The following is a 72,089-nucleotide window of genomic DNA, read 5'->3' as shown; positions in this document are numbered from 1 at the left end:
ACACTAACTAGCCTTGCTCTCAGACATCCAAGAAAAGCACTCACTGTTTCACCTGGACAGTTATCCTGATGAAGAATACCCTGAGTTCCCAAAGCTCTCTGGGGTTCTCAAACTCTCCTAGCTCATTACACTTTCTCTGAAAATTCAAGGGAAATCCACTCCCCACCTGGACATAACACTTCTCTCGACAAAGAACAACTTTCCCACTCCTCCACCTACAGATTCATTTTCACAGGAATTGTAGATCTTTTAGGGAGAAAAAGGAAGAAGAATTAAGTTAATTTTGCTTTGTTTTTGAATGCAACCATTTGGGTTTGTGCTGTCTCCAGATTGATCTTCACTGGAGAGATCATCATAGTGCAAAACCAGGAGACAAACAAGTAGCTGTGGCAGCTGAGGTATGGGACACGGTACAAAAGAGGAAAAAAGCAAAGTTCCAGGAAGTTTCTATTCCAAAGGCAACATCTTGTCCAAGAAACAGTAACACACAGCCCCTTAAGTTTCCAACAGCTATCAGCTGGTGGTAGGGCCTGGGATTTGAATGAAGACAAGTCTTCCCTCTTCAGAAGCCTGGTAATTCATGATCTCTGCCTATAGCACAGACTTCACAGTGCCATCAATGCCCAGCACCTCATAGAAGCAAAGCTTCTTCCAAGACTCAAAGCTTTTTTTACACAAACCTTATTTTTATTACCATCAACCTCACTCCCACTAAGCTGATGCAACAGTAAGGCCATATAATAGTTCCAGAAATTTTGACATATTGAGCCTTAACAAATGCTGAAGGATACCCACATTAACAAGGAGTTTTCCATCCCACCACAGGGCTGCATGGGATGAATGAAGCCTACTGCTTCCTTCTAACGCACCGAAAAAACACTCACCAGATATTTCTGCCTTTCTCCACGCTACTGACCCAATCTGCAGTTCCACACTCCTCACATTATTACAAATTATCCTAACGGCTAATAGTTCAAACACCTGGCTACTAAGTTTCACTATTTTAGCAGCTTTTGTTTGTTTTCATCTAGACTTTTTACACTGCAACCCATATTCTTCACCATTCTCTTCCCCTCTTTTTATCCTACATGCATGATACCAGTATGTTCATCATCATTTCCAATTCTCTTGTCCAATGCTCTTTTCCCCAATCCTGCAAAACCATGCTTTCTGCCAGAGGAAGGAGTATATCTGAACAAGTCCCATGACTTTTTTAACGATCTTTAATGCAAAACTTGATGTTTCAAGGCAGCTGCACTTATAAACAGCTCAATCTTACAAAAGAGAGCCTCAGGGTTCCAAATATCCATATTATTAAATGAGGCTTCAAGTCCCTGTGCCTGCTTTTCCCTGATGACTAGGTCCAGTTTGCCACTTAGCACACTCTAATTTGCTCATTAGCTTTTCCTGATGTAGAAGGACAAAAACACAGGCAACCAAGGGTCTGTTTTCACAAAATAAGCACAATCTAATCACGATCAGGTACCCTGTTAATTGCCAAAGACAGCTACTTACTTTTGTCTGTCAGACTAAAGCTAAGGGCAGGTTACCCTGTGCTCAATGAGCTGCTGTTTGTCATCATTTGATGTTCTCAGAAGTGTATGAGACAGCTTGAAAATTTCCCCAGGCTAACATGTCCAGACTGTGCTTTTGCCAAGAAAAGTTGGACCAGATTATCCTTGAGATCCCTTCCAAGCATCTTTTCTCCCTTGACATTAAATGCAAGCTGTGACTTGCCTAGCACTTTAGTTAAGACAGTCTAGAACACCTCTTACCCAACACCCCCAGATTTCATTGCACTAGCTAAAACCTCGACCTGCAAACAGTCAAGGTCTTGTGATCCTGAATCATCTACCACAGGGATTAAGCCCCTAAGACTGAAAGCTCAGCTTACAGCATTTTGAGGGTTGGATAGAGTTCAACAGTGATCTTCAACAGTTATCAAATAAAGTTCAAAGACTCCATGGACTGAGTAGCTGAGGGAGTGCACACTAAGAAATTAATTGCATTTTTATCTGGTAGAGTAACCAGCAATGAGCTGTTTCCAAACTTTCACAAAACAAAGAACTTAAGTTCACTTCAGCTGCTGCTGAGCTGACTGTGACAGCTGAGATTTCTTAAAAATCATTTATGCCAGGTGCACTGACAACAACTTTATTTAAATATGGGAACATGTATATTAAGCACATCTCACATGTTCCATGACACAGTTATCCTACTCTAGAGCACTTAGATTTGAACTTGCTGAGTAGATGGGCTAACCACACCCAGGAGCACATCAAATGAAGCAATGCAACAAGTAAATAAACCTGGTCAATACACCTGGAATTGCTGGTAACATATGCACCTGGCACAACAACTGCTCTGTATCACCTCAGGGCCTGGAATCACTGGTTGATTTTTCAAAGCAGCTAAAGAAATGCACAACTAACAGTATAAGAATGAAAACAGAAGATAGAAAGGTCTCAGTTTCAAGATGTAACAGGAAAAATACACATACTCTGGAGCAAACTTATCCAGCCTCTTGAAGAGTTCATTTTTAACTTCCAGGTTCTCCACAATGGCCTCTATCACCAGATCTGTGCTGTGGACCACAGCTCCTGCATCTGTGCTTGTTGTGATGTTCTTTAAGGTCTTCTCAACGAACTCAGCACCAGCCTGAAACAATTCCAAGAAGTTGCAACATCTGTTTACAAAACTTCCAACTTCATTTTTACATGAAAATCCCCTTACGTGCACTGCAGGGATTCTCAGCCCTCAAAAATTCAGGCTGCCACATCTCCAGATCAGTAAGGAAGTTCCAAGTACATACAGATACAATGCTTTCACCGGCAAAATTTTCCTAGCCAATCAAATATGCTTTGAAGGGAGACCTCTGAATTCATTCTGCATAGAGAGACAAGCACAGCATCAAATAACCCGTAAGATATGATTTTAGATGCATCAGCTGCCCCACAGTCACTTGCTGTATGTTAAGTCTTACTTACTCAAATGCCAAATATTTTATACATCTAATTTATGTTCCTCCAGGGTCGTTAAACTTGCATAGCTTGCACTCTCATTTCCACTGCAGTAACCCTGTGCCCAAGTCTTCTGGGGTGCAGGGGGATGTAAAGACTCCTTACTAAGGTATTAAGACAATTTTGTTGCTATTTGCTTTGGGACAAAATTGGTACATTCCCAGGTAAGTGCTCAAAGATCAATTAAGTTAGGATAATTTGGCACCATCTCACATTTAGCATGTGTTTTAAAAAGTCACCAAGCTGTCTTAAACCTTTATCTCAAGGCTGAAGCAAAGAAAATAAGGTAAGACATCTTTCAAACCACCCTGAATCAAAAAGGGGAAGTCCAGGTTCTTCAGCACACTCCAAAATGTTGTCTTTTTAAGCTATTGCATTAATATGCTCTATAATGTCTAACTGTAAACTATATCAGAACATCAGCATGACAGGTTTTATTCTCCTAAGTCTTCCTAGAGGAATAAAGTAGATGTCAACCTCAGGCTTGTCTGCAAATTTCTTCTTTGTGACTCTCTTCAAACTCTCTTCAATCCCTTTTGTAGACTTCTTAAGGATTTCCTCTGACTGGTCTACTAACACCACAGTGTGACCACTGGCTGCTGCAACCTGAAAATTAAAAGGGAAAAAAGAGGATCCAACATCAGTATCATGAAACAAGCAACCATACTGATCTGTGTTGGGGCAGGTAAGACAACAGGCAAAGAACCAGGCACAAGACAGGTAAAAACCGCTGAACGAAGACTTGCACACTCTGCTAGAAAAATCATCAATACCTGCACAAAGTTGGGGCAGAGGGAAAGGAATAAAGGTTTCAAACAACCTAAGGGGAAAAAACAAACAAACAAAACACCACAACACATTTTTCCTGCATCTGCAGGCAGCTGAATTTGTGGCTATGCCTAGAGAACAGAACAGCTGTCTTGAAAAGAGCCAAGTGGCTTAGTGGTGACTGCTGGATCTTCTAAGGAAAAGGGCTGTGGAGACCAGAACTGAAATGCCGGCAGGGTGAGCAGGAGGCATAAGGGATGGCTAACCCTGTTTTCATGGAATAGTACCTATCACAACTCTCTTGTTAGGCCATAAGCGTGTATGTCCCTGCAACAACAGGAAGGTGACAGTGCAGCTGGGAGTGGCAGTGAAACGTTAGCCACTCATGGCCTGAACAGCCCATGTATTCTCCTTACTACTGATCCTCGGTACAAACCCGGGCTCCACTACAGACAGCACTGCTGGGTTGTCTCTTTGGTTGGTATTCAACTAATTTTCCAACACATGAAGTCACCTTCTCATATTGCCACAGCCTGTTAAAAAAAATAATCAGCTGTTCACTATCTATTCCTTCACTGTTGTTTCATTTGTGTTTCTCTTGTTATTTAGAAAAAGCCAATCTTCATTTTCAGAATTCTTGAATTAAGAGAGTTGTAACATCATTGTGGAAAACAGATGTTTAAAACCAGTCAGTGGGAGTGTACTTTAAATCACACAACTTAGGAGCTTCCCTCCTGCAAGCTTTTACTTTACATCAGACCTTGCACCTGGAGACTAAAGACTCTCCCCTGCCCACAGGACCTACTCCAACAAGTCTTGCTGAAATGAGAAATACAGAGATATGTTCTGAAGAAAAGCAAGTGCTACCCTAATCTGAGTTGTCTCACTAATCCAGCAAATAAAGAAAAGTCAGACTGCTGCTGGACAGCAGCAGTTCAGCTTTAACAAGTCTGCATTAATTATCTAGCTGCATTTTCACTACAGCCATGTCATAAAAACAAATGATTGGTAAATAATGTTCAAACGAAGCGTGGACTTGGGCTCCACACACTTCATCCACTGCTGATCATTTGCAATGGTAAAGCAAGATCCTGCACTCTTCAGAAGATAAAAATCAATACCAAGCACATTTGTAAGAGATGCTTCACTGGCTATCCATTTACAATTACAATTCATATCCAACTACAATCACTGACCAGCTGGAAAACAAACCCTAGAAAAAGTAGTATCTCCTTTCCCCACCTCATTCTTAGCATATTTACATCAATGAGAAAGAATAACAATAGCAAAAGGTCCTACTATCTCCTTGCAAGTCAAACACATGATCAGAGTTTACTATCCAATGGTCTTAATAGTAAGAAACAAGACTGCTGAGGAGTCAGTTAATGCCTTTCTCACAGAGAAGTGCTTTTCATGTGGCAGAATCAGAAGTCACAGACTCCTGGTTTTCATTCACACATTTCAGCTGAGGTTAGCTTCTCCTGACAGCATGAGGGAAAGCAAGGAAAGAGGAGATATAACTCCTGTTTTAAAAGGGAAGAAAGGCTTTATTAACAGGGTACAGAGGAGACTCCACTCTGTGTTATAATAATTTGTTTTCATTTTGGATTGACAACTTGGAGACAGATAGTCAGCAAAACAACCGTTGGTCCCTAACAGTGGTGGAAAACTGCAGCCCCTGTTACTGCCAAATACCAGATACACTTTTCTTGACCAGCAACTCTCTGAAAATGTGCAGTCTAACACGATATGCAGATTGGTTCACTGTCCCTGCAGAATTAGAACCTTTGCATCCTCCTCCAACATAAGCTTTCTTCAAAGCTGTTTCTTGATGCTTCCTTCAGCAGAAACCCCAAGCTCCAGTATCAAGGTACAGAGAAGTGTTTTTAACAGACTAGTTATTAAACAACAAGTTAATTTCTTACAAAAAAAAAAAAAATTAAGACAGGAATGTGAGAAATCTTCAGTCCTGAGAATCACAGAATATTAGGGGCTGGAAAGGACCTCAAAAGATCATCCCTGCCAGAGCAGGATCACCTAGAGCAGGTCACACAGGAACACATGCAGGTGGGTTTTGAATATCTCCAGAGAGGGAGAGTCCATACTCCCCCGGGCAGCCTGTTCCAGTGTTCTGTCACTCACACAGTGGAAAAAAATTTCCTCATGCTTCCATGGAACTCCCTGTGACTCAACTTTCACCCACTGCCCCTTGTCCCGTCATCAGGCATCACCGAGCAGAGCCTGGCTCCATCCTCTTGGCACTCACCCCTTACATATTTATAAATATTAATGAGGTCACCCCTTAGTCTCCTCTTCTCCAAGCTAAAATCCCCCAGCTCCCTCCGTGTCTCCTCATAAGAAAGAGATTCCACTCCCTTAATCATTTTTGTGGCTCTGCGATGGACTCTCAAGCAGTTCCCTGTCCCTGAACTGAGGGGCCCAGAACTGGACACAATATTCCAGACGCAGCCTCACCAGGGCAGAGTGGAGGGGGAGGAGATCCTCTCTTGACCTAACCACACCCTTTCTAATACACCCCAGAATGGCACTGGCCTTCCTGGCCACAAGACCACACTGCTGGAAGGAAATCCATTAATTAGAATGGAGAACTGCTATTTATGAAATCCAACCTCACCGTCAGTTTCTACCTGGGGATGCCTGAATACTCCAGTTTGTGAAGTCTGTGAACTACCCTGGTATCTTGGGCAACAGGCTCTGTGGATTAAGTAAATACATAAATCACTGACAGGGCCTGTTCAGTCGTCTGTCCCAAAGCCATCAAGTTAAAGGTGAACTTGAAGGCCAAATACCTGACATTAAACAATAGGAAAAGAAGCCCTATTTAAATATTAACCATTTCACAATTCTGCAAATGACTGACAGCTAGAAGTTCATTTCAGCTGCTGCATTCTACTTGAATAACCCACAAAACATGACTTGATCTGCTTCCTGGGCAAGGTAGAAGCTTCTTTCTTGGATCAACATTTACAAAATACTACTACACACTATGTGCTTTATAGATACTGCACATAATGGCTTCAGAACCAACGTAAACAATTCCAAACGTCAAACTTGGTTCTTCCCTACCCATCTGACTGGAGGATGGGTGGATTAGGCCGGCAACAAAGCTTTGAAAGTTGAGCAAGCAGCCAGCAGCGCTGCAGCAACACTTTCGACTCCTCCGCGGCAATCAAAACAGAATTGGCAGAAGTTTGCCAACACAGAGTCTTCACCCGCGGGGTGTGATGAGTCCACGCTGCCCACGCCAGCTCAGCTACGTCCTCGACAGGCCCAGGACATGCTGCTGGCCTGTAGCCCAGGGCTGTCCATGCAAAGGCAACCGCTGCTCCCAACACACACACTCACCCACACACACACACTCAGGCTCCGACCCGCACTGCGTGACATAATTTGAACACAAACTGTAAGACACATGGAGAAGTTCTGGTTTGGGTTCTTTTTTAATATTGCTCTTGCCTTGCAGATTACGATGGAGTTAATCGAGTGCTGACTCAACTCGCTCATGCTGGCCGGGCCAGCACAGGGCACCTGAGGGGAAGGAGAGCGAAGCAAGACTGCTTCGTCCTCTCCTGCTCGCTCGGGGCGGACTGGAGCAAGCATTGGAGCCGGGCTCAACTTGAAATAAAAAACTGAAGTGGAACGCAAGAAGCGAACGGGACGCCAAGAGCAGCAGGGCAGGGTGGCTGGAGCCGCGGTCTTCGCTGCTGGCTCTGCCCGGGAAGGGGCCCCAATTGGCAGCGCAGCCTCCGGAGGAGTCGAACACCAGAGCGGAACCCGGCTAACCCCACCGGCCCGTGGAGCTGCGAGCCCCAGCCCCTAACGAGCCGTGAGGGACCCTTACGCTGCACGCCCGTTCCACGGCCGCCATGCTGCCACCTCCCCTCACCCCAGCTCGGCGGCCAGACCGAGCCACACTCACCTGAGCGATGCCAGCGCCCATGAGGCCACCACCGATGATCGTCACATGCTTGATGATCAGCTTCTTGGCGGCCGCTGTGGCTGCGGCGGAGGAAGCGGCGCGCACGAAGTGGCGGGTGGCGAAGGCCATGGCGAAAGCGAGTGGCGGACGCGGCGAGCAAGAGGCAGCGGGACCGGGCGGGGCGAGAGGCACGCTCCGCCCCGGGGAGCAGCGCGGGGCGGTGGTGGGCCCCGCCGCTTGCGCTCGCTGCCGTGAAAGGCGATGTAAGTCCTTCACCTTCGCTACTTTTGACTCCTTAAGAGAAGTCAGGTAGCAACAGCAAGGTCAGCACAAGGGTTAACCCCACCGTTGTAGGCTGGCGTTGCGCCCGCGGCGGGCATGAGGCTGAGGCTGCAGTGAGTTCTGCCCTTCCAGCGGAGGTCACCGCGCTGCCGTCAAAGCCTTCCCCCTCCTGCTCTAGCAGCTCATTTCTCTGAGCACTCCGTAATACAAGTATTTCCGAACTAGGCAGAGATTTTATTTTCAGGCACAAACTATACAGTAAGCCAAAATTAAATCAAAATACTTCTATTATAAATTCTAATGGGTGACGCGACATAATTTTCTATCTTAATTCCTTTATAGCCAGAACGATTGGCACTTAAGTCAGCAAGAGCTGACAACTGAGCAATGGCAGCATATTCCACTTCAGTCAGTACCGGGATAAGCATTAAGCAACTTGTTTCTTCCAAAAGAAAAGGAATATTCTCATAACTCTGCAATGTGTGCAAAAATGCAAAGCAAAATACTTTCCCATTCCTCACTCTGCCTCATCTGACATCAGATCAGCCAGGACCAGCCAAAACAGCTTTAACCCAGGGAGCTCCAGGGAACAGGACACAAGATTCCCATGCACAGCTGCTGCTCTCCATTGCTCCACTCTCTGGACATGCCAATACTCACACCCACTTCTGCCCCACAGGTCCTTCAGTTGTGTCCTTCTCAGCCCTCCCTTTCTGCGGGCAAGGCTTTCCTGCTTCTACTTGGGTTCCCTCTGGGTCAAAGGCCCCAGATCTCCACCCCCACTGCCCAATTCCAGGCTCTACCGCAGCAGTCCTTTCCCTCACCCCTCTCCAACCCCTGCTTGCCAGGAGTTCAACAAAACTACACCTTGACTCTACCCACAGTTTTCTTTCTCATCTTATTCCTCCTCCTGGTGGCAACTCAATTTGCCTTATAGCTTCCTCACCTTTATTGTTTCCTTTCCTTTTACTCCTCTAACTGTTTTAAAAACATACTCTATCATTTGATCAAACATGCCTGGTGTTGTATCTTCCTAATTTCAATCCATTCTCCCACCTCCTTCACTCTCCATACAAACTACTTTTGCGTATCTTCTCACACAAAAGCTTTCTTTGTAAGATGGAGGCCACCAAACACCACAAGCTGAGCCAACAAGTGGAACTCATTAAAATGACTATACAAAGTTGCCAAACACTTGGGAATTGACTTTATTCAAAATAAAATTACACTGAAGCAAAGTCTGAAGTCCTTTTTAAGAACATTTTCAGCATTCTGCACTGGCCACCCACTTACACAAACACATTTTTCCATAAGGCATTTGAGATGCTTCCTCTGCTAATTAAAAAAAAAAGAGGGGAAGGATACATTTACAGACCACAAACCAAATCTGCTACCACTTTACTTACAGTTTACCAAAGATGGCGACACACTTTTAAACCCCCAGACACTGAATTGCTTTTATGCTATTGTTTAGCTACTTTCATGGTGCCCTGTGGAAGTTTCGGTGCATCTGGAAGGCACGGAAGGCAGGTCTTTATTGGCAATTCTTGCATTCTCTTGCATTCTGGCAGACATTGACATGGTCTCACTGTCACATTGGTACCTTCAGTTTGTTGTGCCATGTGGCATTTGATTGCAGGTATCACCAAAAACTGCACCCCGATGTACTATTTGTAGAAGGACAACTTCAAAGGACAGTTTTCAAAAGGTGACATTTTAGACTAAACCCAGCAGGCAAAATGAGAACAATTAAGTACAGTTCCACATATTAGGGGATTATGTGAATTGTGTCTTCTTTGGAACCTGTAAAACAACAAACTAAAGTGCTTTTAAAATGTGCCCTCCTCGACTGAAAGGACAGGTACTTTATATACACAATCAGCTGCACACCAACATCATTATGGTGCTTAAAAAGGCATTTCAACATAAAGATAAATATTATCAGCATTTAGTTTTAGCTTTGCAATTAAGCATATTCCATTGTAAGGATTTCCAGGCAAAAATCCCAACTGCACAGAATCTAACTTTTTATTTTTCAGTAAGTAAATAAAGAAATAAGTGCTTTCTACTCCAACACTGTCAGCTTTTAGTGCACATTTTCTTGCATTGGTACCAAACTCAACTCTTTATTGTGCTACGTTTCATACAAAGAAAAAAAACACATACCACAAGCATGGGCTGACTATTATAGTGACTAACGTTAGCAAACATAAGAACTGGAAATTCTCACACAAACAGTTGGGTAACTGACCAACCAAATACCTGATTTGGACATTAAGGCACTCTGTTATTAGATACAGGTAACAGAAAAACCTTAATTTACATCCAAAATAACTACCTTACCATCTTTGCTAGGCACTACCTGGCTCTTAAAACTTCCAAGTCAAACTGTGACATAACCAGAGGTTGAAGCTGAAGAGCTGACTCTTCTTTTAGAACACAGATTTATTTTCTGCTATGGAATACCCAATTCCACTTTACAGTCAATTTCACATTCCAGTCTAGTAAACCTGAGGTTAGGAGGACTGGAGTATTCTCTAGATCTCCAGTGAGAGGGAAAATCCACAATTCCTTTAAAGAGTTCATTATGTACTTGTTTCCTGTGATATAAAATTCTGCTAGATCAAAAGGTGTATACAGAGATTTAAGAACAATTATTTAAAGGTTGCTACATGTCCCCCAAAAGATTGCTTGTGGTGTTTGAGAGATCTTGTAACTAAAAGGCAAGACTGAATGCCCCCTTCCAAAATACCTAACAGTAGATTCCCTTGGTAACTGGTTTGATAGTGGTGAACAGCACTGAAACTTTGCATGTACAAAGGTGCTAATACTGCAGGAACTACAGATCTTTTTACTCCATATGGAAGATAAAAAAGAGAAAGCCTTTAACCTCAAACCTCAAGTCTGTCAGATTCCTGACGTTCCATGCCTAAATGTGTAAAAGACATCTGTAATGCCATACTGAGGTAAGGCTCCAGTTTCCAAAGCCAGACAGGTTGTGGCAGTGCTGTCCACAAGGACTGTCAATGAAAAACCTGAGTGCAAGGCCCAACTCTGATCACACACGTAGAGATTTCCCAATTCTGGTCTCATCCAGCCTACAGCCACTGATGTGGGGAAACCAGTGAATGCAAAGTGGCAGCATGGATGTTGTCTGGAATATGTGCTTGGCACTGGAGCACAGACTTCTGTTTCTTGTTAGAGAAGTCTGCTCTCATTTATATTCTGAGATAAAACATCTGCATCCAGACACTACCACACTCCTTTCATGTTCAGAACATGATACAGTCAAGGATTCATTTGGTGTCCAAACCTGAGTTTTCAGAGTTGGAATCTACTTGCCTGTAAGTGAGCCCTGATAGTTAGGAACATTTGGATCCAGGGATCAAGATACTGATTCAAGACAACACCTATCAGTTACTTGCAAGAAAGATTCCTCCAAGGTTAAAAGAAGTGTCATTTAGTCATTTCAAAGAAGCATTTGTCATTATTTAAGCTCAGTTATAATGTTTCTTCATACAGAAAATGCTAACACCCTTTCATTTGTTAATCCCTTTACTATCAGATGATGTCCTTCACTCATTTGGTAAATTACACATTTACATTCTGCTTATACCAAAAGAACAATTACTATTTCTTAAGGCATCAACAGATATTTTGGACCATTCTCTCAGTATTACCATTCAAAAAATCTGCCAGTAAGAGCTTATAGACAAAGGGGTTAAGCCCAGCAAGTTTTAACAGCAAACTGGAAATTTTACTATCAGTTAATTTGTGCAATGCAACAGCTGACCAAAAAAAAAAATAATAATAAAAGAGATGTTCTCTTTCAAGAAGTACAAATGGATCACTCTCACTGACTATGAAAGCCTGTGCAGTTGGTGTTTTCCTGGAAGGTAACAAAATAAGCTAGAAACAGAGTTGGATTTTTAAAGTGCAGTAGTTCTTTGCTTAATCTTTTCCAATCTTTCATCATTTCTTCAGAGCTATTATATCAAATGGACATGGAGCTAAAGTCAGACCAAACCTTCCCTCCATAGATGGCTTTGCAGCATTTTCAGGGTACAAAAAGGTAAAACTTTGCATTAAACTCACAAAAATCAAGAACAGCTCCATTTTTGCCAACTGCTCTCCCATGCACACACGTTTACCTAGAGAATAGTTGGAAGAGACACATCACTGGTTTTGTACTGCTGATCCATTTGTTAACACACATTCAGTTCTTGTGCTAGCACAAAGGCTGAACAACTATCAACTCTCTTTCCCATATTTGAGTCTGAACTTTGCTCAACAGTACCATTTCCTACTAACAGCATTTACATTAATTGCAAAAGTATTATCCAAGGACAGCTCATCATTTCTGCCTGGCAACTGGAGACTTTAGGATCCCCACCCATTCTGTGAGCCACCAACTGCAAGAATGGTGGCTGTCGTTGATTCTAGGGCAACTTCTACATCTCATGCCTCCAAGGCCCTACATTCAAACTACCACCAGCCCTCACGGGCTACTGACTGCAGGTGCAAACTACCCACTTACTGTGGCAGGTGCAAACTACCCACTCCCAAAGATAGAGTCCTGACAGACCTTGAGCCAGGCTTGCTCTGGCACCCCTTGGTCTGGGACTTGCCCTTCCAGTTAATTAAGACATTGACCACAGCCTACACTTGCAGGAGTATAAATGCAGTTCTGCTATGGAGAGGGGCTTGCTTGCTGGCTTGCCTGTTTGTCTGCTGGCTTTGCTTCTCACCCTCTCCACAGAGAAGCAGCTTGGCAGCCTGGAAAATCTCCCTTGGTGACTATATATACAGTGAGAATTTCCACATTTTGGGTCATCTCTCCAAACAGTTTAAATTGTTTTCCACAGTTTTTCCCAACAAACATTTGAACTTGTAATTTTATTGTGTTGCTAATGAATTCACAGTTTTTGCCTTCACAATACTTACCCATTCCAAATGGAATGAAGGTCTCTTTCTTAATGAGCTGGCCATTTTCATCCAGAAATCTTGATGGCAGAAATTCATCTGGTTTCTCCCAAATGTTAGGATCTCTGTGTACTGACCACAAGTTGGGCACAATCACACTGCCCTTGGGAATAGTATATCCCTGCAGCACTTTAAACAAAAGCACAGACAGAGAATATGACAAGTTGCTAGAAGTAAACATGAGAGACACACTATTCAAAAGACAACTAGAAGATGCCACAAAAAATGATACATATGCCTAGCTGTGGGCTGTACGTGTAGCAGGAGCTTAAGGCAAAGGTGATCTCTTGCCAGCCTTCTTGAGTCAGAATCACACAGGCCACAGCAGCTGGAAAGGCACCAAGTTATACCAACAGCTCCCTGTGGGGAAAAGGCAGCAGCAACTGTTAAGAATGCACTTTGCTGCAGGGAAGTGCTGTGACCTAGTTTCCTCCTGCTTCTGTGCTGTCACAGAGTCCCACCACAGTGAAGGTGGGGGTAAGGAAGTGGAACAGGTTTTGAACTCTTGTCACAAAAGGGGTTTGAAGTGACTTGTCTCATTTCAGCTTGTTGTACCTCATTGTCCTGCAAGCCCAAAACATTTTAAAAAGCAGATCAATTCAGTATGGGTTTGAAAGCCAAGTATTGCTGTCTCCCACTCACTTTAGCCAGTGTTCACCTATGTTTGTGAAAAAAGAGCCAAACAATAAGACTTGGGAAAGAATACTCGTTAACATCTTCCACAGAGGCAGAGCTCAATGGTATAAGCATTTCAAGCTTCAGCAAACCAACAGCTCCAAATTGGTGTCTTCAGATCTGTGTCAGATGGCCAAAACAAACTCTGCTGCTTCAGCTACAAAGGTGATGTCTCAGCTCCCAACTATCACTAGGCACATCAGTCAACATAAGCTGACCCCAGAAAAGAAATTGCTCTAAATTAGAAAACTTATGGCTGCTAGGCCAGACATCAGCATCTCCAGCCCACCTACTCTATAAATGGTGGTTTACATACTTGAGTTACATGTCTAATAAACGAGGTCTTTAAAAATTCTCACCAGATCTTCATCCACAAAAGAAATGTTCTAACAAGTCTCTGCAAATGCTTACCAGCGGTTTCTGAGGCCATTCGAGGGATAGAAAGGGGAACAACTGCTGTCATCCTTTGCACTTCCATAATGGTTGCCTCCGTGAAGGGCATTTGAGCCTTGTAGGTAAGAGAGGGAACTTTGTCACGTCCCAGAACTTCTTCAATTTCTGCTTGAACCTTCTCTATTCAAAGGGAATAAGAAAAACAGAAGATGATGCACAGTATGTGAGAAGACACCATCTTACTTTCGTTTGCCAACTCTCCATTGTTTACCTAGATTTGACAAAAATTACTACATATAACCATGCCAAGATAAGCCTTAGGAACACACTCAGTTCAGAATAAAACAACCAAGTGCAATCTTGACAACTGTCAAGAATAAAGTTACTGAGATGACAGACATTGCTAGCACTTCTGAACTGGGAAAGTGCAGGAAGCGTTCTGTTCCAGTTCCAAATGTATTCATAATCCCAGTTTAAAGGTTTAACTACACAGTAATGTGAATGGTGAAAACAAGCTTCTGGCCTGCATTAAAAAAAAATAACAAAAGGAGACTACAGGCTGTGTGTGTCTCATGTGGCCTCTGTCCCTGGGGAGATCCAGTTCTCAGAACTGGGAAAGGTGGTGAAGTGTTCAGAAAGCTTGCCATGCAGTTGCTTTAGATACTTCGTTCTGGAACAAAAATTCTTGTGCTGTTATCTCAAGCGTTGAAGCCATTTATTTTGCTGCTTCCTACTTTCTATTCTCAGAAACCAAAACTCAGCTATTTCACAGCTCCCCCAAAAGGCAGCAGCAGATGCTCCTTCCCCAACAAAGAACTTCTACAAAGGAAAACCAAAAACTAATGAGCTTATCTCTCCTCACATTCATGTGAGGCACAAAGCATCAAAATATTTCTTTGCCCCTTTCATGTCACTAAAGACTCAGCATACAACTAATGCTCTTTGTGGAAGTTTCCACGATGCAAGATTTGTTTCACCCACGTAGAGAATGACACACCTTTCCTTTCACCTATCTTGGAATCAGGCTGCACAAAAAGACAATCTTGAAAGAGAGAACTTCAAAAATGAATCTTTAATGCAAAAAAGTCAGTTTTTACCCTTGATGCCCCGAATACAGTGTGGTTGTCCTGCTTGCTTTTTTCAAGATTCAGAATCCAGGCTGCTCATACTCTGAGGGTTTTTTTTTCTTTTCTTTTCTCTTCTTAGTGCTGATTCAAGATTAAATAAAAGCTCAGTGCAAAAAAGTTTCCAGAGAAGCATTTGGAAATACCACATGATATGTGTCCAACAAACATTTGCTGCCGCCTACTGGGTTAGCCAGGAAAACAAGTTCTTACACGAGGAACACAGAGTGAAAAAATACCTCACTAACAACAGATTTGGTGTGGCTCTTGTTTGCCTCCTTTGTGGGATTTTGCTCCTTTTTAAATGACATGTTATGGCCCTGTATTCAGAGAGGCACAGCCACAGTAATTTACATTAGTAAAGTTTTCAACATCAAAAACAGTAATAAAAAATGGAGACTGTCCCACGCCATATCCTGAATAACATTTCCTCACAGTTAGTACTGACATGAGGAGCTACAGGGAAAGCCATCAACCACAGCTCACACCACCAACTGCAAAAATATAGATTTCAAGAGCCCTCTGCTACAGCATGGTATTCAAACTGCTTCAGTGCATTTCATGCATTTAAAAATCCCACAGATCTTCAGAAATCAAGGACCAAAACCAAGTGAGGAAAGAGACCACACCAAACACAACCCATTGCCTCCCTATATGTACCCTCACACACACTCATGCACTCTCATACTCTTGTCCCCTGTGAAAAGCAAAATTGTCTTCCATGAACAAATAGGTTCTTTCTGATTTTTCCCCTGGTAGTATTTCATGTGCCTTTCCATGTCTGTAATATTTGCTGCTGCTAAAATTCATGCAGTTCAAGTACTTCCTGGATAAAAAGAGGCCCCCAATATGACTCTCAGGCAATCAGGATACATAAGGAATGGGATACTAGAGGGAAGAGAATGACCCTCCACAACTAAGTGATACACTCTGGGACTATTTAGCTTATTTATATTATTTGACTGCAGCCATGGCAAAGGGCAAATCAGAGAGCAACAACAGAACTGTTGGAAGTCAGCAGAAGAGAGGAAAACAAGTAGCAGATATATGTGCGGTACAAGGCAGTAGGGAAGAGTTAATTAAAAACCTGTGGCCGTTTGAGGCTGTGCCTTTAAGAAAGGGGCACACTGGCTAAATGTTTATAAAATATTTTGGTATTCTAAACGAATTTCATTGGCCAAGTTGAGGTGGGAGGTGAGATTGGACCCAGGGGAGCTGGGAACTTTCTCTCAGTCTTCCTTTCTTCGCTGTCCCTTTCGGCTGGATCTGCTTCTGGGCTTCTTGCCAAGAGATAAGAACTAACACATTCCCTATGCCAGGCCTTTCTTCCTTTCCTGCCCTGTTAACCATCCACATCTCTTTCTTCTACCTCTTTGGGGGAGAAGGGAGGTAGGGGGGTGAAGGGGGCACAGGGGGAAGCCCCCTCTGTGGGGGTCTGGTTTCTGATTGTGTTTACTTGCTGTATATTCCTGTATATATTGTAAAATACCTGTATTTGTTGTGTTACATACAATCTGTTTCCTTGTAAAATATACTCTCATTTCTCCGACTGGGTTTAGCCATGGTCTCTTTCTCAGTGGGGGAGGGAAAGCAGAGCCTTTCCTTTCAAACCACTACAAAACCCAAACACAAAAATCTTACGCATCTCAAAAATGTATCTGATTTATCTAACTTGCATATCAAGTCAAGCAGTGGCAACACACAACCATTAAAAATAGAAGAATACGTCTATGCAATAAAATTTTACCTTGTCCTTGGTGGACTCTCTCTCCTGTTTACTGAACTGATGCCCTAATTTGCAATCTTTGCTCAGCAGTTTGGTTATTCTGTGCAATAAACTATGATCTTGACCTATTTAAAGAAATTACTGAAGACAGATATGTTCTGTAAACAAGTATCTGTTTGCTTACTTGCAAAGCAGCTGTAGCACGTGAACATCTCGTAATCTCAAATACGTGATAAACAATACTCCAGGACTGATGGGGAGAGGGCCTTGCAGCGATGCTGACCAGCTGATGTCATGGGTTTGTGTAAGTCCTATTTGCTTAAGCCATCTCAAATTTTATCTTCTACAGTGGGCAGTGTTTTACTTTCCCAGACTCAAAAAACTCCCTGCTCAGGAAGGCATAGAAGCAGACCCTACCCTTACATATTTCACATCCCTTGTACCACTACTACAGGCCTGGAATGCCACAATTGACCTTTTATGGTCAGGTTCCCTGGAACTGCTCAGGAAAGATAAAAGTTGTCCCCAAACAGAAGAAATGCATAGACTAAAAGGCCATTTAGATACTTAATACGCAGCACCAAACTAGAGATCATCACAGCAGAGCAGGATAGAGAATGTCCTGTTAGATGTCAACCTTTCAAGTTGCACATATGCTCGTACTGTTTGCAATCCAAAAGCCTTCTCCACTGTCACTGCTCCTGTTTTCGAACATTCATCTAGAGATTTACAGTCTGGAATAAAACACCTGCAATAAAAACAGTCTTACCTTGTACTTCTGGGTAGAGAGACATGTAGAGCAGACACCACAGTAAGGTGTTGGAAGTAGTGTCTGTGCCTGCAATGAAGAGGTCACCAATGATGAAAAACAGGTAGTCTTCATTAAAACTGCTTTCCTTGTTGTTCTTTTCCTCTTCTGCATGGATGAAGTACATATCAATGAAGTCCCTGGGATGGGCTGTATCCAGTGTATCCCTGTGCTGTGCAATGATTTTCTTTAGGAAAGCAGTAATATCTAATTCTGTTTTCCTAAGCTCCCAGAAAGGTCCAAAGGGAAGGTAGTACAGCCAAGGGCAGATATTGACCAGCATCATGTAGCTGTTCACGCTCAGCTCCAGTGCACGGGCCATGTTCTTCAGCATCGTCTTGAACTCATCATCTTCATAGTTAAACCTCTTGCCAAAGGCCATGGAGCAGATGACATTGGACACTGCGTTGCGAATGATCGGAAAGGGATTAAATGAATCTTTTCCATGCTTCAGCATTTCCTCTTTTATAAACTTCAGCTCCTCGATGATTTTAGGCTCTAAACTGTGTCTTCCTACTCCAAAATGACGCAGTGTTGAGAGAGAGAACTTCCTCTGTTGCTTCCAGATAGGGCCATAAGGTGCAAAAATAACACCTGGAAGAGAAAGAGTGTGAAACCAAAATGCTGTATTGTCAAGAAGAAATTGTTTGACGGGGCCTGCAACCCAAGAGCAAGAAAAAAAGGAAATGATACATGGCAAACATATCCCAAGCGCTGAGCTAGGAGCTACAGGAAGCACAACAAGGTTCTTTTTAACAGATGTGGGAAGTCCTGTCCCTCCTATTCCCTATCAGGGAAATGACTCAAATAGATACAGTCATAGTTCTCCGAGTCTTTGCAATACACTAACAGATGCAGAAAACATACTGCAGATGCTTTATTACAAATGGTAAAAGTTCTGCAGAAATTCTTACTCTGGGACAAGTCAGCCTTTTCTCCCCAAAGTCCTGAGACACACCAAGGCAGAACAGAATATATTAAAATACAAACTGGTTTGCAGGGCTTTTTTCCCCCACTTCGTGTTGCACAAACTTCAATATCATTTGTGCATGTACCTATTTCTGCTACAAACAAGGTTTTTCTTTAGCTTATAGTCAAAACACAGGATACACAGGCTGCAAACAAACTGTTAAGGTGAAGATAGATTCAGAGACACCTGGCAAAAACCTACCTGATTTGCATCTCGAGAGTTTTGATGCCTCCAGGCACATGTTCTGCATGATTGTGTCATAATGAAACACCACTGCAATTAAATCCTTTTGTTTCAACTATAAAGATTGCTTGCTTACAAACAGAAACACCTCTGTATCTGAATTAACAGACCACACACCAAAGGTACCACAGGACAACAAAATACACAACCTGCTATTTCTGAAGTTTAGTATTTTCATGGTTAACCTGAGGAAAGTTAAAGTCATCAAAACACAGAGTAGTTCTGCTTTCATTCCTCTAGTAAAATGACACTGCATCTGGGTTTTTTTTCTGGAAATGAAAAGATACTTTATAAAAGTAACAGCAATTCTTCTGCCAAGTGCTAAGCTTAACATTAAATTTAACAGGAAGAGAAACGGCCACAAGAAATTAGAATAGAAAGATGGACCATCCTTAACGTTACCTACATTTTTATTACAACTTACTGTTCATAGCCCCTATTTCAAAAAGAAAAATAAATAAGAGATCTATAGCTAGAAACAGGATTCTCTAGATGTGTAAATGAGGTAGCTGCACTCAGAAGGGTCTGCAATCCCAAGTGTAACATAGCTGGGAAGATTTCTAGACAGATTTTCTGATTACATTATTTACCCATAGCAGTAATAAACCCATGACCTAGTTCCAAAGGCCCTGAACAAAATAAGGAGAACATCATAAACAGCCAGAACAATCTAAGAATCAGCTGAACTTCATCTTCTCTGCATGAAGACATTCCTTAGGAAATTTATTCAAATGTCTGCTCCTTGACACTTTAAAAACAGAACCAAAACTTACTCAGAATCCCTTTCTCAAGTAATGTTTGCTGGTAGCACTGGTGTCCTCAAATAGGGCAGGTGAAAGAACAGGCTTATTTAGAGCTGAACTTGGCCAAGCTCATGTAAGTAACACAACAGCTTGGTAAGTTTTATGGGCAACTAGGCAACCCTCGTGTAAGAGTCTTGGGGCCTGAAAGCAGATATGGTGACCTTTCAGATAAAAAAAACTTAAATGTAAAGCAATGTCACATCCCTGCTGCAAAGAACAAGAAACACAGAATTCACTGCATTCAAGGGAAAGGAAATTTGCCACAAGCCTGAACACGTTTTACAGCACCACTAAAACAGAACTCATATTTAATCACTCTTTCCCTTTTCTCCCACAGTCCTTGCTAAATCATAAATGTACTGATCTAAAAATATTCATGCACTGTAACAACAAACACACACCAGTAAGATCTGTCTCAGACCAGTATCATTACATCAGCATCATTAATATTTTCCCTTTTTTTAATCCTTTATACCAATTACAGCAATGGTACCCAATTGCTTTTTAACACAATGTCTAGGTCACTTACTTCTTATCTTTACTAGGGTAATTCTGATACAGTATAAAAATGAGGAAAAATGTTTCAGGCACTTAAGCAATAGATTTCTCTGGCTTCAGGAAAACAGCAGACTTGTAGTATGCTAACTGTTGTGAAACTTGTTTGTCTTTCTGTTTTCCTGAAGTTCCTAAACCTGCGATGGACCTAAAACCTAAACATGAAGAAATTCTGTCATGAGGCCGTCATGTGTTTAACCTCTCTGTGACCTATTTTTGTGAACGCTAATGAACTCTGCTTTGACCTACTAAAAGGAGAGTAAAAATATGCTCAGCAGGTTTTCATGATTTAGCACCGGACTTAGCAGTTAGATAATGGCTGGGGCCTGATGATCTTAAACTCTATGATCTTGGGAAGCTGAATAATACACCTATACATAGAATAGAATACATGGAATAAACCAGGTTGGAAGAGACCTTCAAGATCATCGCGTCCAACCCATCAACCAATCCAACCCACCTAAACAACTAACCCATGGCACCAAGCACCCCATCAAGTCTTCTCCTGAAAACCTCCAATGACGGCGACTCCACCACCTCCCCGGGCAGCCCATTCCAATGGGCAATCACGCTCTCTGTATAGAACTTTTTCCTAACATCCAACCTAAACCTCCCCTGGCGCAGCCTGAGACTGTGCAAACATCTCAGCAACAGTAACCCTCCTGCAGGCAGCAGAGGCTAGGCAGCTATGGGTCGTCACAGAAGACTGCTCCTAGCCATCATTACTTTGGGAAGAACTGAGGAAGCAGGCAATTACTCCATGCTGTTTGCCAGTGTTTCGAATTTCTTGTCCTGATAGAACTAAAACTAGAAAGCCCATGGGTTCCTGAAGTCCCTGCATAAACACCATTCTTTTTCTTGCAAAAAAAAAAAAAAAAAGGTAAAGGGATCAGGCATTTAGGTCACCATGAGGTCATCTGTCGTGCATCACAGCCCTGTGAAGTTCATAGGGATGCTACATATTCACCTAAAGGTAGGACGAGTATCTCCCTGTATGCATTCTGTCACCAGCAGCTCAAAGGACGAGCACGATCAGCAAAAAGCAAGCAGATGGTTCAGTCTGCAACTCACAACAGTCATTTAAACGTTTCAGCAAAGCTGCCACAAAACCGAAAGGCTGCTGCTGGATGCTTTTGCTCGTCCTGGCAACTCACAAAGACTGTGTCAGCTCGCCCAAGCCGGACCCGCCGGGACCGCGGCTCGCACCTTCCTGGCCCCTCAGCAGCCGCCCCCGGGGGTCCTTACCCTTCTTGTGAGTGATCATGACGACGATGGGGACGGAGGGCCGGTCACTGAACACCTCTGCCTTTTGCACCAGCGCCTCCCGCACCGCCTCGAAGGTGTTGAGGATGATGACGGGCCAGCTGCCCACGAAGAGCCGGAAAACGCTGCCGTACATCTTGGTGAGGCCGGTGAGGAAGACGTGCGGGGAGAAGGCGGGGGAGCCCCGATCGCCGTCCGGTACCTCCACCGCCCATCTCCTTAGCAGCGGCGGCGGCAGCAGGGCGAAGCCAAAGTTACCCACCAGCGGCCAGGGCGCCGGGCCCGGCGGCAGCCCCGACAGCGCCCGCGGCCGCCGCAGCAGCCAGTAGCAGCCCAACCAGCACAAGGCCACTAGCAACAGCTCGGTGGCCGTAGGGGCCCTCAGCAGCCAAAGCCCTTCAGCCATCCCTTCAGGCAGCCTGCGCTCGCACCTCGCCGCTGGGCCCCCGCACTCCTCCTCCTCTCCCCGCCCCGTCCTCGCCCCCAACCCCGCGCGTAGCAGCTTAAAATGGCGGGGGCGGGCGGGAGGCGAGGCCTGCTTGGCGCCCTGACCCTGTCCCCGCCGCAGTGTGGGCGGGTAGCGGTCCGCCCCGCGGCCGGGCTCCACCGGCAGGCTGGAGATAACGGGGAAGGCAGAGGGAAGGCAGAGGGAAGGCAGAGGGAAGGCAGAGGGAAGGCAGAGGGAAGGCAGAGGGAAGGCAGAGGGAAGGCAGAGGGAAGGCAGAGGGAAGGCAGAGGGAAGGCAGAGGGAAGGCAGAGGGAAGGCAGAGGGAAGGCAGAGGGAAGGCAGAGGGAAGGCAGAGGGAAGGCAGAGGGAAGGCAGAGGGAAGGCAGAGGGAAGGCAGCTCGGCGGGGTTTTCATCCGCTAGCGCCAGCGCCGGGGGCACGGCCCTCAACACCCCCAAAAAAATGCCAGAGTGGGTGTGCAAGGACGCAGTTAATGAAGGGTCGGCAGTTCGAATTTGTGATTTCTGTGGTGCTGTTTTTATTTTTGTGTTTTGTTTGGAGGTTTTGTTTTCATTTGTGTTTTGTGGAGGTGGTATTGTGTTCGGCTTCGGTTTGTTTTCCTGTGGTCGGTGGTTGCCGGGGGGTGGGGGGGTGGGGTTGGTGGTTTTAATGGGGGTTCCAAAATTCTCTTGACCAGACCCGGACAATGGAAAAAAATAAAATCTGTCCCAGGTCTGGTTGTAGTGGGGTTTAGAAAGAAAGCAGAGAGAGGGTCCTTCTTCCTCTTCCCAAATTTCATCTTCAATTACTAACCTGTAATACCTTCTCAGCTTTAGGTTAGGTAGCTGCTTGGCAAATGCAGGACTGCAGAGGGGCTCCTCAGAGCTGGACCTGAATTTCACTGGGGAAGACAGCTTAGTTCTCATTCTTCCTCATGAAAAAATAAGCAACTCGTTTCCAGGGTAACTTCCTCCTCCTCATGAAATACCCCTTGGTGCACCTTCGAGTTAAAAATGCATTGAATTTGAGATGTTGATTAGGTATTGAATAGTGAAAAAGGCTACTGCATGGTCTTCCAAACCATTACTGTGAAGTGTTTGAGTAAGGACTCTTGATACTCCTTTTTACTAAAGGAGAAACACTGTTGGCATAATGCAAGTACAGCGCCTTCAATGTATGCTCCAGAAGTTAAAAATGCAAACAACAAGTCGTGCTTACCTTTTTAAAAAGAATGTTTGTTTTTCTTTTAACAAATAGTTGAACATTCAAGTAAAGGGAGTGACAAATGCCTCTTGAAAGAGTGGCTGTAATACATTAAAAAAGTTTTATTGCAATTATACAGACATTACAGACATTTTAGAAATACATGAAGCTTCAAATGGTCAAGATCAGTTTTCTTCTATGCAATTAAGGCAACTGGATGCAATGGCTCTCTAATATAAATAACAAATAGGTATTTACTAGCCATGGATTAAAGTAGAAAAACCCCAAGATCACAGATTTAAATTGGTAAAAGAGAATGCAGCTTCATTTTATCTGTATTTGGTAGAAATCTGGTAGTGAATTACAATGTACCAAATAAAATGCATCTATTAGAAAAATACAGAAAAAAGCAGCTGAAAATTTATCTGGACCAAAGACATTTCAAATTGGAATCTCAAGGAGAGTTTAAATTCTGCAGTCTCAAAAGAAAAAGCCAAGCTATTCAGCACAGCTGAAATGTTACTGGGTTTGTGTATCCTCTTCATGAAACAGTAATTGACTTCCTCAGTGTAGTTGAGAAGCAACAGTAGATAAAAAGAAATTCTCTCACCACATCCCTATGCAATTGTAAGATCGACTTCAGGAGCACGTGGCCAACCCTAGGTTGCCAAGAGATCAGTAAATTAATTCTATGAAAGTAGTTTCATTTTGCTTAAAACTGGTGTGAAATTTAATCGTTGCACAATATGTTAAAGGGATGCTTCTGCTCAAAAATACTAACATTTTTTCCAACATTAGTTTTTCCAACTGGAACCAAATATCTTATTTTTAAAGCATAAAATTAAGAGCAAAATATAACCAAGTACTTCACTAATATTTTGTATAACCCAAATAACTACATAAACAAGATTTAACACTGTAATGCTTTCCTTGGAAATCATTCCTCTTCAGTCCTACTATTGGTGTAACAAATCTAATCCCCGTTTAATTCTGCACGGAAGGAAAATCCACTCCTCAACCTCTTTTGCCAAAAAATTGAGTAATCAAAGCATTTGATGACTCTTAACAGAAAAAAATTCTCCATGAAACAAAAAAAACCTCCCAGAGCAAAGATGCATTACAACATGTGTTTTTTAAAAACTACTAGTTCAAATGAACTCATTTTTCTTTAAAGATAACCAAGTTACAGAGTTAAGGCCCAAGCAGAAACATTGGAAGTTTAATTAACAGTGGACTCTCAAAAGCAATGTAATATTCCTGTCTGAAACTTTCTCCCAACCTTTGAATCCTATAAACATGACTGTTCACCAGTTCTTTTATATCATTAAGTTAGCACTCACTCTCTTGAGGTATAGGCTGTGGTTTTACATGTTTTGTTTAAGCTTGCAGGCAGCCTTTTGGGTTTTATTTCCACAGGGACTCTGTTTTACAATATTCTCCTTTTCCAAAGAATATTAAAAATATTTGGAAGTTCAGAGTTGGGCTAGTGCAGTGACAATCAATCATGCTTCTGTAACATGTCAGCAGATAAGGCTAAAAACTTGTTCTCAGTCAAGTGCATGTCACAAGCTTGCAAAGGTTTTGGTTTTGCAGGGCATTTAAATGTGCAGCTATTTATCTGTTTCTATTTCTGTCAATATTGCATTTGGGTTTGGTCAATTAAAAGACAACCTGTTTTCTCTGAAGCATCTAGTAGTTAAAAGACAGGAAAGTTGTGTTTCAATGTGGCTTAAACTCTTATGGATGATTCTGTTCTATTTTTGGATTTTCCAACTATTCTACTATTAAAGTCAGCACTGAGACCAGCAGCAAGACAATACATACTGCTGTTACTAGACTACCCATCTTCACTCAACCAGAAACCCAGCCAACCCTGCTTTTGTGATGATGGATTTGCTTCTGCTTTAAGTTACTCTAGACCTAGAATACTCTTTGCACAGATGCAGAAGTTCAGTAAAAGAGATCTTAGAGAAGCCATTTATTAAGTACTAGGTCCAAGTGATTGAAGACAACTTATTTCAGTACATGAAAGATAGCGGCTTTGTGACCAAAACCTCTGGGTGCAACTACTTTAGAGCAGGGAAAGTGTGCCACAGTATTCCAGACTATACCCATGTACATGCCCTCTGTTCGCTCACCAGTGCGCCTGGATGCAGCACCCACTCTGCATGTTCACTTGTCCATATCAGGAGCATCGTATTTATTCTGGAGTTGACTATAGCAGGATTTACAGGCAGATGATTTTACAACTGCAAGTTGAAAGTAAGGGCCTTTAAACAAGAACTAAAAATGCTTCTTAATGATTTGGAAGTGTGCTGTCCTTCATTGTATGCAACATAAAATCATAACCAAAGTGGGGGGCAAGGCAACAGGAAGGATAAAATGGTTTTTCCATCTTAAAAGGAGGGGTTTGTGAAACTTTAAAACAAAGCTAGAAGATTACTTCACTGTTTGACAATCTAAATAATCCTAGTTTAAGGCTCTTTCATATGTTTTTATAATGTTCTTCTTGGAATTGCCCTGAGAAGTCTCAAGTTTCACTTCTGTTCTTTAGTCACGGTTATGCGGTCACGTTCTTTCACAAGTTAGTTCATCTGAAGTTTCATCAGAAGATGGAGCTCCATTGCATAACCAATGTGCTCCTAATGCAGTTTTGTCCATTTCACATTCCTTCTCTGCCTCCAAGGCTTTAACAATGATGACAAAACCAGAATATTTTTTAATAACTTAGCTGATGCCTTAAATCCTACCTAATACAATTCTTACATTTTAGATCAAGTTTCATAAGATAAGTATCCTAAGGATGTATGAAAACTTCATGTTGGACTGGTAGGCTAGACCATACACATTCCTAACATTTTCCTGCATTAAAAATACTTACTGTGATATTTTGCAGGTTTTACATAAAACAGAAGAGTCATGTTTATGTAAAAGGCATCTGGAACAGGCTTAAAAATAGAGAAATTTTGCTTTATTGAAAAAGTGTCACAACAGCTTTCCTTAACGGTCACGGGTAAGAAGAAAACAATCAGCTCTTGACAGTTTTAAGGAAATCATTAGCACCATAAATGGACAGAGGGTTTTGATTTTTAAAGGGGTGTGTGGCCCTGTAAGTAGCCCAACAAAGTATTGCATTTTATTGCACACAGGCTGACCACAAAGTTTCAACTTGTATGTGCTGAGTAAACCACATTAGACAAATTCTTTAACACATTTTTTACCAAATTCATGGTCATCAGTGCAAGTGATTAAGACAGATAGCACCTCTGGAGATAAAAAGCTACAAGATGCTCACGTTACTGCTTTTCTTAAAGTACAGCTAGTGCAATATACATTGTTTTTACACAGTGAACAGACTGCAGTGTCATACCAATCAACTCTAGTATCCCAGGGCACGCAGCAAGCCACAGCACTCATTCATCATCCACTTCACCAAAAGAGATGATCTTCTAGAGAGCATCATCCTGAAAATTTGCAACATAAAAGCCAACTCTTGCTAGTTCTGAGCAGTTTATGTAAAAAATGAGGCCCAGCTTGCAAACGTTAGTAGAACCTGCAGCACAGAAGGTCTCTAAGTAGCGTCTTTTGTTACTGCACTGTTAATGCTGTACAGCATTTGCAGAACTGGACCTTAAGGCTATGAAAGAGGCCATGTATTAGATCATTATTGTGCAAGCATTACAGCATTCCTCTGTTACCATCTAGGGTTCCTCAGTAGCCAACCACTTTTCCTGCCTACTTCTCTCCAGATTGGGCATTTTGCTTCAATTATTGCACAGCAACCTAGGCAAAAATCACACAAGAAAGGTTGTGAACTTGGTGAGGATGAAGCCATATTGCAGTTAGAAGTGACATCCTGCCCTGGTTTTACAGAAGTCCTCAGAGCTGTTCTTAAAGACACAAGGAAAACGTGAGGACCAGAGCCATCAAACCATAATTTCCTTCAGGTTCCTGGGCGTGACCCTGGCCCCACAAAAGTGCCAGAATTTGTCTTGTTCACATCTCATGCATGCTCTTCTCAACCAGGAAAAACACCACACATTAACTAAACGTTTAAAGGTCAAGAACTGATTCCTGAGATAAAAAGTAAACCCTAGGATGTCACATTTTGGACGTGAAAGTAATTTCAAGTTTCAAATTATGCAAAGATGTATCTGATGAGAAGACCTTTTGCCTTTGGTGTTAAATTTTGGAGCCTTCTCAAACATAAATCCTACTCTTCTGTATTGAGATACTTAGAAGAGAGAATTAATAGAAGCAGTAAAAAGACAGGAGCCCAAAGCAGCCTAGGCTAACCAACTATGAAAAAATTGGAATGCAAAACCATTTTTTACAGAAGTAACAAAGTTACTCAGAATATAAGAGGGGCTGGAATTTAGTGCTATTATTTGAAGTCCAGATACAAATACTTCACTGGCAGAGGTAAAAGGAGATAAATTTCCTATGTGTCTTCTCAGCATTCCTTCCACTGCTAATTAAAAGCATCAATAATAATTATTTCAAAAGCAAACAAACCTACTCATTTTAAATGCAACCCATGTGCTTGAGGTAACAGCAGATTATAGACTGTGTCATATCAGAACACAGCACTTCAATGACTGGTTTTACAGTGATCTCTTTTTGCAGCCCCTTTCTGTTTTCTCATTTGTGAGTGAGCATCACTACATTTTTTTAGCTATTGCCACCTTTGGAACTGTGCCCTTGGTCAGACAGGAGCTAAAAAGGACAAGCAAAGGTAGCTCACAGCTGGTTACCATGCAAGCACACCCTAATTTACACTCCCAAAGAAGCTTGCCTTGTATGTGGCATCCTATGCATATACCAGAGAGAGAGACATGCATGTGTGCATGGTGCCTGGCTCCCCAGCTGCTCAGGGAGCTGTTACTTCAGACAAGTCCCTGACCACTTCTAATTAAAAAGCAAAAAAGTGAAGCCAAAAGCCAACATCAAACACATTTTAGCAAAGTTATGTTAAAATTAGTCTCAACTGACACAAAGGAAATTCTTCTGTAAGTTTTTGCTGTTTCTTGAAGGCTAACCTCCTAAACACCTTATTATGCAAAGGGCAGACACAAGCTTAAGCTGAGTATATTGACATAGCTTGAAAGAAGAGTATTTATGCTAGAAAACCTCTGAAAACACTTTAGGAACTGTATACAATAGATGTACTTTTCCCCCTCCCCATTGTCATTTACCAGAACTAAGAACAGTAACAGGAACTAAAGGACAAAAAAAACTGCACTCATCCAGAGGAAGGACTGGCCCAACCAATACAGAATCATTTGAAAAAGAATGTACAATTTGAACTCCAAAATTCACAAACTTCTTCCAACAAGAACTGGTCTGCCCTCTTCTCTCTTGGTTGCATCTTTTAAGTTAAAGGTTAGCCCACAGCAAACAGCCACAGAAAAACTTCTCATAATATTTGCTAAACTCCAGGTCCTTAGGAATTAAAATATTTTCATGGAAAACAAGTCAAATCTTCCTAAGTTTTTAAACACCTTCACCAGGAGAGAAGGAATCCTCAACATTACTATTTTATATACACTCTAGAGACTGCACAATATTGTTACTTCATCTTAAAAGATCACCGATTCTAAATGTTTTGTTAGGAAAGCTTACGTACCCCCAAAAAAGGGCTCAAAACTAGAACCTTCTGCTACAATATTTAAGTTTCAGGCTGCACCTAGCCTGAAATTCTGATGTGCTGCTTTCTAGGTTAATAAGATTTAATCAAATGGTAAAATCCATGGAAACTTGAGCCAATCAGAAAATGCTTCAGTATACGTTAAGCATTGCAGCACTTGATTCTTGTTTTAGAAACTATTAGAGACAGGTTGGAGGAGCAGCTTATGCAAATTTGCTAACTATTTAAATATTTTAAAATCTCCAAGGATCTCTCACTGACTTGGGTTTTATTTTTATAGTGCAAGCTATGGATGAGAACCTGCACAGTCTGCAGCAGACATCTGTACTGTAGAACCAAGTGCTTAATACTGCCTGTTTCCTTAGAGGGTTTTTGGCAGCACTATTGCACATAATTTAATGCTACATTACTTAGAAGTTAGGTGCAGTTTTAGCTGAGTTTCATGTAAAATGCAAGATAATGATCACCATCTAATTACATGTTTTCCTCTTCCTTCTTTTTCTTGCAAACACTAGAATAAAAGCCTATGCCTTCATCCTCAGTTTCTCAGCACAACTGTTTAATTTTTTTGGATCCTGGGATGCATCATGAACTAATATGTGAAGGCTAAGTTACAAACAAAGTTACTTCAGTGGCCCAGTAAAGATATTTTTCTCACATGCACTTAAGCAGCTCATACTCATCTCAATAGTGTCCCACAGAAGTGTTTATTTTTAAGGTTCTTTTTCCAGTAACTGAGTTTAAAGACACTGATTTTACAATGCCTGGTATAGAACACTCAATTCAGAAGTGTTCAATCTTAAAGCATCACTCTAAATTAGTGTGCCTGTAGAAGACTTCTATGTAAATCCAAAGCACATATATGGTAAAAAGTATCAAGATAATAATGGAGCTTTACAGCTATTAAGTCCACAAGAAAGGAAAAATCATAGACTGGATGTGTTTTCAGAACTACTCCATGAATCTTCAAGATAGTTGTTCAGTTTGGAGGGTTTTGTATTTAAAAAAAGCCAAAACCAAAACACCACCACCAAAAAATCCCAACCAACCAGCAACAAATCACCACACAACTAAGCTGCAGGACAGTTCATTTAAACACATGGAAAAGCTTCACCCTTCACTGAAGTTAATGCATCTGGTCTCTAGAATTTTAAATTGTACTTCATATCCACTGTAAAGAGAAAAAGAATTTGGATTAGTACCAGACAACTTAGGATAAATTGCCTACCCAGGCACTAATGATGGGAGAAAGCCAGAGTTCAAGCAGATTCTGATTTAAGATACAGATAAGTGGATTTGCAGTAATCTGCTTAAGAGAATTCTCTCTCACATCTTAAAATACCTCCCAGTTCTATCTGTGTTACTGAGCTTTATTTCCCTCTTACATGAAGGCAGCACACTTAACATACAAATACAGCCTGCATTTTTTCTTTCCTTCTCTTCTACCTCCCTGGTTTTAAGGCAGGGAAAAAACCAAATTCTAAAGGTCATAATATTTAGCACAGTTCTTTTTTGCCGCTAGCCTACCTGCAGTTTTCTTTCCAACAGCAATGAATGACCAACATTTTGTACCACGTACGTCCACATGGGAGTGCTAAAGCACCTACCACAAAAACATCAATTTTTATGTTCATCACTCCTGGCACCAGAATTAAGCAGCTGAAGCATGATCGTGTAACAGCACATTTCTCTAAATGCTGAAGATAACTTTTTAAGGGCAGGCTTAAATTTAGGATAGGCATTTGAGAATGCTTGTTTCCCAAGTACAAAGCATTCAACAGCATCCAAGTCACAGCAATATACCAGGTGTACAAGTGCACTGCCTTTTATTTATGTTTTTTAATTTTCAAGTGCCTGTGAAGTTGATTTTGTAAATGCTCTTCAGGAGAGAAAAGGAGCATTTACAGACAGGTGCACCTCATGTAACATCTGTAAGAAAAATTACTGAAATTCTAGGAAAAAGTTAGTGACATACTGCAAAACACGGTGTATACAGCCTAGATAAGGTACTAATCACTTGATTGTACACCTACATGAAGTTTAAGTTTCTCCTGTTCATTTAGCCACTGCAATCCTCTTCTTAGGAAGAAACCATGTCTTCAGCTTCATAGTGTTTAGACACAAGGATCACCAAGTTCTTAAAATGAACAGTTTATGTACCACCTGCAGTTTGCCTTGAATAAACCACCACAGCAAGCAAGTACTAGCATCTGTCATTACTTACCCCACTTCACCACCTTACATACAGGTCTAAGAAGTTTTAAGTACATCTGTATCATCCAAGTTAGCAAAACCAACTTACAGCTATTGAAAGAGAGGTGGGGTTTTCTAATTAAACACATGTGCCATTTTGAGAGCTTTGATACAATGGAGAAAATGAAAGGCACTTAAGGGAGGGCTGAGCTAGAACAAGAAGCAAGTCTTTTGATCAAGAGCTGTCATTTAAACTTTTCTTTTGTATCACTATAGAAGTTTCCAACAAATTCACCAGTAGAATGAAAGCCCACACTGCCCAACAAAAGCATCAGCTTTACTTGGTTCTAGTTCATTGCTCATTTTTTCCATCCAGAAATAAGTGCAAAAAAACCAAACCCACAAACAAACCCAAAGACCTCATCCTGCACGAAGATAACCTACTTTGAGAATATTTTACAGAAATCCCACTGAGACATGGTGGTGCTTAGCCAAGATAGCTAATTGTCTGCATATTGCAGTATTTATTATTCAGCCAGCAGATGAAAAGCACTGCTCAAGTTCCTTACCGGAATGAGTTTCATCATGTTAATTTTCAAGGCATGGCTACCACTGATGAAAATAATTTAAATGAAAATAGTAGCACTACAAGTGGCTAAACATGACCATACCTAAGGTATCACAAAGCTTAGGATTCACTTTAAAATAAACTACATACTTCATGAAGCAGTGATATTTCTTGGGAGATTTACAAGAGAGATAATCTTGGGAACTGAACACATTTGTTTATATGATACAAAGGACTTTCATATAAATGTTTTGACACTGGCTTTTTAGCTGCTCCAGCAAGCACACGAAAACACCAGTATGCCCATGCACACAAAACTTCCAGGGGCATGTTTTAACGTTCTAAGAAACTTATTTTAAATGAAAACACCAAACATCAGGAGAATTTTTTTTGGGGGGGCAGGGGGTGTTAGCTAAATTTTACGAAAGATGTATTGTAAGGAACATTGTTTATTGTATTACTTTTGATAATGCACAAAACTACTTGAAATGCAAATCAATAATACCCTCATGTACAAGTCATAGCAATTGATCCCCGTAACTGGAAAAAAAAATAAATCACATCTGAATGCTCTGTATTGCATTTTGTAACTTCAACTGGATTTTTTAAAAACAATCTGTTATTATATAAACTGTGTTCACACTTGTCAATCAGTTCAAAATATTCTTAAAATAAGCAGCATCTCTTTCATCTTAGCATCACTGCAACACAATGCGATTTTATCTGTGTGATCAGGTTTCGCTGAAGGTTTGGAAATAAAGTGGAACTGCAGAAATTAATACAGAACACAAATGGTTAAACAAGGTATGCTAATTTTCTACTTTGCCTTCCCAACAACACAGAACAGTAAAACCGAACAAGAACCAGGTTAATTTGGGTTTGTTACATGTTTGCTCCATGGTCGTTTCCCAAATTCTCAGCCAACTTGTTTGAACAACCATTTTAGTTGGACTGAAACCCTTGGGGGGGGGGGGGGGGGGGGGGGGGGGTGGGGAAGAAAAATTAATCTGCATATGAGTTCTACCACAGTGTCATTCAGTATGAAATGGGTTTAGGTAACAACTGAAGAAATGCTACTGTTGAAGGTATTTGCCTTGGCACTTTTTTTTAAGCTAAGTCACAGAAATATGTGCCAACAAGTAAAAAAAAGAAATTCAATGCAGAACTCTTCAGCTACCAAGCAAACCTGCTACATAGTTTCAGCAGGAGATAGCTACTAAAATGTAAAAGTTTTTTAAATACAGCCCCATTTTGGACCTGGCCCTGCCTTCCTGAAGCAGGTGAGATCTGTAGGACTTCTCCTGAATTAAGAACTGTCAGATCACTCTTTCCAGTAAGTAGCTTTGTTTAGTAGGTGTTGTTCAACTACACAGCAGCGTGTGCTTTTGTGTATGCAGGCACATACACTGATAGGCACTGGATAGCTGTATACACAAGGCCAAGCTGCAATGAAAGACTTCGAACCTCCGATCTTTCTTAACAATAAAACTTTTGGCTCCTTGAGCTCTAATGTTAGCAGCTATTTGTAATTTGCAGAGTCCTCATGTAGCACAACAGTTTAAATATAAAATTACTAATAAAAATGTAAAAATTGGTATATAGTGGAATATATGGAAGATAATGATGGTAAGTAGTATTGTAGGGTTGTAAGATATTCATACCCGCAGCGTGTAGAAAATGTCAAGGCTCACTTCCAGCTGTACTAGTCATGCAAAGGCCCAACCCTCATAAGCAACAAAGCACTTCCCACAGCTGTGTTCAGGTTTTTTATATATCTCTATATGCTGTTACCATGCCTTCACATTTTAGTTTGGTTTTGCCCTTATGCACTCCAGTACTCTGAAGCTGAGATTTTTTTTGGGGGTGCTTCTGTGGATGAGTGATAGTTAACAATGAAAGTGTTAATGTGGTCTTTGGCACCGCTGTCTCAATAGTAAAGCAAAGTCCTGCTCCATTTTTCCTTTAGTAGAAAAAAAAAAAAAAAATCCCGTCTGTGGTGCATTCTATTAGCACTGAAGAGTAGAATAGGTCTGCACAGCCCAATGATAGGAAAACATTAAGTGTCTCTACAGTTGTCTTTCCAATCAGTTGCACAGAATGTTGGTCCACTTCTTCAGTTAGTGTAGTCTTAAGAGCTTTGGTTACAGCATTAATGTTTTGGTAAAAACAAAACAAAACCAAACCAACAAAAAACCCCCAAACAACAAACCACAAAACAACCACCAACAAAACAAAGCAGATGCTTTCCTTCTTCACTTCAGGTAGATTTTTCATTGTCCTCTCCTGTCTTCTGAACCCGTGAATACTTTTTGCATGAAGATTTGAAGCAACTGGGAGGCCAAGATATCGGCCAGGAAAAGCTGCAAGGAACTGAGCCTTGCACGTTCTTCTCGAAGAAATAAAATATTGGGTACCACCATGCTCGAGAGAGAAAGTTTGTCTGCGATGACACCTTTAAAGTCTGTATTAGCACAAGTAGGTAAGGAGGAAAAGGAAACAGACAGTCAGTTGAAAGCATTATAACTGATTATGACAACTACAAAACTGCAGTATTTTCATACATTTCTGCAAAAACACAGTGAATTTAGCCTAGAAAGAGTACTGAGTGTATAGATCATAATCCAAAAGTACTCTGCCAACTGAGCATTTTTAATTCAAAGGGATGCATTGGTGCGGTACTAAGTTTAAGGAGACCAAGCTCTCCGTTCTCTTTGAACACGAGCCCTTTCAGGCACATCGTGTTTCCATTCACGACTAATAGCTGAAAAATGGTTTAAAACAGCTTGAGAGCTATGTTTCTGCTTGAAAATATACTTGAAACTGTAGCAGACACCTTCTGAACAATCTAATTCTAGTGTCAGAAGAACTGTCACTAAATTTTAGGATGGTCTGGTTAATTTGGGTTTGTCAGGAATTACTGAAGTACTGTTTATTGGTAAGCTCAACTACAGCAATAAAACCCTGAAGTAAAAGAAACAAAACAACCACCCAACAAATAAATCAACCAACCCACTCCACATTAAGCAAAAATATGGAATTTTAAAAAAATAAAGGAAAAAATTTTGAACTAACTTAATAGGCACAGATTTTAAAAAAATAAATCTAAACCCATTAAATACTTCAACCACAGTGAAGTGAAACTCCTGACCCGATTTGTTTCAACTTCAACATGGAATGTCTTTTCATTTCAAAATTAAGAACTACTTTTGAGGAGTATTAACATATGCAGGTTATCCATCGATTGTAAAGGTATTTGTCACTCACCTTTTCATTAGCCATCGAGTGGTACCACCAGAAAAGCCGTGTGGTGATATAGTAAGCAATGATGACATCCACGGTATAGTGTTCATGAGCAACAAGGATACAAATTATGCCAGCAGCGCTCATTAGCCAACAGATTAAGTGATACCACCAGAAATGACGTGGTGAATCTGTGAAATGAGGAGGTGATGGGAGAAAAAACACACAACACAGAAAAGAAGCCATATACATTATTGCAGCAACCACAAAGGGAAGAAGAACAGTTAAAAAAAAAAAAAAAACATAGACATTATGGCTCCTAAGGTTTAACACAACTAGTTTATACCACACTGGTACAAGAGCACTGTTTTAGTACAGGAAACAAGAGTAAAGAATTATGCAAACTTACTGAGTTCTTAACTCTGTGAAATGAATCCAAGATGGGCTTGCAATCAGCACCATTATAATTTTCTGGTCAAATTAAGTTTTGCAGCTAAATCACTTTTAGGGTACGGAGTGCAGGGGAAGAGACCGAATTCAGGTAAGATACACACTTCAGGTAAGATATTCACTCAGGTGTACTGCATCTCTGCTCTTTTTGCAGTCAATGCTCAACTTATACCCCAGTGAAATGTCTAGAATGGATATAATCTAAGTAGAGGTTCCAGGAAAAGACACCCCTGTTTTAATTTCTAGGTTTTTAACTACCTTGCATGAAGCCTCTGTTCTGTGAAACAGAAGACACTGTACAGGAAAGTACAGTATGTGAATTCATACCCTTTCATTAAAGATTAACAGATAGGAGTGAAGCTATTCTTCAGAGTGCATTTAAGCACTTCAGTGGAAAAGTTCTCCTGCCCTTCTTTCCCCATTGAAAAATGCCCTGGGTGTCACAGTGACCATTCATAACTTCTGACAAGCTAATGGGATTCATTTCACTCGCAGTGGGAGGTTTTGGCACCCCTTGCCTTGTGGGGCAATGGTCAGCCTTTACTTTCACACAATACCAGCAGAAAAGTCACTGATCTCAACAAGCCTCCTCAGCAGTTGTTTGAAAGGCCTGTGCAAAATAGTTACTGGAGGAGGACTTAAATTTTAGTGCAAGTGTCAAAACAGCAAATTATCTTAACTTTCTCCAAAACACTTGATCCTGATTTGTCTGCATTTAACTAAAAGAAAAAGGAAGAGAGCCAAGTCATCAAGAAGCTGATGCAAACTGTCCCAAGTAAAACAGGGATACTGAGGTATAAGACTATTCTGGGCACACCAGAAAAAAAATAAAAATATCTAGAGTGCAGGAGAGTAAGTGAAGAAGTAGGAAAGGATGAAAGGAAAAGTAGAGCAAAAAGTCCACTAAGCCAGAAAGAACAAAAACTTCAGAATGCATCTTGTACTGAAGACATCTACAGAGCAGGAAAGAATACCATAACCAATGCCTAATTCACAGCAATCATATGGCTTAAGCCCTTGCTCAGACAACATTTTGCTGATAATATGGGAGGCAGAAAAAGGAAGTACATGCATTTCTCATTTATAGAGCACAAGTCCACCAAGATAAGTGCCCAACCATTAGGCAGCAAGGGGCTTATTACATAAATTTGTACATTTTCTCCAGCTCCTAATGACTGAAGTACAGGAGCTATACTAGCCCCCAAATACTGGGTTATCTGCATCTTTCCTGGTACTAAAGATTCTAAAGTGTATGTGACCAACATTAGGCTGCAGGAACATACCCAAAACAAGGCAAACAAGTCTGCTATTAAGCTATTTTCCTAATACCTTTCCGGTAATTTCAGTTAGTTACAAATGCCATTCCCCCAGAAATGTTCACTGCATAAGAAGGACCTAGGCCTAAGAATCAACAGGCTACCATCATCATCTTAAACTACTGTTGGAAGAATGCCTTGCATCCACAGAATTGAAGTATGTCATATTAAAGCAGTGTTTTTAAATTGTGGGGTTTTGTTTAAGAAAGAATGTAGTACTGTAACACTTTCCTCCGTCAACAGTTTAAGTCATTCAACTAATGCTGGCTAGTCTTATTTTTGTTTCAGGGAGAATTCCCATGAGCCAACCTAGTGTCTGCATAGCTTGGAATACAACAGTAGGAGAGAAGATTCAATTCCAAACATTTGAACTGGAAAGGGAACTCCTCAACTCCCCACTATGCATTCATAAGCAGCCAAGTTCCCAGGGTGGAAGCATTGCTCACCATGTTTTGGACAGAAACTGTGGAGAATTGAGCACCGAATTCTCAATCAATGCTGTGTGTGCAGGACAGATTCCCCCCCTACCCCTCCATGCCCCACAGCAATGCAAAGCAAAGGGGGAAACAATGACTCCACCCTGTGTCTTGTGTGCTTACCAAATTCTTACCAACTAAGAGCAATAGGTAGGAGGCTCTAACAGAAAACAGAGCTAATCTGCATAATTAACTATAGTCTACCCAAAATCTGGATAAGCTTTCAACAAATAATGAAAAGCTAGCTTGCTTCACTTAACCTGTAAACACTTTTATACAGAGACAGAAGTGACATGTCTAGTCATATTATACTCTTAAAGCCCACACCACTTCCACTACACCCATATTCCATTTTTGCTCAGTCATGATTTTTATTTCAAACTGGTACAGGTACAACTTGCATACCCCTAACTAGTAACTTTGAAGTGCAACAGTTTTACATGCACTTCTGTCTTGTATTTTCTCAATACAAGGGATTTGGATAAAGAAAAGGGCATAGAAACACCATCACTTACACTCTTTGATGAACAGATAGATCAGCGTTAACACCACAGTGTGACCACTAAAAAGGAAGTCTCCACACAGGATGTGTGATCCAGTTATGGAGAGACCACCACCAGAAATTAGACGCAGGATCCTCTGAACCTTGGCTTGAGAATCTCCATTCAACTGCAACACCAGAAAAAAGGTATGAGAATTTAACCCACCATGACTTGAGTAAACTTCTTGCCCAAACATATGTAGATTCAGGGAGATGAGGAGAATAAGACCCAAGATAACTTCATTTTCTTTGTCTTTCATACGTTCTTCAGCATAAGCATGCATATAAGAAGCTGACAGGTGCTAAAGATCAGCTTGTTAACACTAGCATTCTCTCTCTACTTTTCTGGGCTGTTTTAAAATATGCCTTATATGAGAATGAAATGCAAAATACAGTGGAAGAGTAAACACTGAAGATTGGTAAGGTCAGGTAAGTCATAACAGCTATTTACAGAGTACACAAAACTCCTTCATCAAAACTAGTTCCCATACAGTACCAACCTTGCATGCTGCTTCTGACAGTCTGTTGAGAGCTAAGTAATGCATCTATGCAACAAAAACCTCAAACCTGCTTAGTTTTAGATTAGGTTATAAGCTCTGCCAGGACTTCAATTTAGAGTTGTGGGCTTGGGGTTTTTTTGTTTGTTTGTTTTGGGTTTTTGTTGTTTGGTTTTTATTTTTCTTTTTAATAGCTTTTGATTTCTCATAAATAATAGGCACTTAGTTTCATCTGTTTAAAGATTAACCCTAGAAAAACCCCAACCAAGATGAAGGGATAATTGACTTTTCCATAATCAGAGAAATATTCACATTGGACAAAAAGGGAAATTCAGAGAAACTATGGAGTTTTTCTTACGAGTTCCAAGTAATTAATCCTTTCAGTGCTAGAAAGACACATTTCCAGAGACGTTTGAGTTTCCCTGTGCTTACCTCTTCTCACTCCTTGATCAGTCTACTACACAATTTCCCAAACAAAACAATTGAGTCTTTACCATATGGTAGGCAAGTAAAGTTCTCTCTAAAGTTCTCTCAATACTGATACTTAAGTAGTTCAAACACTATATTCCTAAGTTGTCCCAGTATGAAAGAATAAGACTGCATAGACCTGATGCTGTACTTCAAGACCAATAAGATATTCCTTCCCGTGAAGTGACAAACTTACCCCCAAGAAAACTGACATTTTTTGGTCTCAAAACACTTATTTCAGCAGCAGACAACCAAACTGTTTCTTACTCTCTACAATGCACTGTTCTTGCAGTGCAGTCAAGATGGTACAGTTTGTTCCATAACAGTTATATGACAACTTCCTTAGTAACATAAAATGGCAGTAACAAAATTCCTTTGTGTTACTACTTAACTACACTTTTTTTTTAATGTTCATGTAGAAATACTAGGATGTACATGTTTCTGTATCAGCTCATTTAAATAGCTGACTTGTTTTAGTCACATTTATATACATTTTGTGAGTTGGAAGCAGAGACAGGCAGTTGACTTCTTGTATTGCAATAGCTCTTGACAAGAGAGCTGTGAGAAACAGGCCAAAGTATGACATTATACTGTGGACTCTCAACGGGACACTGCAGCACAAAGCTTGCACATTGGCCTATGCATCACCATAGTGCCCTTAGATAATCTTGTCACATAAGAGAAATTATTGCTACGGTAATACAACAATTAGCTTGAGCCTTCAAAGCAAGTTTACTAGTTCAGTAGCAGCACTACTTCAACACAGCCACTTTCCTTTGAAGCATCTTAACTGCAGTGGTAACTTGAGGCTCTTCCTGTACAATGCAACTTTTGCTTTACCACAATGTTTCTGAAGACAACCAACTGCAAATAATCTGTGTTGTTTAACACCATTAAGAGCATTGTCCCCTGTCTGCTCTAAGAAGCACTAAGCACTCCAGCAGAGACTTAAGGCAAGAAGCAGGACACAAATGTCTTACCTTGGGTGCACACTGAAAGTGCATTCCAGGCACAGGTAAGGTGGTAACATACATAGTAATGCAGCGGTACAGGTACAAAGTTCCTATTATAAAGAAAAACCTGCGTCCCACTATTGATCTGAAAGGAAGGGAACAGACTGAGAACAAAGTTCACATGTAGGATATACATATAACACTTAGAGCTCCAACTTTATTACACAGCTGAAACAGTAGAATTTGAGAGCAGCCCTGCCTCCTGCTCTTCAGCACGCTTTTCTAAAACAAATTTTTAAAAAATTACAATTGAAAAATAAATACCTTTCTTCATGTTTTAATCTTGCCAGTCCATAAGAGAAGACACTAAAGCTCCCACCAAAGCTATCCAACCAATTCAACACAGCTTCAGTCTCACTCAGGTGTGAAGTCAGGCACAGTTTTCCTTGCCTCAGTGACCTTCTCATTAATACTATATTATAACCACGCACTTGACTTAGAGATAATTTAAGTTTAATGAAGACAAAGGAAAAAGCTTCTAGTGTAGCTGTAGAGGGCACTAGATTCTACCTCAAATTTGGATGAGATTTTTTATGTCATTATGTTTTCCCCCCATTTAAACATCGTATCAACAAATATGTTTTGAAAAGCCCAGAATAATTGTTCCTAGGGCAACACCAGTGTCAGAAATTTAGATTTAAAAACACATATTTCAGTAATCCGGAGAAGGCTGTGATTCTGTATCCAACATGGACAATGGAGCATCTCATAAAGAAGTCATCCCTTGGTCATTTTCCCTCCGGCCCTAATCTACAATATTGCTATGGATTTTACCATGAAATTTCTCCTGTGCAAAGTGAAAGAGGAAAAATCAACATTCTTAAAACATACAATAACCAAAAAAGCTACTTACTTGTATCTTAGAAATAACCACTGGAATATCCATAACCCGACTAGTATCATTCCATTTATTTCTGATACAGAAAAAGCCCATTTCACACGATCAATGTAATCAAAAAATTTGTCAGGCAAGGGAGGGCTTAGCTCCTTTGGAGGTACTCTCTCATGGACCACAGTGATCATGACAGTTGTTAGAATCAAGTTGAAGAGAGCATAGACAAAGGCAATACCCGTTTTCCACCATTCCAAAGGAAACTTGTTCCTAGACTCAGCAGGCATAGCAATCTGGATGTAATCAGGGTATTTCTTTGTGGTTTTTCGCAAGCCATTAGACAAGCCCTTCGGTTTGCTAGTGCCATTTTTGTTCTCTTCACTGACTGAGAGAGCAGGTCGTGAGTAGCCATTAGAAGTCTCACTGGTTTGACCCTCCATATGTTCTTCAAGTTTTGCTGTCTCAATGGTATTCATTCCCAAGCTGTATGGCCAAAATCAGGTTTGTCAGTGACCAGTTTCTGGGCTCTCTGGCGTCTGTTATTCCTTGAAGTCTAATGTTCTTGTTCCTGGATGATTTCTGTAAAACTCTAAAAAGTGTCCATTGTGCTTTCACTATCCAGATAGGGTGAAGCTAGTGGTGAAGACAAATCTTTTTCCCTAGAACTGTATCATCTGGAAAAAAAAAAAAAAGGAAAAAACCACAAAACAAACCAGAACATATATTGAGACTTTTAGAGCTAGTAATGGGACAATGAACAAATATCTTAAAAATGCTGATTCAAAATTCCATACAAACCTACTTACATACACAGTCCAAAGGCAAACTAGAGACAGATGGTTACTGTGAAATCATTCAAACCAGTTTCTGCTGAGTAACTTGATCAATCTCTGATCAGTTTAGGAACTAGTACCAGTTTAGGCAGGTTTTTTGAAGGACAAGAGCCACCAGCTTTATGATCACGATAGCTCATTTGCCAGAATTAAAAATAACCCATGTCTGCAGCAATATTGAATTCTGTGGTTTAGGGACGTTCCACACAAAGCATCTACAGGTATTAACATGGTGTGTCTGTATAGATCAGGCAATCTTGTTAGTCCAGGTGATAGGACAGAAGAGTACTACTAGACTTCATTTTGTAAGGCATAAAGTATTTCAGATTCATCTAGGAAGCCTACTGAATAGATAGCTTCAGTAAATCTTTTGGTTGAAATACTCTGATTCAAGCAAAGAAAAAAAGATGTGTCTACATAGCTACTTCAGCACCCACTAAAAATACCTGAAACTTCAGAGAAATGAAAAATATACCTCTGAATTAGATTCTTAGCTACAGTAACCTATATGAAGAGCAGACATATGGATCTGTGTTTGTCCTTTAATGAATTAAAAATATGCCGACATTGGTTTCTTTTAACTAGAAAGACATAGCAAGATTCATTATCACACAGGTTTTATTTCAGGTTGCATGTGTCGATTCAGTAAAATCTCGTTAGATGAAGAAATTATATATGTGCATAAATTTTATATCAACATTTTCTACAACGTGAAAAGAATGCAGTGCACCTCTACAGATCTGTCATTGCTCTATCTGAAACAAAGGCCAATTCCCCCTCATCTTTAACATTCTGTGATATCACTTATATTTGTGATGTACCTATTTTTATTACTTTGTTCAGCTCCCATTGCATATGATAATTACTTTTGCTAAGTGTTCACTATCTACCAGCAAATTATAATTATCTCTTTCTACTTGCTTCTCTAAGAGAAGCCTACGATATCACTGCCTCAAGTCCCTGCATGCCAATACAAGCTGCCCCAGTTTGCCATGTTATATGTGCAGTTGAATCAGGATGGAACCCAGAGGTTCCAGTCTTCCTAACTGTACTTTACAGAACTTAAAGAGAAAGCTACCTACTTAGGAAAAACCTGTCCATGAACTGATGTCAACAGCAAGGACAATCGAAAAACCAAACCCACCTGGAAAGTCAGGTGTTGTGGTCACTCCCTCCTCATCCCCCCAAAATACAGAAGACATTTAACACAGCACATACATCCCACTGATTTCCTAGTTGCTGCTCTTTCTTCTAGGAGAAACAAAGGATAAAGGTTCAGATCTCAAATTCATACCACTAATACTGAAATCAGGAAGCACTGCTAAATTATTCTCTCTGTAGTGCTCCCAAAATCCACTGTCATTGGTTGACTTTTTTTAAATCCCTCATCAACAAGTGTATGAAAGCTAAAACACAAAACACCTGAACAAGAATTCTCCACCCCTCCCCCCCAAACACCATAACAACACAATACCCAAAAACACCAGTGAAAGGTGGTGATTTCAGATGCCTCCGTAAGAGGATGTTTAACCCAGCAGGCAGGCAACAACCTCTCATGCTTCACACAAGTGAAAAATCATTCTTTTGGAGAGCTGCAAAAGGGAAGGCTTTACTTAAACCCACAGAACATTTCACTTTTACAATTCCTGCTCTTAAGACACAGACTTTCTTCTCTTCCCTCTGTGACAGAACGCTTAAGTAACTTAAAATAAATCTGAACCTAGTTGCGTTTTGCAGCACAGTCTGATCTAGCAATCACCTACTAGACCTTTTGCAACACCATCAGCAAAACTTGACACATTTTATATCCTGCACAGCTGAAGCATTCTTGTAAATATGCATTTACTGAAAAACAGAGCATCACAGTAACCAGTAACCTTTGTTATTTCCTTCTCTTCCCCACAAATACCTAAAACCACTAGTAACATAAGGACAAGGAATATTTTCAGATATTTAATGACATCTAAGTAAGCCCTGAAGATCAAAGTGCATCTGAATTACAGAAGGGCAATAACCTAACAAACGTAAAGTCACACTCAAGTTTATATGAGCTTAAGCAAAGCAATTAGACCTACATCTTGCAGGGAAAAGTTGTGCTCCTTCCTGGTACTTTTAAATGGATTGGAAGGCATATTGATCTGCCATTTCTGATGGCTCATCAAGATTATTTCAAGCAGAGTGCATACTGTGGTGAAACCTTTATTTACACTGATAGTTCAAGGTGCTATATATTATCTGATCATCAGAACATAAATGCTTAGCCCTTTACCTTTCCAACCTGCTTACCCCCATATTCTTGAAGCAAGCAGAAACTCTATTGATGAAAAACACAAAACCCACTCAGCTTGAAGCTATCACTCCCTTGCTGTGTATGTGACCAGCCAAATAAGTCAGACAGTGAATCAACAACCCTATCATCACTCCTACAAACTGTCAAAGGAACTCCCCAGAAGTACATAGGTTTTTCCTGTCCCCAGTTCCCATCTTGCCTTGATGGGTGTGCTGCTTTCAGCTTCCATGTGGTACTTATGTTAGTTTAGGTAAAATATACTATTGTTACAGGGGCTTTGTTTGTGAGGTTTTATTTGTCTTTTTTAAACTTGGAATGTCCCCATTTAAAAAAAAAATAAAAATAAGAGGCGCTCATTTACTGCCTAGTAGTAAGGCCTTAGACTTCTTCAGTAAGCAGACAGCAATGTTCAAATCTGGTCACCAGCATCTAGGGTCTGAAAACCAAACCTGATTTTTCCAAGCTATGGGAGATCTATGAGGGCAGACTCAAAGCGTCATATAAAATTGGCCAAGAAACTCAAAAGATTAAATAAAATTCCTTTAAGGGATACCCCTGGGGTTTACAGTATCACCAAGGTTGGAAGAGACCTCAAAGATCATCAAGTCCAACCTGTCACCACAGACCTCATGACTACTAAACCATGGCACCAAGTGCCACGTCCAATCCCCTCTTGAACACCTCCAGGGACGGTGACTCCACCACCTCCCTGGGCAGCACATTCCAATGACGAATGACTCGCTCAAAGAACTTTCTCCTTACCTCAAGCCTAAACTTTCCCTGGTACAGCTTGAGACTGTGTCCTCTTGTTCTGGTGCTGGTTGCCTGGGAGAAGAGACCAACCCCTTCCTGGCTACAACCACCCTTCAGGTAGTTGTAGAGAGTACTGAGGTCTCCCCTGAGCCTCCTCTTCTCCAGGCTAAACAACCCCAGCTCCCTCAGCCTCTCCTCATAGAGCTTGTGCTCAAGGCCTCTCCCCAGCCTTGCTGCCCTTCTCTGGACACGTTCAAGTGTCTCGATGTCCTCCTTAAACTGAGGGGCCCAGAACTGGACACAGTACTCAAGGAATGAGTTTTCTTTTCAGAACCACTTCAATCCATTCTTCTAACCCAAGACATACCCTCATCAATTAGCAGAGCTTAAGAAGCAGTATTACAGCAGAAGTCCTAATTACCACAAGGAACAACATATCTCAAGAAAAATCTTAAGAGTACAAAAGATGGGGAAAAAAGATGAGGGGTCCTAAATGTTTATTATCTTGACCTTCCAGTTGCTCTCATACAAATTGCTCCTTCACTTGTCTTTTGAATGACAAATAGGGATGCAGCAAATAGCTGAGTGGGGATACAGTTTTGAGGTAAGTTTAAGAAAGCACATACACATTTGGCTCTTTACGTTAGACCTTAAGAATAACAAGCAGTTTTATTTAGCTTCTTAGTCATCCGATTTTCACATTTCATTTTCTCCTTTTCACATAAAGGTCATTTTCACAAAGTTAGCTCAAAATCAGTGCTTCTCATCCAGTATCTGGAACCTCTACAACATTTCTCAAAATACTAACTTCTACACTTGATCAAGGACTGAGCAGCCACAATTAGCACAGGCCTTCCAAATAAGTAGGTCTGAATCTGATGCCTCAAATATGAACAATACAGTTGGAACAGAAGCATCCAAAACAGTAAGACTGATATACTCTGACATTGAGGGAAGCTGCATAACTCATATAAAAGATGTTCAAGGTTTCTAGGCAGTAGTATTTTTAACCCTCATTCACTAGGGTCTGGTCTCTTCTCTCTAGCAACCAGCACCAGTACAAGGGGACACAGTCTCAGGCTGTGCCTGGGAAAGTTTCTCCTCACCTTGAGCCTAAAGTCATTTGTCATTGGAATGGGCTGCCCAGGGAGGTGGTAGAGTCACCATCCCTGAAGGTGCTCAAGAGGGGATTGGACGTGGCACTTGGTGCCATGGTCTAGTCATGAGATCTGTGGAGACAGGTTGGACTCGATCTTTGAGGTCTCTTCCAACCTTGGTGATACTGTGATACTTTTGTTAAGGTTGGCCCAAACATGACACAGCTGTAATGCAGTCTTGTATTCAGCAGCTGCAGAAAGAGGATCTGTAAATAAAATACTGCAGAAAAAGAAAATTGTACAATTGGAGATACCATGAAAGTTGTAGTATCATGTCATAATTAGCTGGAAACAACAGTTACCTAGGTTTTATTCAGTCAAATCTGTAGGACTACCTATGGGTGAAAACTAGCCAAGCAGCTGGGTATCCTCTGCTACCTTAACAGCAAGATTAAAGGCTGGCTTTTGAAGCCTTCTCCATTTTTGTTTTTAAACTAAGTCCAGGTCTCAGGGTTTGTTTGTTGGTTTTGGGTTGGTTTTTTTTTTTATAGTATCCCTTTTTCCATGCTATATGTATACCTCACAGTGTGCAGACCAGTGGGAAAAAGCAAAACAACTAAACAAATAAAGCAAAACCATTGAAACAAAATCCTGCAACTGCCAAACCAGATCTAAGCACAGTACACTTCAGTATGCAGAAACAAGAGCGAGTTTAATAAGTTTGCTTATCATTTCCATTTTACTATGGTAAAAATGTGTTCATAGATTTATACAATGGTTTGTTTTGGAAGAGACCTTAAAGATCATGTAGTTCCAACTCCCCTGCCATGGGCAGTGACATCTTCCACTAGACCAGGTTGCTCAAGGCCTTGTCCAACCTGGCCTTGAACACCTTCAGGGAGGAGGGATCTACAACCTCCCTGGTCAATTTGTTTCAGTGCCTCACCATCCTCACTATGAAGAATTTCTTCTTAATATCCAGTCTAAATTCGCCCTCCTCAAGCTTCAAGGTGTTCCTTCTTGTCTTATCACTATAAGCCCTTATAAAAAGTCCCTCCCCAGCTTTCTTGTAGGCCTCATTAAGATACTGGAAGGCTGCTATAAAGGTCTCCCTCAAGATTTCTCCATGCCGAACAGCCCCAGGTCTTGCGTCCTGTCCCCATATGGGAGGCGCTCCAGAGCTGTGCTAGTCTTTCAGCTGTACAATGTTTGTTTACAATACATAAAATGCATGGACAAAGTGAACTGCAGTTAATCAAAAAGTTACAAATTGACCTACATTCTGTAGCAGGCTGCCAACATTTCTTGGCCATGTGATGCTACAGGAGTGCAAGCAAGATAAAGCTGTACTACAGAAGAGGTGTTCATTCAGATGCTCTCAGAACTGAGACCATATTGTTGCTGGCAATAAATTTCACCCTTTATAAAAAGCATTAACTACTTACACATTATAAAAGTCTTTCCAGTAGCAGAAATAGAGCAGATAATCCCTCTACCTCTTGAGAAAGGAATTTTGCAATTCTCTCACTTGGGATTACTAATGTACCATCAGAAGCTGTCTTTTTGAGGACTAAATCCCTACACTTACCTAGATAGAAGGGAAAAGCTTCAAGGTTATTTGTTTTCTATTTGTGCAATCCCAGTTTTAACAGTTCTGTGGAATTCTGGTTTTCCCCACATCTTAAAAGTAAGAAGGGGGCTAGTTTCCATTTTCTTGGCATTTGTATTCAGTGTGTTCCACTGCAGTGCCAGGTTTCTGAAACATTACATCCCCAAAAGCACAAAAAATATGTCAGAATCAGAACAGTTTCAGTTGGAAGGGACCTCTGATGATCAGTTTTTAATCCTCCTGCCATGGGCAGAGACACCTACTAGCCAGGTTTGATCAAGGTCTCAATCCAACCTGGCTTTCAACACTTTGAGGCTTGGAGCCCCTGCAACATCTCTGGGCAGCCTGTTCCAGTGCCTCACCACTCTCAAGGAAAAGGATTTCTTCCTAATGCCTGATCTTAATCAAGCTTCATCCAGTTTGAAGCCACTACATGTCTTTGTTAAAAGTCTCTCTCCAGATGTCCTGGAGGCCCCTTTCAAATACTGGAAGGCTACTCTAAAATCTCCCTTGAGCCTTCTCTTCTCTAGACTGAACAGCCCAGTCTATTTCCACATAGGAGAGATGCTCCACCCCTCTGATCATCTTTGTGGCCCTCCTCTGGACCAGCTCTAACAGTTCCATGTCCTTGCTGGGGGCTCCAGAACTGGACACAGTACTCCACAATACTCTACTCTCCACAAGTGCAGAGTAGAGAAGAAGAATCCCCTCCTCCCTTGATCTGCTGGCCATGCTTCTCTTAATGCCAGCCAGGATTTGATTGGTTTTGTGGGCTGCAAATGAACATTGTGGGCTCATGTTGAGTGCCTCATGAACCATCATGTGTAGATTACAAGTAAAATGTGTGTAAATTCTCTCTTAAAAGCACTCACCAGGATCCCAGTGACTACCTGAGCAAGTAAAGTATCTTTGAGTTCTTTTAGCAGTCTGAACACTGCTGAGGAGGTTTGTCTTAATCATGCAAAGGCATTTTCAAACCCTTCAACTCTTTGGTCCCCAGACTCTAAAGGATCGTATTTGTCAACCAAGTGTTTAATTCTCTTTACAGGTGCTTCCTATCCTGACACCATGAGAGACTTCGATTTTCCTTCTGGTTATCTACTCTTACCGTTTAAGAGCCAAGGTCACAGTATCTGTTAACTGGCAATTATTTGTTATCTTTTAGTGCTGGAGTTACTCATTCTGGCAATAATCCACATGGGTATGACAAAGACAGGAGTTTTTACAGGTTAACAGCCATTCCTAAAACAAAGGGGTTGAGAGTGGTCAGTCATATCTGCAGAATCAGAAGCCCTAACACAACATTCTGTTTTAGAAGCAACCTCAGAAAATCTCTAGGGCTCTGGCCAATATCAGCTGTGACATCAGTGCTCAGTGCTTCATCCAGCTGTACCTTTAACACCTCCAAAGATGCACAACCTCTCTAGTGAGCCTGTCCACTTCATCATTTTAACTACAAAAGTTGCTTGGGTGGTTTTCCCCCCCCATTGGTTACTTTTGATTGTTCTTTAGTTTTGGTTTGCTGGGTTTGATTTGTTGTGGGGTTTGTTGGTTTTGGCAGGGTTTATTTATTGGGTGGTGGGGTTTTTTGGGGGGGGAGGGGGAGGGGAGGTTGGTATCTTTTGGGTTGTTTTTTTGTTGTTGTTAAGTTTGGGGCTTGTTTTATGGAGCTTGGGGAGTGTGTGTTTGGTTTGGGTTGTTTGTTTACAAATCTACTTATTACAAATCATGCCCCTTGTGTCTCATCCTCCCACCAGTGTGAAGAGTTCCTGATGACCTCGTGGTAGGTATAAAGGGGCTACTGTTTGGTCCCCCTAAGCCTTCTGTTACTCAGGCTGAAGCAACACAGCTCCTCAGCCGCTCCTCACAGGGCCTGTGCTCCAGCCTCTGACCACTCTGACGGTCCCTCCACTAGGCTGGTTTCCAGTTTGCTTTCCCAGGATCAGGGGTCTAAAACCAGACACAGTATTCTAGGTACAGCTAAGAATTACTGAGCAGAGAGCACTTGCCTATAAATACTGGCTCCTATTAAATACAGCTCAGGACAGCGCTGCCTGCCTCCACTGCCAATGCACATTGCTAAATCCTTTTTCAACAGGGCCAAAAGAAATATTGACCTTTTTCCAACAGGCTAAAGACTCCCTCATGACTTATTCACTCCAGAAAAATAAGATTAAGTCATCTTCCTAGATCCATCCTCTCCAAAATGAGCCCATCTCAGTATTTCAGATCTGGACAGAGAAGTCTGCTGACCTGAACTGATAATTAAGCTCTGAATTAGCTGCTTTTGAATAAAGGCCAAAAAAAAAAAAAAAAAAAGTGCTCTATCACTGCATATTTTGTAACACTGCAAAGAAATGTTTGGCTTATGTCCTTTTTTCCATTTATTAAAAGTGACTATTACAAACACTCTACAAAGAGTGGAAGTCACTGTTGTACTTCAGTCCTATCCGGCAAAATAATTCCAAAAGAGTTCCAAAAGAAACTTCTGGATCATCAGGCTTTTATGTAGCTTGCTGTCCAAGCATTCCAGCCTTCTCACTGCTGACTGTTTCCATTCTGCTGTAGCTTTGCAAACACTGTTGAAGAACAACAATCCAAAGCAAGACCCTTCTCCATGAGACAACAAGGTTTACAGATGTGTTATGAGACTAGCAGTGTATCTGATGCCCCACATCCTTTCTAGCTCACACAAGTTGCAGATTACTGGCTGTGGGGTGGGGGTCCCAGCACAGAAAGCAGAAATGTTTTAGACTGTTTTGTGAAATCCTCTACCTAGTTACCATGGGGAAAGGTTATGCTTCATAATGGAAAGTCAGACCCAGAGATGAGTCACCACTTCCAGGGTGGTGAGGAATCACAGTGACTAATGTGTGCTTTAACATGACTCTGCTACAGCATTATTAGCTGTCAGGCACCTAGAAGAGGAAATCACACACTTAAATTTATCAGCGATACACCCTTGCAATGTTTGGAAATTTATCAAGATGATGGTGCCTGGTAGATTTGTCCCCTGCATTACTGCCCAAAAGCAGCAGTGCAAACTCCATAAAAAGAGGTCACAGTTATGAGAACATTCTGAAATACTTCCTGCAGCAAGGAGAACCCTCTTTCTAGAAGTCTGAAGTGAGAAGACAAACTGCTTACATCTTCAGTGTGTTTTACAACATTAGCAGGTAGTAAGGAAGGAGTACATACAAGCTGTACAAGCCTAACAAAAGCTATTTTTGCACTGAGATATACACAGAGGCTCATACCTCAATGCACATTTAACTGAAGTCTTACAAGGCATAGGACATCAGAGACAACCATTAACTCATCTAGTGATAGCAGAAAGACAGATGGACAGGACAAGGTACATTTAGAACTAGCTGGCGTCATACTATAAAGTAGTTTCCCATATGCTTCAATTCGATTGGCATATTCCAAATGATAGAACTCTGCATAGGAGCAACACTTGCTGTGTGCAGAAACTCAAGCAACGAGTGTCACTTCTCAGAAACATTAATACCTCCTTCCCTCCCACATCTTACTGGTGTAGCCTGTGTTTGTATCCTGATCAATATTTGACCCTCTGTGCCAACACAAAATCTAGCACTCCACACACTGCCTAACAAAAAACAAGTATGAGTCCCTGAATACCTTCTCTCTGCATCCTAAAAACTCCAAGGGTTTTCAGCTTGCTGAACTGACATCGCTGCCTGGAAAGCTTAATGAATATTAGTTATGAGACAACATATCCTCTGTCATAAACTGTAAGCACACAGAGTGTCTGAAACTCATAATGAAACTATCTGCTCCACTATTTTGGTCTTCCCCTCTACCTTCTTGCAACAGCTACTACTAGTTCCTAACCTCACCTACCACTAAGCATCAACAGCTTGGCTCTCACAATACCACCAACACCACCATTAAAATAGAGATGGAAATACTCAGACCTCTCTCAAGCTATTTGTTCACAGGCTCAAACAGACAAATCTACATTTAGCTCCCACTCTGAACATTCGCTTCCCTCTTTTTTAGCAGCTTTTCACATCATGCTTTCAGAAGCAAATCCTGACAAATTTATTTCTAACACCAAGAAGTTAGACTACTGCACAATTTCAGTGACTACCACAATCAACCTGCATAGATGTTTCTGTAGGGAATTGGAACTGCAGCAGAGAATCCTTTGATAATATATTATTCAAGCTTCCAGATTTTTACTGAAATTCTGCTCATTAAGTTTAAATACAACAGTCAGAAATGCTAAAAGTTACCACAATCTAAACTTCCACAGCAGTCCCATGGTCTTCCTTAAACTTGTTCAAGTGTACCATTAGATCAAGATTTTCTACTAGCAGAAGAAAATACTTTCCACATTATGCTGACAAGAAAACAACATTTCCTTTTTGTGTTATTTAATTACTCATGGAAGAAGACACTGTTTAGCTTCAAATACTAAAATTTTTAGTATTATGTACTCAACACTTCCTTCTTCATTTCTCTTTTTATGCCAAGCTTCTCAGGCTCAGCATAGAGGTTTTACTACTCACAGTAATCCCTTCACTTAGTTTATTAGTTTTAAAAGTTTTTTAGAAAAGATTTAAGGAACCATGTTAGTCAAAAAAGATTTAAAGAACAAAGTTAGTGATGCTCAGCCCAAATTACTATTGACTAGACTTTTAACAATTAAAACTATTCCTGCAAAGAAAATGGCCAAGTACCATCTTCAGCACTGCTCCTGCAGAAGTCATCATTACATTCTCACTGTAGCATTAGACAGCTGCTCTGTAGCCTTGTCCACACACATACAGTATGATTAGAAAGGTAGAAACTCTAGTAATTAGCTGATTGAGTTATATTGATCTTGTCCTACCAAGTTGTAAAATCCAGTGTGAAAGTACTAAAGTTACTCTGAGACTACACAGAATCTTTTTCCAATACACTGTACCGCAGGTAGCAACTTCCAACTCTGTAAGCTACCTGCTATGCCCAAGGAAGGCTCCTAGTCATCTCTGAATCTCTTATCTTTAGAAGCAGAGAGCAGTAAACAATCAAGGTAATCAAGCATGAATGTGAGGGAGAAATACAAGCTGGCCAAAGTGCCTGCTAAACAGCTTTTTTATCAGTTGCTCAGATGCTGCAGCTGACCAGTTTATTTTTGATTTGTTTAAAAACTCAAACACTTTGAACTTGGAGTGAGGATATTATTTCCACAGTAACACACAGAAGATGGTACCCAAGTCCACTTCTCATTTGTCTTACTGCCTATGAGAAACCAGCAGGGGAAGTGGTGCATGCAATCAATCAAGATGTTTCAGAAAAGACATTTGGAAAAAACTTATTTCCAAATATATTTCATACTTCTTGGTCACTTCATGCGAGGCCCTAGAGCTCTGTAAGTGCTTCCTAAATAGAAAGCATTTTATTAAAATGATCCAAAAAGCATTTTAAAGAATTCTTACTCCATATCCAGTGAAGTTTGTGTTATCCCATACAGTGATGCAGGAAAGGAAGCACATAAAGAGGTGTCACACACTAGCTGAAATGTGGAAAGACTAACTGCAAAGTGACAGATTCTATAAACTGTTCCCACAAAACACAGCACAGCAGCCAGAACTGTTCAAGAGAGTTTCATCTCTAGACAGTCTCTAAGACTACTGATGTTGTGAATGTGTGCTAGGTAACCATGGTGTACAGTAAATAAGTGGTGAATCAACCCAAACCACATGACCAGTTGCAGAAGTCTAAGGAAAGAACTAAGTGTTCAACTGGAAAAAGTGTGATCACTTCTGAAAGAAGAAAACACAGAACTCAGCAAAATTAGAACACAGTAAAAAATTATTCTGCTCTACCAACTGAAGGACATCTGATTATTTTTGTTTCTGCTGCACTCGTGAATAGATCTTCCTCAAAAATACCAATTATGCCAAAAGAGATTTCCACGTATCAGCAAGGGTAGTTCATGTACTGGCTTTAGAAGTGACTTTAACTTCAGGGCAAACTGACATACTACAAAATAATTATCTGGAACTGAACTTGAAAGTTGGACCTTATTGTGGCTTGGATTTCAGGAACTTTCATCAACATAGCACTACAACACTCCACGGCACCTACTTCGGTAAGAACAGGCCAGCACGAGGGCTTGCAGATTCCAGCCACTGCTAAAATCAGCTGTTCCAGAACTTGCTGCATGGCCATTTCACAGCTAGAGCTACTGAACATGCCACTGCTCTCAACTACTCTAAGAGAGAGTATCATCTTGTCAGGAGTAGGACAGCACATCCAAATATCAGTTGCACCAATACAACCCTAAGAATTAGCATCTATTCTAGAAAGGCAGCAAATGGTGTAACAGGAAGTCTCATAGGGACTCAACCTAGAAGGTCAAGCATGCCAAATTCACTTGATAGTCACTGCTTTAAAAAGCAGTAACTTCCTAATTTTAACAGAAGATAATACAATTTCTCACATGAGAACGACAATATTGAACATGTGAATACCATGCCTTGCATGACAGGTATTGTGTCTTAAGAAACAGCCTCCGGGTAGCAACTACAGGACTGCAAATGACAGAGTTAAAAGCCCTCTAGAGCAAAGCAAAGCAATCAGGAAGAAAACAAAAGACATTAAGCTACACCCTAGCATCTGAGTTCTACTAAAATGTTAATGACAGCTGGGGCAGCACAAGATGGCCTGAAACATTCTACACTAATCCTAGCTCATGAAGTCTCTTTAAACTGTTTTATCAAGATAAGATACAAAGGTGGGGCTGGTTCTTATCACACATACTGCCACCCAGAAGGGTATGGTTAATTTAGCTGGAAGCAGAAGTCCAACTGGGATATTAGCAAATTTCACCCCCTGTTAAGCTGCTCCACACCCCTAATTGCAGCAGCAATAATTAGTTAGTTCATGCAAACAGCCTAGGTGCTGCAGTTTTAACTCATTACAGGTCAACGTTCATTTCACTTAACTGCATTAAATTATCTCTACTGTATTTCTGTACAAACAAAGATAGTGGCTCACATGTTACCCATACAAAGGGTGGGTTTTGTTGGTTTGGGGTTTTCTATTTTAGAAGAGAATGGAAAGAATTTATCTTAAGCCCCAGAGCCAATTTATGCCCCCACATCTCTCCTTCCTAATACTTGGACTTTTTAGAAGTCAGAGTTTTTTCCTGTTGGATTTTTTTGAATAGCCACAAGCTCTGAAAAAAAAAATATTAAAAAACCTGTCTAAAATAAGCTCTTAGTTTGCAAGGAATGTAAAACATTGCTCTGGCATAAGATACAGCTTCAGTTAGAATTTTGTAGTTTAACTCTTTTAGAAAACAGGATTTATACTTTGCAAATAAGGTAAGCAGAGGCTACCTTTGATCTAACTCAATCTACAAACTCTCCTAGATCTATGGGACCCATGGAAAAAGATATGTGGAAACAGTATCTTAAAACAGTAATAACAGTAACAAATCATACTAAATAGTAATACATTTTTTGTCCATTAAGATCATCTTTTACTCTACTGAATCACACAATGACAAATACACAACACCACCAATGTGCTCTGCAGTTTACATCCCTTTTAGATGAAAAGGGAAAGGCCTGTAACTGGATTCTAATTGACAACACTACAGTGTATCATCATAAATACATGAGTGGATTTATCATGTTCCATTTTCAGCAACACATAACCGTATCATAAGCTATGTAATAGCAATCTAGCATCTGCTGAGCAATGCAAACTATTAAAATGAAGCATTTTCTTAAGCAGTTATGGAAGATCAATAGAGTGATTCCTTGAGCAAATTGTGAGGCCTAAGTACAACTCTTCTAGCTGTCCTTATAATTGCAATGCATACTTTGACAACCAACTTTTTCTGCGTATTACATGCATCACAGTCAAGTTTTGACTAACCTGTGTTGCCTTAAACACATATTCTAGAAAGGCCTGCAGTGCTAAAAGTTTTTTGTCCCATTTCACTGAAACAGGGTGCAGTAGAATAGGAAGAAAGCACACATGCATGCACACTCAAAAAACTTGTGGGTGAAGTAAAAGAACATAGTTCTGGTGTTTGCTGTTAATGCAGCACAATAGAACACTCAGCTTCTGCTTTCCTGCCACCCTTCTCTGCATTCCAGGCCTCTGAGGGGGAATAGTGTCCCATTTTAACTTCAGTCATTCAGTACTCAGCCACTCACATGTAAGAGCTAAAGAGTTTAGCCCAAACACTAAGATGTTTAAGAGTTTAAAATAAACTTTCCCTAAGTCCAAATAAAGAAAAAGCAGCAAACAAACTGTTTATGGCTACATTCATCCTGCAGATTAAAACTAAGCCAGGCAGCTACTTGTTCAGGTTGTCCAAATATGAGAAAGCAGTGTACACAGGAAAGTGTAAACTGCCTGCTCAAAAAAGCAAGAAACAAGTGTAATGGTAATGAAGAACACTTTTAAAGCAAAAAAAAAAAAAAAAGTAATTATTTAGATTTTTCTTAGAGTTGAAAATTTCTTCAGCCCAACTCCTTTAGCTTTGTTATTTGACAGGAACCATGCCTTTTCTGGTGGTTGATACGCTGAGATGTATTTCAGCCATCACTAGGAGTTACTGACTTCTACCGTAGATATACACATTATTCCCAACTCTACATACACTACTTGCTCTATACAGAAGAAATGACTACTTACCACAATACTTATGTCTGTGTGCATGAAAATGCCCCCCTTCCTTTTTTAAGAACTGCATAGAGGAAGATAATGACCATTGCTACAAAAAAATTAAAATAAAAGCTCTACTCAATGGAGAAAGCTGGCCATTCATCTACAGAGTATGTGTAGACCTGATTTCATGGTGTAAACACTGCTAAGATGACAATTTTACATAGTATCTGTAATTTTAGGATACAATCACTGCAGCAGACAGACGTTTAAGACCATAACACCTAACTCTTCAGTAAGCTGTCTTCATATTAACAGCTCCTAAGAAGGAGCAATGCTTTTAATAGTTCTTGCTTCAGAGCCAAACGGGATGCCACAGCCTTTAAGTATCAAGAATTCCATCATGAAGGTTAACACATTTCTTGGGAAACAAGAACACTGAAAAGGGTTCTTTCTCTACTTTAATGCATGATCACTTCTAACAGTCAATACAAGATTCAAAACCCACTTCACTCAACCCTCTCTCTCTCACAGGACAAAAGAAACAAGTCAACCAGGGACCACCTTCATCCTTCTGGTACATTTTCCACACCAAGCTGGATTGCTTCCCAAATCACTCCTTGGAGCTGTATGCAAAGTATACACATGCAATGAAACACAATGATCTGTGAAAAAACAGCAGACCAAGCATCTGCACCTCTTCCAAGGCTGCAGCTCAAAGTGTCTGAAGTCAGTGTTATTGCTCGTTAAGCAGAGCCAAATTGTGTGTTCATAATGAGCCTCTACAAGACCAAGGTGGTGTGTCAGGAGACAGGAATGAACTCCTGCTAAATGACATGCTCAAAAAGGTATAGAAAGTCAGAAAAATTGAATTATGACAAGTTCATGCTTCTGAGAACGGCACTGTTAAGAACTCTTACACAGCACCCTGACAACTTAGTACAGTATTATGAAGATAGGAAAAAACACAAGCCTTGGTAGAAATTTTATCAGGCTCCTAGTACAGAGGATCTAAAAGTAGCTTCAAAATGTTAACTCATGCTGCAACATATTCATAGTTTCTGTACACTCCTGAAAGAGGTAAGTCACCAGAAAAAACAGCAAGTACAAACTAATCCAAATTAGATTTGTAGTGATTAATTTATCTCAGCAATAAACAACACAGAAGGAGCCGTCAAAATATCAGTTTAATGCTTTTGGGTTTATGTTGAAGTTGCAACATATGAACTTCAACCAGAAAAAGTGGCAGAGAATGAAATGACAGAATTGTACACCAAGCATATTTTTAAATGCTGTTAAGGCAGTAACACAACATTTCAGTTTTTATAAAGTCCTTTTGAGGCAGCAGCAGTGACGGGAACAGTTTGCTTCAATACAGTCTGTGTTCAGTCTTGAACCATGACACAGGCAGCAGTATTTGGCACCCTTATAAAGCATCTACAAACAGCAAGTGCCGTTTCTTATAAATAAGGTTGATATGGAGGAAGTAAAGAAATAAAAATAAATTGGATGAGATGTAATTGCTGTAGAAATGCATCAGAACAATCAATGAGTGACAGGGTTGTATTGTTAACGTTATGTTTTATGTTGTATTGTGCTCTCCAATTAATGACTACGAAAAATTACCTTCTCTGCTGCTGTTTCTCCTTAGCAAATTGTCAACTGGAAAAGGAGACTGCTCATTTATGCCTTCTCTACTAACCAACTGTCCAGCATTAGAGAGAACACAAGCAGGAACTTGGGTGTGTTCATAAGTAAATATTTTGTCACTTATGTACATTTCACAGAACTGAAACTAATTGCGAGAAGAGATTCAGCATTTGTCACACAACCGTTTAAGGCCATGGGAGGCTAGGAAGAACAAAACTTTTAAAAAGACAAAAGCTAAGAAATGAAAACATATTTCAACAGGAAAGACCTACCAGTGAGAGCAGGTGGCTTCTTACAGAACTTTCACAGATGCAAGTGTTCTATTAAAGATATATTGGAAAGCTAACATATGCCAAAGCACTTGCAAAAACATTTCAATAAAGTAAAATCGTTACCTCCACCTGAAGTCTTTAAGCTAGGTTTTACAAGATCCAGGTTCTACACAGGGTTTGCCTACAGCTTGCTCTTTGAACCTGGACAATATTTCTGCACTCTGGTACGGTTACAAACTCCCACTTAATTTAGTTACCCAAGATTTTAAAAAGGAAAAAAACACCAAAAACAAAACACCCAAATTTAATTTGTAGTATTGAAGGCATGAACACCAGAGATCTGCAATGAAGCCCAACCAACCAACCCAAAACCCACAAAGCCCACCTGTAAGTCACACACTACAAATGCAAACCCCAGTTAAGTTTTACTAGTCACTAGTGCTCACAGTGACACTTTGCCTTTGGGAACTTGCATGAAGATGAACACTGAATAAACACATTAGTATGATTTAACTCGATTCTTGGAACACTGGAGTTTGCAATAGCAGTGAAGTGGACCTGGGCCTAAGATATCAGAAGTGCTAGGCAAAAAGATCTTCTTCCCCAAATGAGTAAGAGTTACATAACTGTACATGAGACATACCAATTTATGGCAAGTAACTGCTAAACCAGCCTCAAACATCATGTTTCACTAACAAAGTTACCAACTGCCTAGGGAGCTTCTGAAAACCAGCGATTACAAACTGCTGTAGGCAATTTGTAAATTCTCAGATGGTGAATTACAATGAACAGCTTCCATGTATTTAGCTCCCTGGTTTTGCTTTACTGGCTTTGTTCAGTTTCTTTGATGATGTCCTTCTCTTGCACCATCAAAGTAACGTTACCATCATTGAAGATACATCTTTAATACATCATTATTTATTCTCCAAACTTTTCTATTCAGTTTCAGCCTTGATACATTTATATCTTATCTATGAAATTAAATTCAGCTCTACATGCTCCATTTAAGATTCCAGGTTACTACTAAATCAAAAAGAATCCTGAATTAATTTTAAATTTAGCCACTCTTCAGCAAATGTGTCCAGAGGTGCTCAGCATCAGTTCAGCTTAAATCATCCATGTTAAACTGATGCAACTTTCCAAAACATTCAGTGAGGCACCCAGGAGACTCAGCATATTTTCTCAAGGAAGAGCAGGTGTACAACCCCACTCCACTTTGCATCAGTAACCACAGGCACACAGAAACACAGCAAAGCTTACTGTGAAGCCCGATGCGCTGCAAAGAATTTTAAGGAAATCAGAAAAGGGAACAGAAGATTACAGAGGGGGAGCAGCAAGAGACAACTCCAAAAGCCAGGAATAGCAAGACATTGCTTTGTGTGGCTGCAAAACCCACCCTTTGGAAGCCTCAGTTCCGCTGACAGCAGCAACTCAGATTTAAAGTTTATAATGAGTAAGTGGGATTGTGCTTGAAACTTAAACATGACAGTTGCATAAACTGGGGAAGGTAAATGAAGGTAAGACTCTCTTGCTCAGGTACCTTCAAGTAAACAGGATATTCTCCTTTTCTAGGGTTACACATCCAATAAAAGGCATTTTAACTTTTAAATTCTTAAGTACTAGGTGTTTTATTACAAAACTGCCTTCTCAGAGTGAATGCAATGAGTTTTTCCTGAGTAATCATGCTCAATAATTATTTTGTTCAAAGACTTGGATCCAAACACTGTTTTATTATGGTCTGAAATAATTAACTCAACAGCTTCAGGTACTCTGACAAACTATTGAATTTCTTCATCTATACAACAGACTAGACTTCAATATTTTTTAATGTCAGACTGCAGACAGCAAGAGGCCACTTGTCACTGCATATTCTCAAAGGGCTTAATATCCAGTAAGGCAGGAAGCTTTACTCAGCAACCACAAGCACAACCTCAAGGCACAGTAGTCCCCTTGTATTACAGATACTACATATATGCCAGCCAGAGGGTAACTAACAGACTTTCCTGAAGCTAATTTAGTTGCAGCATCCATTTTAGTCCTACTAAAATTTGTATCAACAGGTATGAAGTAGACTTCCAAACCCAAATGTACTGGTAAGAAGTACTTTACTCAGTCTTACACATGTCCACACAAGAGCTATTCTGGGGAAGAGAAACAGTGATAATAACATAACCAAGTGTTAGGTCCTAATATAGGAGACACCTGTGCTTCTTAGAATTCTGGAGCCTCACTAAAACAGTTGAATTCAGTACAGTTAAGGAATATCTTTCAAACAGGTGCAGAATGGACAAGGCAGAGCTATGTGTGTTACATTAACTTTTCCACCATAGCTTTTAAGGTCTTCAGCATCTGCTCAGACAGTGGTGCCTGAATGCCTGACATTCTTAGCGTCCACAGCATCTTTCGGGACAGTGGTGTCCATGGTACAAACAATTCTCCCATCAGACAGATCTCTGAAAACAGTGGACCTAGTGTTACATTAATCTTCCCAGCATCTGTTCAGACTTCTGCAATACCATATCCATACTAAAAGTGTCACAGCATGCGTGTTGTCCACTGCCCACAAACAGGATCAGAGAACAGTGCAGGCCAAGAACCCATAAAAATTATTAAAAAATCCAAGCAGAAGATACATGCAATTCTGTTGTAAATATCTGCATCTTCAAAGGGCATTTCTATACTAGGAGATTTAACTGTAATGAGCCACCACTTGAAAACCCTTCTTCGACATTCCCTTAAGAAAAACGACTCATTTTTAAATCTATCACTTCTTTCAATTTTTCATAGTTGTTAAAAAAAAAAATATCAATATACTACTTTCCAGTCTTCATACCCTATTTGCTACACTAATACATTGTCAATAAAGAATTCTCTGGGTTTTGGAATGAAAAATACTTGAGATGAAGTCTCTTATTTAGCTCTCCTAGAGACAGGGCAGCATGTGTGGGGGTTGTGCTTGGTTTTTTTTTTTAAACAACTGATAAGGAAATAGGAAGTTTTTCACAATACTGCACCCATGATATAATGTTGTTTACTTAGAACATTAAGTTCTGAACTCAGAACAAAACTATTAAAACAGGATTGTTAAACCCTACAATCCTGTAGGGATTAGCGCATTACAACCACCTTTATGATCTAGAAAAACAGATGCTCATTGAACTATGATGGGCATGTTGATATTTTAAATTGAGGGGTACATAAAATGATTCCAGATTCAGATCACCAACCTAAAGGTGAAAGAAAAAAAAAAAAAAGAAAAAAAAAAGAAATCTCTTTGCTCTTTAAGTTCTCATTTCTCCACTGTATACATTCCACTTCAAGGACAGTACAGAAATCAGTTTCATTAGAGGCCTCTACCTATATACTATTGTCATCACCTTACAATTTTATCTGAATTGCACACCCTACCCCCCCACACTTCAATTTGTCCAAATACCCCTTGTGACTGCACAGGGTACACTTAAAAGAGTATTTTTCTGAAGGACAGAGCCAAGTATGCTTCTCTAAAGTCAGACATGGATTATAAATATTTACTGAACAGCAATGTAAGTCCTATTAAAAAAAGCACAAGTATATTGACCTTTCTAGTAGATTAGGCCCTATATTTTATCCTAACTTGAACAATAAGTTATGTTTCACAGAGAAAATGTATCTTAAGGCTATACAGTCTCCAAAAATCTGCCCTGTCAAATAATACACATAAGCAATTACGTTAAATAATAAAAAATAGGTGTGTTATTTTTAGGCAAACCATTTATTAAACGTAACTTTACATGAAGCTTGCCAAAACTTCTGTAAAGCCTGCTGGCTCAGAAAACACTGAGTACCTGCTGGGTTTATGCTAATACCTCTCTGGAACCACTCCCCTATATAATTAATCAGGTACAAATTAATAGCTGTTAAATGGTTTGAAGATAGAGATTTTCCTAAGGTCTTACAAAAATCAAATAAAAAGATTAGAAATAGATTGAACTGAAAAACATCTAGCCTACACTGTATTCTTGTCTGAAGAGTATGCATTAAGTACTTTTCACAAGTATTGTGAGATAAATTTGAGCCAGAAACCACACTACATTAATAGAAAAGTACTCTGTCACTAAGTTTAGTTTAGCTGCACTTCAGGAAGTTTAAGAGTGGCTTCAGCCGAGCAAGGCACAGAGCAACAAATTAAAACCCAACAACAGGCAAAAGAACAAAAGAAAAACAAAACTTGCAGGAACACACCTTTGCTCTATTATGATCCCTACAGTAACCCTTTATCTTCCTGAGCTGCAACCACGCATTTTGAAGACCCTTCCTGTACAGTATGTGGTACTGCTCCATTGCTCACATCAAGAACAGATAAATTTACTAGCGAACTAAGAATTTTCCAAGCATTACATATTTGCAAGAGAAATCGACACAGGTGCCCTCCCTAGTTAAAGATGCCTCTTCAAAAGTAAAATCAAGACTATTTCACAAGTAAAACATATATACTCCACAAATGAGTCTGCAAACACAGGCTTGCCCTTCCCAGTCTTTACCCAATTAACATCCAGAGGTCTTCTGTGAAAGAGGTTCTGTAAGTGCCTATATGTGGTATGCCATGCTTTTAATCCACCTGTGCCGTTCCCAACTTACCTACTGCGCTGCATATACAAAAGCTTTCACTGCTGGCAGTTCCTCCTCTACAGGCAGTTGAAAGTCTTTTTTGGAGCCTCAGGGCTCTCAGGTTTGGGCTTTGCAGTTCCTTCTGGCCAGACACTCCCACCAGTGAGGCAACAGCATGCAGAAGCAGCTAGAAAGTTTGCCGCGATCTCTACCTTCCCCTGCAATTTGGTCCTCTCCCAGCCTCTTCTCCTTCCTGGCGCAGGAGACGGGCTTTTAAGAGCGTCAGCGGAGGCGACACTTCCCAGAGAGGTTCCTACCCGCAGCGGTACCTCAGCAGAACCGCAGCTGGAAGCGCTGCCCTGCTGAAGGGCGGCTCCGGAGCGGGGACCGGAGAGGGCAGCGCTCACTCGGGGCTGCCGCTGTCGTGTTTACCGCGAGTCTCATGCTCGCCACCGGAGCCGCGCTCCTGCCTGACATCATTCATTCTCTTACACACGCACCCGCCCACTCCATTGCCGAACGGTGACTCACCCCCGGCGCTGTTGCTATTCAGAGGCAGGGCTAGAAAAACCGGCAGGACCTCTACGGAGCCCCCGCCCGCCGCTAAAGGTGCCGGGTGGCGGCGCGGCCCAGCCCCGCCCGCTCCCGGCTCACCCCCCCCAGCTCCCCCCTCCCCCCGCCGCTCGGAAGCCGGCCTGTGCGCGCGCGCTGCCCGCCCCGCTGGCTGGGAGCCTCCGTTCGGCACCTCCTTCGGGGTACCGGAGGTCTGGAGCGATGCGGAGCTGCTCCCTGCTCTTCCACGGCTCCCCTCGACCTCCCCCACCTGCCTGCAGCCTCTGCGCGGATCCCATCTGCCATGCCCACAAGCCGCCTGCTCCTCTCCAAACCACAGAACGCCTCTGCCGTACCGCGGGGGGAAGAATTCCGTTCGCTCGCCAAAGGGGATACCGGCGGCTCTGCTGCACCCACCAACCACTTGTTCAGAGATAAGCATTGCGCTCGGTGGCAGCGGCGCAGATGCCTGCGCCTGCACCGCTTAGCGCCGCGCCTCCACAACCAGGCCAGACCCGAGCGCCGCGGCTCGGATCCGCGAAGGGTTTCCCGGTTTTGCCGGGGAATTCAATCCCAGAACTGGTCTCCAATGCAGGATGGCTGTCACTGAAACCCCCTGCTCCTCACGTGCTTCACCCACACCTAGCTCTGCTTGGGGCTTTTTTAGGGGGTGGAAGGGTCAGGGCTTCTCTTTGGTTTTAAAAGATTTCCTCATCATTATGTAGCAACCAGGATCCTTTCGGAGGCTTCCAGCATAACAAACCAGGGATTGGCAGGGAGTGGGAAGGTGTCAACTCACCCCCACCGAAACTGGCTATAGCCGTGATACACCTGTCTTGCCTTAACGTCACAGGGTTTCAGCGATACACAGTCTACATGAACCAGAGCCCGGTTCCACAGCCCGGGATTCAAGGAAAGCACCTGACCCCCTGTTCGTCACTCCCCTGGAAAGCCCCCTTCACCCAGCTATTGGCTATTCTGCTTGGCTTGCTCGGACTTTGTTTTTTTCCACAAAAGCCTGGGGGAAGGGAAGGGGGAATCTGCTTTATTCCAGCACAGGGTGGAAACATTTTTTGCACTCTCAGAGTTCTGTGAGGCAGTGGAACTCTGATCTGACAGAGGCAGGCAGAGCACTGGCACAGGCAGGATGCCAAGATTAAGTTTTCCCTCCTGCAGGCTTAATACAAATAGTATATAATAACTAGATAAACCATTCAGCTGGACTACTGCTGTTCCTGTTGCTAGGTGAACACACATACACACCTGTAGCACTGAAGCAAAGAAATTTGCAGCGTTCTTTACTACCTCCTTTGATTCCTGCCCTCCCCAATTCCTCTAACTGGGTAATGCAGGAATCTGAAGAAAATTACAGATACGATGGGCAGGACAGGATGTTTGCTTTTTACTGGCTATAAAAAAAAGTGTGTGTGTGTATATATATGCTTAGCTGCATACATTTAACTACATGCAAGTCTCTGCAGAACTTGTTTTTACTTTAAGATGTTTTACCAAGAATAATGACTGAAGGAGCAACAGTTTGAGAGTAGAAATATTAACGAGTATAAAACTATTTACAGGCAAATACATTGATGCAGCAAATGCTAGGCAGAGGCCCTCATCTCTTTTAAGGACAGTTGAAAGATGGGAAAAGTTACTGGCATTTTCCTAAATTTAGATACAGCAGTCATCTGAAACACTGTCTTTACTTTTAAATGTTATTTTTTGAAGCATTGCGTTTGAGAGAGGAAAAAAACGTTCAAGGCTATCCGTCACATCCAACCCCACAAGCTCATCTTCTCAAATGACCTGTTGAAGAAGCACAGAACTTGGTGATGGAGCTCCTGTGAGCCCAGATATGCCTCTCTGAGATGTAGTTTGTAGGAGATGGTCTGTAACTAATTTGGTAACTACTGTGTGCAAGTCTTGCATAGCAACAAACTTCTGAAAGTAAGTGACACATTTGTGAACTCATAAAACTTGGCAGAGGAATCAGAAACACATCACTCAATTGTTACTTTACACTAGATAAATTTCACAAGATCCTTTTCAGACAGGAGTTATGAAGGGGAGAACTTAAGACCCGAAGAATGATAACTCTTATAGGAAAAAGAAACCTCTCACATGCATACAAATTCCATGGTGAAACCACCATAAAAGTCACATACCAGCTCACCTCCCAGGGAGGCAAATGGGAGAGAAGGAGGGAGAGAAGAGTGTTGAGGCAAATGTTACTGTTCTCTTCCCCTGGAACAAACCCAGCATCTTTTTCATTACTGCTTACTCCCCCTGCCCCCCCTTCCATGAGATCAGCAGGGATATTATTGGAAACAGGAATTCTATAAACAAACACTGCCAGCCTGTGCATTAAAATTCTGACTATTTCCAAAGAGACTCAGGCAGTTTCCAAAGGCAGCTACCACCAGACTCCTGCTTAGTTCTGCCCTGGGACAGAACTACAGCTGCAAGATGGAGTTTGCTGGGGGAAGCAAGAACTGTATAGAAATTTCTAGTTGAGGCTGACTTTACAGTTAATAGAGTAGGCAGTGGCACAACAACAAAAAACAAACAAACAAGCAAAAACCCACCACCAAAAATACCACACCCAAACACCCCAACACCCCACTAAACTACTTGTGTAGCTAAGCCACAGCAGATATCTATACAGAAATGCGATAGGGAAGAACCATAGATCTGTGCTCAGCCCAAGCAGCTTCAGAACTCAATGACTGTATAAGCACACGTTATAACGAGCTCACAGGTATTCGTAGCTTTTATTACACCTGTCTTAAAGGCAGAGAGGTGAAAACCTACATTGGTATTTTACCCTGAAGTGTTCCATAACCCCCTATAATTCTTCCTTGCTTTTTCTTCAATAAGCATATCAATCTGGGCAATCCTATAGACTGCTTCTGGACTAGCATTATATTCTGTACCCTGGTTCTCACAGCAGCCCTATTTTATCTATGAACATGCTAGTTAATAATCCTGCCTTGAAACAGAGGAAGTAACTCCAGAATGATTCATTATTCCCATCCAATTGTGAATGAATAAAATATCCTGGGGACAAGTGTATGTTGACTATCAATTCATAAAAAGATTCTTCACCGGCATGCACTCACTAAATACCTAACAAAATTGTTACCATTTCAGAATTAGATGCATTTCAGCAGTGATATGAATCCTATGTTTCCAGACAATTATTTTAATCTATTTACTAGGTGTTTTTTTTCCGCCTTCACCAAGGGCTTTAGAACAAGAGAAGAGCTTACCTTATAGGTTCACCATTACTATCACTATTTTCTGGGAATTAAAATAGATAAAAAGATATCCCTCAAGACAAGTTTTTCCATTACTACTTCGCAAGCGTCACAGTTCAAAACTACAGCACTACCCTGCTACTGGAGGAGGTAAGACCTTAAGAAACACATTTATAAATCACCACAGCTACCACAACCACAACTTAAGCAGCTTACATAGCAAGCCTCCCTTGACAAGTCACGAGAAGCTGAACCCAAATAAATACGCAGAGTACTCTCTACCACGAAGCACTAAGCTGTCAAGACAAGCACCTCTACAAGCTTAGAAGTGCTTGATTAACACCACCACTTCACAGGCTTTTACCATCAGCAAAGAAAAAACCTGACTGAAGCTCACTAAAGTGAGCTCAACCCACTTTCAGCCCCCATGAAAGTGAAGAAATACATCTGCTGAACTGCCCGCCCAAACATTACCTGCGGCCTCCTGCTCCAGCGCTGCCGCCCCACTGCTGAGGCGCCGCTGCCGCCCGCCCTTGTCTCGCTTTCAAAGGAGGCGGGAAGCGGTTACAGGCCAATGGCGGGCGGCCGGCCGAGGGGACAGCCTGCCGCGCCACGCAGGTCCCTGCCCCTGCCCCTGCCCAAGCCTACAGCCGGGAGGGGCAGACGGCCCTTGTCTCTGCCAGCTGTTAGTGAGACTGGTCTTCTTCCCAGGCCTGCCCATCTTGGGGCTGCTTGAAGCATCTCTGAAAGGTAGTGGCTTCCTTCATCTACTCTCTTTTAATTTCTGAGAGTTGCAAAACCTGTAATTATAGTTTGCCATTTGTCTAATCTTAGTACTTTATACTCCTCCAAAATTGCTATATAAGCTGTCCTCATAACCAAAAGCTGAGCAGACTACGTTTTCCAAACTAAATTTCCAAAGTCTTAACGTCCTTGGATAACTTCAGGAAAAAATGCTGGAGCTTTGTGGAATTTGTACTCCCTGTTAAAGCTCATGGGAAAGAGAAAAACTGTTTTAGATTACAGTGATTTTGTTTGGTTGGTTGTTTTTTTCCAAGCTGAAAACAAGCCTTGCACTTGCTCCTCAATGTTTCACTTACATAAGCAGAAAAGGTCTATCATACATACATAGAATACATACATAGAATAAACCAGGTTGGAAGAGACCTTCAAGATCACCGCGTCCAACCCATCAACCAATCAAACACCACCCAAACAACTAACCCACGGCACCAAGCACCCCATCAAGTCTCCTCCTGAAAACCTCCAGTGATGGCGACTCCACCACCTCCCCAGGCAGCCCATTCCAATGTGCAATCACTCTTTCATGGACATACTCTACTTTTCCCCTCTGGATACATCAGACTACTGTGTTGAGTTTTGGGCTCCTCACTACAGGAAAGACCTGGAGGTCCTGGAGTAGGTCCAGAGGTCAACAAAGCTGGTGAAGGGTTTGGAGCACAGATCTTCTGAGGAGCAGTTGATGGAACTGTGAGTGTTTAGCCTGGAGAAGAGGAGGCTGAGGGGAGACCTCAAGCCATACAACTCTGCAAAAGGAGCAAGGTGGGTGTTGGTCCTTTCCTTAGTAACAAGTGATAAGAGGAGAGGAAATAGCCTCAAGCTGTGCCAGGGCAAGTTTAGATAGGACATTAGAAGAAACTTCATGGCTGAAAGGATTCTCCAAGACTAGAACAGGCTTCCCAGAGAGGTGGTTGAATCCCCATCCTTGGAGGTGTTTAAAAGATGCAGTGTGGTGGGTTGCTGAGGGACATGGTTCAGCACCAGAATTGGTAAAGTTAGGTGGACATGAGCCACCAATGTGCACTTGAAGCCCAGAAGGTCAATCACATCCTGGGCTGTATCAAGAGAAGCATAGCCATCAAGTCAAGGGAGGTGATTCTTCCCCTCTGCTCTGCTCTGGTGAGACCCCACCTGGAGTACTGCATCCAGTTCTGGAGCCCCTATTACAGGAAGGATCTGGACATGCTGGGGCATGTCCAGAGAAGGGCCACGAGGATGATCAGAGGGTTGGAGCACCTCTTCTACGAAGACAGACTGAGGGAGCTGGGGCTTTTCAGTCTGGAGAAGAGAAGGCTCTGAGGAGACCTTATTGTAGTCTTCCAGTATCTGAAGGGGGCCTACAAGAAAGCTGGTGAGGGATTTTTTAGGGTGTCAGGTAACGATAGGACTAGGGGGAATGGAAAAAAAATTGAAATGGGTAGATTCAGATTGGATGTTAGGAAGAAGTTCTTCACCATGAGGGTGGTAGGATGCTGGAACAGGTTGCCTAGGGAGGTGGTGGAGGTCTCATCCCTGGAGGTTTTTAAGGCCAGGCTGGATGTGGCTCTGAGCAACCTGATCTAGTGTGAGGTGTCCCTGCCCATGGCAGGAGGGTTGGAACTAGATGATCCTTGAGGTCCCTTCCAACCGTAACAATTCTATGATCCTAAGGGTTGGACTCAATGATCTGAAAGGTCTTTTCTAACTAAAACAATGTATTGATTCTGTGACTCCTGTGGAGTGGGCTTTGTCGTGGAGGTAGGGTGGAGGTGTAGGGCTGTTTGCTTTTTGGTTTTAGTAATGCTTTTGGTATTCAAACTACCTGAAATCTGACATTCTGTAGAAGCTGTGAAATAAGAGAAATGGTTCAGTTTCTTTAGACCAGTTTCCCTTATGATTGAAGCCAAACATTGATTTTTCTACCTAAAAATATACGCATCTGAAATCACTGACTCCAGCTTCAGAGCTTTTTCCATACACAAGAGAAGCATTTGAAGAAATGTTGTTCTTGTACAAAACAATGCTTTGGAAGAAATAGTGAGAATGTAGGTACTTACTCACCACAGGGTGTGGAGAAGAAATGGGAGATCAGGAACAATAAAAAATAAAATCTAGTTCATTGTCTTTATCTGCACATATGAAAAAATCAAGGTGATTCTAGGAAACTGCATCTACCAGAAGTATGGGAAATATTCTCAGCCTCTTTAGGAAGAGAGGTAACATTTTTGGAAACAACCAGTAAATCAGAAGACTGATGCCAGGCAGCTGAGAAAGCTTATTAAGTGTTTTCTGTACCATCATAAGAAATTCTAGATACAACATTAAATGCATGAAAATTAAAAGAAGACTGCTTAGCTGTAGCAGTTAGCACAAACCCAACTGCCAGATGCAAGAGGGTAGCATTTTCTTTGCTACTCAGCCCTATCTACTTCACCATATCTTCATGCTCCTGAATTATCTTCTTTGAACTTCTTTGATCCCATCTATCACACATAGCTTGCTTTTAATTTCTCATCTTTAGGATTTTGTGTAGCAGGCCCATCTGAAGCAGAAGAGTTGTGCTAAAACTTCAACTGCTAGCAAGCATCCCCTTCAGCATAAAGTTTATAGGGCTTTTCTCCAGTACTAAAAATACCAAAAAGCCCCTATATTTTAATACAAACAAACAGTAGCTGAACAAGAGTTACTAGATGACCTCTTTTTTGTCTCTGTGTGCACACTTTTTCTGTGAAGGAGAATTTTACATTGTTCAGCTGGGCAAGGAGAAAAATACAGAGAGAAAAGGAAGTAAGGCTGGGATGCGAATGAGCAATCCAAGCATGCTAAGATTTACCCCTTCACACTGAAGTTTATCAGCAATATAATTTTTACCTCATTATATTACATTTTAGGATTCTATTAGTATAAAGACCTTTTTTTAGCAAAACTTATTTTTAAACCAAAGCAGCTGACACAATTGCATGAGGGACAGGTGGCCTACTTAAAAAAAAAAAAAAAGTGACTGCTATTATCATCTGAATGTAAATTCAGTAGGAAATATATAGGGAGATCTATCATGAGGGCAGCATCCTATTTAGTCTGCTGTTCTGGCTTTGGCAGCAGGCAGTGCAAGAAGCTCCAGAAGAGGTACGATGGCAATATCAGTAAAAGCTTGGAAAAGGACAGAAAAGAGTAAAGAATCCTTCTATTCTAGCTGCTTATGCTTTTTATTTTCATTCTGGCAAGCATTTTCTCTTTTTAAATAAAAGGACCAGCACCCAGCAAGTAGGACTTAATGAAGTTATGCTCTGAATATCAAAGGATTGCTGCTTTTGGTGCAGTTTTTGTGTAAGGCATGATGCTCCTCAAATATGTAAGCTCTTAATGCAAACCCATGTCTGTTTCTCCAAGAGTTTAAAAAGGTCTGAGGAAAAATAGAGGAAGGTATACAAAATTGTCTCAAATGAAATCTAACTCTCATACTTTGCACAAGGCCATAGAATAAAGTCTGACTGTGAAATAATGGCTAAAGACATTCTGACAGAAATCCTTCAAGTGAGTGAATGAGTCATGAACTTCAGAGATATGAAGAAGCAAAACACAGATGACTCATATATCAATTATGAATTTCAAATCTGACATGCTTCTTTTCATACACTGTGTATTAGCAGGGCTTTAACATGTGTTCTTTTTCAGAGGACTCAAAAGAAAAGTGAGTTTGGTGAAAAGATGCATGGAGACCTTTGTTCCACTGTACTTGAAATGTATCCAGAAATAATTTGGGGCTTATTTTTACATGGGAGTAAAATGTCCTGGTTCTGCTTACGGAAAGTCCTGACCAAGAGATTTGGTGCAAAGGCCACAGTTGAGAAAATGTTGACTGTAGATGACTTTTTAGACTGAAAAGCACTTCCTGATAAGTCTTTATGCCAGCTTGTATGTATCATCACACAGATGTGACTAGATGGCTTCTGATGGCATGAAGCCAAAGTAAAGGAATCTGGGTAGTGTTATGTCCTGCCAAATGTACATTTACTGTCATAAAAACGCCTTCCAAAGTGTCTTTTCCTTTGATTCATATTTTTTAATTGATTTTGAGGAGAATGCAGAAGGGGTGAGTCATAATACAGGGAGAAGGGTTCTTCCTATTATCTGATGAAAAAAAAGATTAAGAGTATTCTCAAGTATCTAGCTTGAGAAGAGGGGCAGACCTCAGATGAGGAGACTGACAGTTTCCCATTAAATGAGTCAATGGAAAACACCATAGCATAACCTTGGCTTTAGGTACTACAAGTCTGTATGTAGACAGACCTTCAAGATGTCTTCATTGCTAAGAGTGGAGATTCTTGTTCTGCTCTTATGAATAAATCACCAGGAATTGTAAATTTAGATGTCTCCAAGGTTGCACACACTAGGAAAGGCACCAGAAAGTAATATGGCAATGGAAGAGTATTCTGCAATTGAAGGCTGATGAGAATATTGTATCTAGTGGGAATATAATTGATGCTGATTAATTATGCACTGAGCTGAATTGGCATTATGCCTGGTCAAGGGATAGGCATGTGAAGTATGAAAGTCTGAAAGATCTAAAGAGTGATAGGCTTTGAAAAAGGAACTGTACTGGAACCAGAAATATGAGGACCCGTAGCTTCCTTTCAGAGTATGAAGAAAGACAAAGCATGTTATACTCTAACTGGAGAGTAAAGCTCCTTTCTGACTCAAGAATAACTGAGTGACTTGTGGAAACACTCCTGAGCATCTAACCGCTATGAGAAAGTGTTGGTATCCATAGCCCTGACAATAACATTCCTAGTGAGTTACTGATCAAATGTAATTAATCAAAAGAAATATAAACATATAAAAACTGGGAAGTGACAAGTGTCCTGTACTCCTTACATCACTGGAATCATTTGGAAGTTAACTGTCTTTGAACCAGAGAGCTCCAGCCTAAGAGATCATGATCTAGCTTACACTGGGTATCCCTAGAACAGAAGAAGAACTAGAACCCACCAGTGGCCAGTACTAATAACTTCCATTCCATGCTTTTCCTATGCATTACTACAGTCCATGTGCTAATGGTAACATGTTTATGATCCTGCAATCCCATTCCTGGGAGAATTTTTGCTTCTGGTGTATTTAGAATAGAATGGAATGGAATGGAATGGAATGGAATGGAATGGAATGGAATGGAATGGAATAGAATCGAATAGAATAGACTAGACCAGGTTGGAAGAGACCTTCAAGATCATCGCGTCCAACCTATCATCCAACCTAATCAACTAAACCATGCAACCAAGCACCCTATTAAGTCTCCTCCTTTAATCGGACACCATACTTAAAGGTCAC

At 41.1% G+C, this 72,089-nt stretch overlaps 3 protein-coding genes across 4 annotated transcripts in view; all 3 read right to left on the bottom strand.

The window, feature by feature from the left end:
* The window catches only part of HADH (hydroxyacyl-CoA dehydrogenase), a 20,449-nt gene extending 12,556 nt beyond the window's left edge, over positions 1-7,893 (bottom strand). The window contains exons 1-3 of the mRNA XM_009902232.2: positions 7,729-7,893; positions 3,498-3,626; positions 2,501-2,658 (exon numbers count right to left, since the gene is read on the bottom strand). Coding sequence (XP_009900534.1) covers positions 2,501-2,658; positions 3,498-3,626; positions 7,729-7,857 — 416 coding nt within the window. The 5' untranslated portion in view covers positions 7,858-7,893. The remainder of the gene's footprint in view (positions 1-2,500; positions 2,659-3,497; positions 3,627-7,728) is intronic.
* Positions 7,894-11,825: 3,932 nt separating this feature from the next.
* LOC104301814 (cytochrome P450 2U1) lies at positions 11,826-21,942 on the bottom strand. Its single transcript, XM_054161668.1, has 5 exons — positions 21,536-21,942; positions 17,681-18,313; positions 14,080-14,241; positions 12,955-13,122; positions 11,826-12,161 (listed from the first exon to the last, which is right to left on the bottom strand). The coding sequence occupies exons 1-5, from the start codon at positions 21,687-21,689 to the stop codon at positions 11,983-11,985; spliced, it is 1,296 nt and encodes a 431-aa protein (XP_054017643.1). The 5' UTR covers positions 21,690-21,942; the 3' UTR covers positions 11,826-11,982.
* An 11,649-nt stretch (positions 21,943-33,591) lies between these two features.
* SGMS2 (sphingomyelin synthase 2) lies at positions 33,592-62,792 on the bottom strand. Of its 2 annotated transcripts, none has more exons than XM_054161660.1 (6): positions 62,707-62,792; positions 40,466-41,118; positions 39,580-39,697; positions 37,609-37,762; positions 34,876-35,042; positions 33,592-34,072 (listed from the first exon to the last, which is right to left on the bottom strand). In XM_054161660.1, the coding sequence occupies exons 2-6, from the start codon at positions 40,918-40,920 to the stop codon at positions 33,869-33,871; spliced, it is 1,098 nt and encodes a 365-aa protein (XP_054017635.1). In that variant the 5' UTR covers positions 40,921-41,118; positions 62,707-62,792; the 3' UTR covers positions 33,592-33,868. The 2 variants fall into 2 exon arrangements, with proteins under 2 accessions (XP_054017635.1, XP_054017631.1); XM_054161656.1 differs by having other exon boundaries at positions 62,206-62,716.
* Between the last annotated feature and the right edge of the window lie 9,297 nt (positions 62,793-72,089).

The sequence above is a fragment of the Dryobates pubescens genome, chromosome 1 (assembly GCF_014839835.1).
Source record: "Dryobates pubescens isolate bDryPub1 chromosome 1, bDryPub1.pri, whole genome shotgun sequence".
Classification (NCBI taxonomy): domain Eukaryota; kingdom Metazoa; phylum Chordata; class Aves; order Piciformes; family Picidae; genus Dryobates; species Dryobates pubescens.
Note: the sequence above shows the minus strand (reverse complement) of the source record. Positions and strands in the feature narration are given on the sequence as shown.

Coding starts and splice junctions, on each gene's coding strand:
- LOC104301814 (XM_054161668.1), bottom strand. CDS start 21,689: ATGTACGGCAGCGTTTTCCGGCTCTTCGTGGGCAGCTGGCCCGTCATC. Junction 18,314..21,535: donor CATGATCACTCACAAGAAGG/GTAAGGACCCCC, acceptor TTTCTCTTCCAG/GTGTTATTTTTGCACCTTAT. Junction 12,162..12,954: donor CTTCATTCCATTTGGAATGG/GTAAGTATTGTG, acceptor ACTATTCTCTAG/GTAAACGTGTGTGCATGGGA.
- SGMS2 (XM_054161660.1), bottom strand. CDS start 40,920: ATGAATACCATTGAGACAGCAAAACTTGAAGAACATATGGAGGGTCAA. Junction 35,043..37,608: donor CTATCTGTTCATCAAAGAGT/GTAAGTGATGGT, acceptor CTCATTTCACAG/ATTCACCACGTCATTTCTGG. Junction 34,073..34,875: donor ACTCGATGGCTAATGAAAAG/GTGAGTGACAAA, acceptor GTGCTAATACAG/ACTTTAAAGGTGTCATCGCA.